A 72,089-nucleotide genomic window follows, 5' to 3' on the forward strand; every position below is an offset into this window, starting at 1 on the left:
AGAACCTGAAATAAATCAAATCCCAGTGGTGCGTGAATTTCCCGATGTGTTCCCAGATGACCTCACGGAAATGCCGCCGGAGAGGGAAGTGGAGTTTACCATCGACCTCGCACCGGGAACCGCACCAGTCTCGAAGGCGCCTTATCGAATGGCACCGAAGGAGATCGAAGAGTTGAAGGCTCAACTGGAAGAGTTGAAGGCTCAACTGGAAAAGTTATTGGAGAAGGGATTCATCAGACCAAGTGTGTCACCTTGGGGCGCACAGATACTGTTTGTAAGGAAAAAGGATGGAAGCCTAAGACTGTGCATTGACTATAGAGAGCTCAATCGAGTCACAGTGAAGAACAGATACCCATTGCCCAGGATCGACGATCTGTTTGATCAACTGAGGGGAGCGGGCGTGTTTTCAAAAATTGATTTATGGTCAGGGTATCACCAGGTGCGAGTCACGGAACAGGATATTTCCAAAACCGCATTCCGGACTAGGTATGGGCACTACGAATTCACAGTTATGCCGTTCGGAGTAACCAACGCACCAGGGACTTTCATGGACTTGATGAACAGGATTTTCCTTCCATACTTGGATAAGTTCGTTGTTGTCTTCACAGATGACATTTTGGTTTATTCTAAGACACCGGAAGAGCACGAAGAGCATCTTAGGACGGCGTTACAAATGTTGAGGGAAAAGAAACTTTTTGCAAAACTTTCGAAATGCGAATTTTGGAAAGAGGAGGTAGCATTCCTGGGTCACATAATCACCAGGGAAGGAATAGCAGTGGACCCAACTAAGATAAGAGCTGTAATGGAATGGGAACCACCCAAATCGGTTACAGAAGTCCGAAGTTTCTTGGGATTGGCAGGTTATTACAGGAGATTCGTCCAAGATTTCTCTAAGATAGCAAGACCTTTGACCAATCTGCTCAAGAAGACTACCAAGTACAGTTGGAGTGGAGAATGCGAGCATGCGTTCTAGGAACTCAAGAAGAGGTTAACAACTGCCCCAGTGTTAACCTTACCTATGGGAACGGAAGGCTATGAACTATACACAGACGCGTCCCACAAAGGACTTGGATGTGTATTGATGCAGCACGGAAGAGTACTAGCCTATGCATCTCGTCAATTAAAACCGCACGAGGCTAACTACCCAACCCACGATCTGGAACTAGTAGCTGTGGTGTTTGCCCTCAAAATCTGGCGACATTCTCTGTATGGAGTCACTTGCAAGATTTTTACGGATCATCAGAGCTTGAAGTACATCTTCACTCAAAGGGATCTTAACTTAAGGCAAAGGAGATGGTTGGAGTTAATCAAGGACTACGATCTGGAAATCCAATACCAAGAAGGTAAGGCAAACAAGGTAGCATATGCTTTGAGCCGAAAGCCAAATCATGCTCTCTGGGTACTACCTAAACAATTATGCAAGGATTTTCAGAAACTCAATCTGGAAATAACAATGTGTAGTCAGGTGGAACAAGAGACGAAGCTATATTACCTGTCGGCCACTCCAGCCTTATTTAAAGAAATCAAACAAGCCCAAGGAGAGGACGACTGGGTAAAGAATATCAAAGAGAAGATGGTGGATGGAAAACAAGGTCCATTTGAATTGCATCCGGATGGGAGCATGAGATTCCAAGGCAAATGGATTATACATGCAAGTTGTAAGGAATTAATGAACCAATTAATGAGAGAAGGTCACAACACACCTTACTCTGTTCATCCAGGAGGGGACAAACTGTACAAGGATCTGAGGAAAAATTTCTGGTGGATGGGCATGAAGAAAGATATTGCAGAATTTGTTGCTAAATGCTTGAATTGTCAAAAGGTTAAAGCAGAGCGAAGTAAGCCGAAAGGTTTGCTACAACCGTTGGAGATTCCTCAATGGAAGTGGGATTCAATCTCCATGGACTTTGTGGGAGGATTGCCAAGGACAAGAGCCGGAAACGACCAAGTATGGGTTGTTGTTGATCGGTTGACCAAGACAGCAAGATTTATTCCGATGAACAAAACCTGGTCAATGGAGAAAATGGCAAGAGCCTACATCAAATATGTGGTTAAATATCACGGGATAGCACGCGATATTATTTCGGACCGAGATTCACGATTCCTATCAAGATTTTGGGAAACATTACAGGTAGCCATGGGTACGCAACTCAAGATGAGCACAGCATTTCATCCTGCCACCGATGGTCAAACGGAGCGAACAATCCAGACCTTGGAAGATAAGCTCAGAGGTTGTGCACTCGATTTCCAGGGTTCGTGGGATGAACAGTTGGATCTAATTGAATTTTCATATAATAACAGCTATCATGCCACTATAAGAATGGCTCCTTACGAAGCATTATATGGGCAAAAGTGTCGAAGTCCACTATGTTGGAGCGACAGATGCTGTTATTCTTGGATCCCAGTACTTACAAGAAACCATTGAAGCAATCAAAGTGATTCAGGAGAGAATGAAGATCGCACAAGATCGTCAAAAATCCTATGCTGATCTAAAGCAACAATTCATAGAGTACCAGGTGGGAGAGAAAGTGTTATTGAAAGTCTCACCCACTAAGGGGGTCAAAAGATTTGGAAAGAAGGGGAAACTGAGCCCTCGATTTATAGGACCCTATGAAATTTTAGAAAGAGTGGGAACTCTGACATACCGATTGGCTCTACCCATTGAGCTGGACAAAGTACATAATGTGTTTCATGTCTCTCAATTGAAACGATATGTACCTGATGCATCTCATGTACTGGAGCCGGAGGGACTAACAATGGATGACTCATTGACGTATGAAGAAAGGCCGACTCAAATCTTGGATTCTAAAACCCGAGACACGAGGAGGAAGTCGATCAGGATGATCAAAGTTCAATGGTCAAACCATAGCCCAGAAGAAGCTACTTGGGAATTGGAAGATGTGATGATGGAACGTTATCCAGAATTGTTTAACTCAAGTAAGTAAGAGTCAATCTACTTGTTATGTACCTAAGATACCTGATGTGCAATGTTCTATGTGCTAATTGTCGTATGTGTGCATGAAAGTAGGTAGCGGTCTACTGAGAGACCTTAGAGGCGAGAAAGTAAGTTTCGGGGACGAAACTATTCTTAAGGAGGGTAAACTGTAACCCCTCACCTATTCCAGTAAGATTAAGGTTCGAAAAATATTTCTTTAGGCTATAGCATTCATGAGATGATCTCCCGATGCCTCAAAAGAATTATAATAAGTAAGGATAGTTAGTAATAAGCTGCGATCGTACGTACCGGTCACGAACCGTAAAATTTTTAAGGATGAATTTTCAGCTTGGATTTCCTAGGAAATGGATTATTAGACACCGTACTATTATTCTTGAATTTCCTATTTAATTAAATTAGCCCATAGCAGCAAAAATTTATTTTTGATCGTACATCGCGAAATTTCGCGGTGTACCGAACCTAGCTCAATTTTAAGTTTCAGTCTGGGATAAATTTTTGGTTTCGAAAATTATTTGAATTTAATTAGTTTCTACCGAGAATTCATCTGATTTAATCCCGATCAGTCTAAGCTAAGATATTTTTCAAGAGCAAACCATAAGTGAGTGATACTTGTCACAATTAATTACCACATATTATGGAGACTAGTCAACCAAGTGGGTTTAAGCTTATAAAGTCATTTTTTTTCCCCATTTTCCTTCATTTGGCTGAAAATTCAAGGAGAAGAGAGAGCGTGAGATCATCTTCATTCTCCATTAGAGCTTCACATTCCATAGCCAAACTTTCTACACAAGTCTCAAGCTTTTCGGTAAAACTTCAATTTTATTCGGTGAATAGCTTTATTTTCCCTCCTAGAACATGAATCTAAGTTAAGATTTCTTAAAATATGTGTTATGTTGTTGGTGGAATCTTAGGGTTTTAAGGTGAAATTGGGAGAAATCAACTCCAAGAATCTTCTACGAGACTAGTAACCCGGTTGAGGTAAGGAATCCCTTTAATTGGTTGAGGTTGTTTGAAACTAGATAATTGATAGCTAGGTTATGGATTGTTGTTAACTTGTGAACATGAAAATCTATGTGATGAGAAGATTATGTCTTGATGGTATAGTAATGATATGATAGGAATACACATGCTATGAGGAAGGGCAATTATGTATTCATGTGTATATATATATAAATGTGACGTGTGTGTATATGTATGTGGGTGTGGGTGTGTACGTGTATATATATATATATATATAGGCGTGTGTGTGTGTGTGCCGAATATATATATGTATATATAAATGGTATAAATGACACAATTGGAGTGTAAGCATATGGTACCTATAAACCGTAAATATATATGTTGTTAGTAAGAAGTGTAATGCTACGTAGTTAGGCACATGTGTTATGTAGGTAGTGTTACATATGTGTGAACCTATAAATATTATAAGGAGGTGGTATTATGTGCATGTAAAGAATAAATGTATTTTGTGTGTTATGCCCATGTTAAGGTTGGGAAGTGTATATGTTATATGCATTGAGATGTATGTGTCAAGTATGATACCTATGTGAAAAATGTGGTGTCGAAAGCGTATGATAGTTACACTTGAATTGCCATTGTGAAAGGTTAGTAGTGTACTATCCAAATGTTATGCAAAATAAAAGGAAATTTCTGGAGTTGGTTAAAGGGGGAATCAATTTCCGAATATTGGGATTGACCCAAGTACGTCCAAAATATTTTTGATGCAAGAAAAGGAAAAGGTAGAAAAATGTTTTTCAAACCTTAGTTCTAGTAAAAGTGGTGAAGGACCTTGTTAACCTACGGGATAAAGATGGGCTTAAAGTGCCTTTCCCGCATGATGGTTATGTGTATGATCATTCATACTGTGGGCGAAGACTATTCGCCTAGTACTATATCACCCGGAAGGAAAAGGTACTCCTACGGGGGTGTGCACACTTAAGTATAGTCACTCTATGTTCGGGTAGGTGTCGTTCTTATGAACCTAGTGAGGCTAGCTAGGAATCATTCCAACGCTCCTATAAGTCCAGGGGATCAGTATTAGACCGGGCGATGACCACTGAACCCGAGTTCAACGATCCAAGTGGTCAAAAGTGGAGAAAGAACTCCAGAGGCCTCGCACTTTCTATCTAGGACCAAGTGAAATTTTGAAATATGAATGTAATTACGCTGTAGCTATGGGAAAGAGAGATGTGACAAGTATTTAAGTACCCAAAAGTTGTGGGTGATCTCCCTCTTTGAAAAGTGAAAAGTGATGAGAATTTCGTTATGAGGGAAGGGTTTTTCAAATAAAGTGATTACGAGCAGAATTTGTGATTTATGTTTTTCCCTTACTTACTAATATGCTTAAATGTTTAACAATACGTTCTTTGGGTAAGTAAATGATTATTAAATGACCTCGTCAAGAGGGAAATGGTTCGGGATGGTATTGAATTTTGCCTATTGTGTGTGCAAGTTGCTATTTATAACTGTTGCAGGTAGAATCTCTGCCGATGAGTAAGGTATAGGGTTTCCATTTAACAATTTTACAAAACCTTTATTTACTTTTGAATAACCCATGGATATCCTTACTTAGCCGTCGCGCTAACTGCACTTCACTGTGTTCCTAACAGATGCAATCTAGTGTCAGTTCCTGTAACCCGGTGAATTCCGAAAGTTCACCGGAGTATGTTTGTGAAGGCATGGATTACGACGTGTACATACAGATGATGGAGGGTGAAGACCCATACGCACCTGGTTATGCTCCTGTAGCTCCCGTCAGCCCAGATACTCCTGAAGCTCCCGTCAACCCCGATACTCCTGTAGCTCCGTCGGCCCCTTTTGTTTCTTGCCCTGTTATGGATGAGATCCAGGCTACTTATGGCTTTTACCCCATAGAGCCTTTAGATGGTAGCGATCCCCTTGAGTTCATAGTGCACTACCCTTACCCTTGGGACCCTAGCCCTCGAGACTGTTGGGAGGAATGGTCGATGGTCATAACTACCTTTCGGTTTTTGGACCATATCACTTGGTACGAGGGGCAGTGGCACCTGGTCTTGGGAGAGTTCACCGGCCCCATGTACCGCATGATGGACTAGACGTCAAGTTCTTGGGAGTTTTTGTGTACATACTTTTTGTAGCCTTAGTGATGGCTAAGTACGACTAGTTGAGTCATAGTTGAACCTTGATTTGTGTTTTGGCCCGAGGGGAAACCTCATGTATATATATAAGTGCAAGAATGTATATTTTGCTTAATTAAGCTTTTTCAACTGATATATATATAAGTGCATAAGTATATGTTGGGTGGCTGTTGTGGTTAGAAGAGTTTCCTTTTGCCTGTGCACCTAGAGTGAGGTTTATTGCAAAATGATAGAACTCTCTCTCTAGGTGTGGCGGTAACTCCCTCGGATGTACGGGAAGGTAGGTCCGGGGTGTTACAGGGCTGCAGAGTGTTGTTTCCAGTAGCATTAAAGCAGGTGGTAATCTAGAAAATAAACAGAAGAATAGGGAGGATGGGGTGGCAAAGCAATGTTATACGCCGAGTGCTACAATAGAAGGAGTAAAGGAAAAGGGGAGTGGAAGCATGTCTCAGGCAGAAAGGATGGCAAGTGAATTGAGAGCTATGGGAATAATGGCTTATGTTTCACATGAATCAGTTAAAAGACCTGTAGGTAGTACGATAGACTTGGTGAATAAGGAGATGGAAAAGGAGGTGATTGTGAATGTCAAAGCAGCCCAGGTGAATCAAGGTCAAGTGATTGATCCAAAGTCAAAACCTAAGGGGGTGATACAAGAGAAACAAGAGAATGTTAAGGGAACTGAGCCTACTTCTTTGTTGGAATGGATTAAAGAATTGAAGGAACAAATGAAAAGAGATGAGGGACTGGCTCAATTAGTGGATGAGGCTTTGCAAGAGACATATGTATACCTGTGTACGGTTTACAACAAGGAGAAGGAATATTATGTGGTGGAGAATGATGTTATGGTGGTAGAGGCCTCCAAAATATTAATGGAAAAAGCAAAGACAAACTTGGCAGGAAAGAAATTGAGTCTCAATTCGGGGCTGGGCCGGTTATTGAAAGCAAATCAAAGCAAAATTGGTGATGAGCTTAGGAAATGGGCTGAGTAGAACTGATTGAAGGGTGGCAGTAGCTGCCATTTAATGCTACTGCTACTGGAAGTTGAATGATGCTACTGCTAGTACCAAAATGATGTTGAGATAATGCTTTTTGCTGATGTGCATGATGAAATAATTATTTGCTGCTACTTGGTTTCACTTTTGAGTCTGCTTCTGTGTTCATTAAAAAAAAAATGGTGAATGGTCTGGCTGCTGTTTGTTGAATAAAATTGAAGAGGGCTAAGTTGAGATGTGGCTACTGGAATTTAGCTGTTGTTGTGGTCTGTTTCTAAATGAGAAATAATGGGCAATTTGAGGATGAATTGATGGGGATTTAATTGAATCTTGATACTATATAATACATGAATTGCTGTTGTGTGTTCATCTGTTGAGCATTTGGAATGAGCAGTTCTTGCATGTGAATAAATATAGAGATAGTAGCTACTGGAAGTGAGAATGCTACTGGAATTTCCTTTGAGTTGGAGCTACAGGGGCAGGTGACTATTGAAAGTTTTGGCTGCTATGGCTCATACTGCTGGAAAGGGAATTTTGTAGAGCTTCTAAGGAATAAAAATGGGAGTTTTTGGCGTGAGTTTGAGAATTAATAGGATGGGAGGAATTCGAGAATGATGCTATGGTTTATGATGCATGCCAGGAATTAAAATGGAATATTGGGCTCACAATATGATGGTGATGATTTTGAGCAGGTCTGTGTAGTGTGTTTGAAGGCAAATTATGGTCCACAGTGATAATGTGTGGACCATAACAAAATGTACATTTTTAATGTACTAAGTGTACATTATTTTTGTTCTGAATGTACATTATTTTTGTACTGAGTGTACATTATACAAAATAATGTACATTCAGTATACAAATAATGTACATCCCCTGAATATAATGTACATTATTTTTATACTGAATATACATTATTTTTATATTGAATGTGCATTTTTTTATAGTATGGTCCACACAGCTGTGTGGCAATCGTTATACCCTGCACCACGGTGCACATAGCAATGTGCACCATGTACGTAAAACGACGTCGTTTCGGTGTTAGTAGACGCGGACGCGAATGACTCAGGAAATTCATTATTTATAATATACATAATCATTATCTATAATACACAGAACGTTTGCCTAGAATACACAGAATATTTGCCCAGAATACACAGAATATTGACACAAAATACACAGATGTTAGTGGACGCGAATGACTCCAAGGAATTCATTATCTATAATACACATAATCATTATATAGAATACACAGAACGTTTGCTTATAATACACAGAATGTTTGCATATAATACACAGAATATTGATGCCCATAATACACAGAACTCATCCTCCTAACATTTGAATGCACAAACACATCACAACTTGTGTTAATAACATGAATACACATAATATTTACACAAAATACACAGAACTCATCCTCCTAAACATTCGAATGCACAAACACATCACAACATGTGTTACTAACATGAATACACATAACGGTTGCCTATAATACACAGAACGGTTGCCTAGAATACACAGAATGATTGCCTGGAATACACAGAATATTAACATAAATACAGAGACTAGCCGAAACGGGAAACGTGATTTCCAAAAAAAACGGACGATTAGTTTACAATTCTCAAAACTACGTCGTTTAGGTATGTGGTGCACATTGCTATGTGCACCGTGGTGCACAGTATAATTTGCCGCTGTGTGGACCATGATTTTTGTTTGAATGATTTAATTGAGATGCAAGTTTCATTTAAAATGCATGCTGGGCTGATTTGGAGAGCAGAATGGGTATTATGGGCTAAAGGTGAATTAAGTGTGAGTGTTTGGAGTTGATTTAATTGGGAATCAAAAGGGTGAGAATTTGGAATTGTGAATTGAAATAGGGAGTACTGGGTCGTATATTGCATTAAAATGATGAATGGGATTATGGGAAGAAGCAGAATGAAGTACTGGGCCGTATAATTTTATGGAATTGGGTGAGGTTTGGAATTTATGGGCTATATGGTTGATTAAATTAAACCATATGGTCTGGAAAAGGGAATTAAAATGTGATTTTTAAGAATGGGCCTATTTTCAATTGATACATTTAGGCCGAATGGATCCAATTGGAATTTGAAGCGTATGGTGTTGAATTTTGGGCTGCTTGACCGAATTTAATTTCTGGTTGGGCCGCATGGTAGTGAATAAAGGAGGAAATAATTGATGATGGCTAAATGTTGATGAAGTGGCCGAATGGGCCTGAGGTAGATCATGGGGAATGGGCTGATAAGATAAAAGGCATTATGGTTGTTTGATGGATAAGGGCTTTGGCCCAATTGGGCCTTTTGTTTGTTAGGCTAAAGTTTAGCCCAGTTTTGTAGGTTAGGGCTTAAAAAAAAAAAAAAAAAACATCAAGATTGCAATACCCCTAATCTGACCTCACTCTTTTATTATATAGTTTATCCCTTATTTAATTTGCATTATTTTATTTCCATTCATTAATCTTAGTTTGCTTGGATTCTAGTGAATTCCAATACTTTAGTGCCTAGAATTTAATAATTCACACAATACGTGTCATAGCTCCAATCCTCAGCGGAACGACATTTTGCACTCATATCTTCACTCATGATTATACCTCATCAGATGCGCAAGTGCGTCTCATTGGCCACCCAAGTGTGCGTGTCTATTGGGCGATTGAGAGTGGCCGCCAGCTAGCGGCCACTCTCAACTGAAGCTTGTTTATATATATAGACGGCCAACTGCATTCTTCTATTTTTAAATGTTGGCCCTTGCAATGGCCAGTTTATTTTTATTTTATTTTAATTTTGTTATTAAATATTTATTTGGTAAAATCATTTTAAAAAATTGTAAATTTTTATAATTATAAATTTGTTTTAATTTTAATATTGATAGGGATAAAGTCCCGCTCTCCGCTTCCCGGTCTACTGATCTACATTCGGCTACCAGTGTTTTCTTGCCTAAGTACCTAGCCCGGGCTCCCGGTCCACGTAGGCCGGCCGAATTGACATCCCACCCTTTAATTAGCATTCCATTCGGCTAGTAGTCCCAGCTTATTGGGAACTCGCAGTTGGCTTCCGTGCGTAGGGCCGTCGTGCATGCTTGACATGCGTAACACATGCCGTGAGGCCGGGACACTTCCCAATGCCACCTATAAAAGGCGCATTTATTGCTAGAGGAAGGACTTTTGGCTGTTTTATCTTCTTAATAGTCAAAGAGACCGGAAACCTCTGACCCACTTGTCACGTAGACCGGTTTCGTATAGGGTATTCCTACTTGTACCCATTTAAGTATTAATACAGAGTATTTCTTTCATACATCTGTATATTACTTTATCAAATATGTTAATTTAAATTAATAAAAATAAAAATAAAAATTATAATTTTTATAATGATAATTAATAAAGAAATAATTAAAATAATGTTAAAATGATGGGTCTACAATTTTTTTTTTAAAAAAAAAACTTAGGAAAAAGGGTTTTTGGGATTAAGTGAGATAGTTGATGATTAGGTGAAGGCAATTTATATCGTGGACCAGGGTATTGTGCACCCGGATCCGAAAAGATGTCGTTTTAGTTCTTTTAATTAACAACTTTTCCGTTTTCCTTTTGGCCTTAATAGATAAGATGAGTTCTGTGCATTATGTTGTGACATTCTGTGTATTCTAGTCATTGATTATGTGTATTCTAGTATGTAATTCTATATATTATTGATTTCCAATACCATACCTCATGGAACATAAGAGATAATACTTAGACTTATATTTTGTGTATCATTTTCATTGATTCTGTGTATTTTGGATCTTTTAATTAACAGTTTTTCCGTTTCCCGTTCGGCCTTAACTTATAAGATGAGTTTTGTGCATTCTGTTGTGACACTCTGTGTATTATAGTCATTGATTCTGTGTATTCTAGTATGTAATTATGTACATTATTGATTTCCAATACCATACCTCATGGAACATAAGAGATAATACTTAGACTTATATTCTGTGTATTCTTTTCATTTATTCTGTGTATTTTAGTATGTAATTCTGTACATTATTGATTTCCCATACCATATCTCATGAAGCAATCTAATTTTTTATACTTAATGTTATTGCAGTATTGGAAACCAATAATGCACAGAATTATGGTTAAATTACTAATGTACAGAACTGTATAATAGAATACACATAAACACTCAATAGAAAACACATAATTACACATAAGAATAACATAATTAAACATAACGGGAAATGTACGGACGGTTCGCGCATCAACTTCCACTACTTAGCTAAACAACGTAATTTTGGATCAGGGTCTATGATATAACGATGGTTAGGTGAATGTTTGGGCCTATAAAAAACTTTAAAAAAAATCTCAATTGAGGACCGCCTTAAAAGATTGTACCGCGGAGTAAGTAGCGCTGGCTGGAGTAGAAGGTTGATGCGGCAAATTATATCGTGCACCACGGTGCACATAGCAATGTGCACCACGTACGTAAACGACATCGTTTTGAACATTGTAAACTAACTGTTCGTTTTTTGGGAAATCATGTTTCTCGTTTCGACCGATCTCTGTATTTATGTTAATATTCTGTGTATTCCAAGTAATCATTCTGTGTATTCTAGGCAACCGTTCTGTGTATTCATGTTAGTAACACATGTTGTGATGTGTTTGTGCATTCGAATGTTTAGGAGGAAGAATTCTGTGTATTTTGTGTCAATATTCTGTGTATTCATGTTATTAACACAGGTTGTTATGTGCTTGTGCATTCAAATGTTAGGAGCATGAGTTCTGTGTATTTTGTGTCAATATTCTGTGTATTCTGGGCAAACATTCTGTGTATTCTAGGCAAACGTTCTATGTATTCTAGATAATGATTATGTGTATTATAGATAATGAATTCACTGGAGTCATTCGCGTCCGCGTCCACTAACACCTGTGTATTTTGTGTCAATATTCTGTGTATTCTGGGCAAACATTCTGTGTATTATAGACAAACGTTCTGTGTATTCTAGATAATGATTATGTGTATTATAGATAATAAATTCCCTAGAGTCATTCGCGTCCGCGTCTACTAACATCGAAACGACGTCGTTTACGTACGTGGTGCAGATTGCTATGTGCACCGTGATGCAGGGTATAACGATTGGGTTGATGCGGTAAAGATAAAAAATCAGTAAATGACCTCTGTGGTTTTCGGCTTAACGGCCCAGTAAATTACTTTACTAGATACCGAATTTACACTGGTTGGGGCACGAGATTTCCCCTTCTCAACAGCACGAGTTCGATCTTATCATCAATAGTGATCACTACCAAATGGGCAGTACAGTCTGCCTCACCATTTCCAATACGTTTGCCACAAGGATAGGAATCATTCCTCGTTTTGACTCGCCAAAACTCAATTCTAGAAGCTCACTCTCGTTTCTATCGTTCTCTGCCCACAATTTCGTTTCCCTCAAGCACTCTTCGCCCATGGACACTTCTTTCCAAGTTAAAGCTTCTTCTTCCGCTACTGGTAGGTACTCTCCCTGTTCCCCTCTTGAATTTTTTTTTTTTAATTTTTTTTTTAATTTTTACGTGTGGGAACGATGTGATTTAAAAAAAAAATTCTTTTAAAAAAAAAACTTTTTTTTATGCGTTGGTCGGATATCTGTGTTTTGGATGATGAAGATGCAACGACTGAGGGGTTGGATGCTTCTTCGGGTGTGGCTATTGGGGCAAATGACTTGCTGATCGTCGGACCGGGGGTGCTCGGGCGTTTAGTCGCTGAAAAATGGCGAGAGGTATAAATTCTGCGCTTCTGATTGTGCAATGTAACTGTAAATTTGTCGGAATTTTTCTTCTAGACAATGTATATAATTCTTCTTGTTGATAGGTTTGGTGAAATGATAATGGTGGTAATATAGGGAGTTCGAGACAATGTAGATAATTCTTCTTGTTGATAGATTTAGTGATATGATGATGGTTATGAGATACAGGGAGTAATTTTGTCTATAATCACAGGAAAGTGTGGATACTGGGGATCAAAATTAACTCTCATCTCAATTGGCCAATAACCCAAGCGAATTTTATCCAGAAAGCTAAATGCCATAAATGTGTTGCATACCTTTGAACTTGTGTGCGGGTGCTTGTGTAAGATTGATATGTATGATCTGTTTATGAAGGTAGTGTAGTCTTCCCCATTTCTTGAAATGATTCATAACACTTTCTTGTTAGCTGAATGCTTCTTTGATAGGGTTGTCAAATGAGATGGAAAAGTGATAGCTATACATGTCTAATAGTTTGTAAACAATGATTTGAAAGGTATATCTAGAATTTGTTTTCCTTTTGACATGTTGCAGGAACACCCAGGTAGTCAAATTTTTGGGCAAACCATTACCACTGATCATCATGATGAACTGATCCAAATGGGAATCAAACCATCTTTGAAAGAAAACAAGCTTTCTGATAAGTTCCCTTATGTTATCTTCTGTGCTCCTCCATCACGAACTGAAGATTATCCTGCTGATGTCAAGTAGGCACCAGAGTAACACCTTTCGTACTAATCTAGTTCTTGTTTAGTGTTAGTGCAGTAAAGGGTCCATCTCTTCATATTGATCTGGAGAACAATGTTAAGATTATTAACATTTGCAGTTGTGTTCATAAAAGCTTGTGTATGTATATCAGTATATGGAATTGGTGCATAGCATGTGTGAGTATGTGAATATCAGAATATGATTTTCTTCTAGAGGGAATTGATGAGGTTGACTGTGCATCAGATAGTTATATGTAAACTTTTCCACATATTATTCAATTTATTCTAACTGATTTTGTCAAGCTAATTTTTCAATTATTTATCTGAAGTGTTGTGTGCCACTAGGAGTAAGTTCTCATTCTGTATAAAACTTACAGGGAGGCTGCATTGAAATGGAATGGCGAAGGTTCTTTTCTGTTCACCTCAAGCTCTGCACCGTATGATTGCTTTGACAATGGGCCATGCAATGAGGTTTTACATCTAACATAACACAACTGTGCTGCTAAACAGTTTGTCTTTTAACTGCTTCAGAGAGGCCTTTTCCCTGTGAATTTTAAGATACTGGCATTTTAACCATAAAGAAATACTGCATATAAACTGTGAAATTTCCAGTCTTTAACCACTATACATTTTCAGGATTCCCCAGATGTGCCAATAGGGAGAAGCCCTAGGACTGATGTTCTTCTAAAGGCAGAGAAAGCTGTGCTAGAATTTGGTGGCTCTGTTGTTAGATTGGCTGGACTTTACATATCCTTAATTGTGGATTCTCAGTGCCTTGACATCTTTACTCAGCTTACATGTTCTTCTAAGGATTTTGCTTATTTACATTTACCTTAACTGTCCGTACAAAGCCGATAGAGGCGCACATACCTTTTGGTTAAGCAAAGGAACTTCGGAGATTCGTCCAGATCACATCCTCAATCTTATACACTATGAGGTGTGTGTGAATCTTCTGAGTTTATAGCCTCATGATTCCTGCCATTTGCATGTTCCTTAAAAATATTTAAGGCTGCTATAAAAGTCATACTCCCTGTTAATTCCTAACAATACATAGTAGTGTCCTTGTATCAGTGTTGAGCATGTCATGTTTGATGTGATGCCTTCTTTTCTAACAGGATGCAGCTTCACTAGCTATTGTCATCTTGAAAAAGAAACTTCATGGTCGGATCTTTTTGGGGTGTGACAACCACCCTTTGTCCAGGTTATCCTGCTAAAATAATTGGCACTTTTTTTATATTGAAGGTAGCTCTATGCCTCTATCTTTCACAATGGAGCTGCATATGCAATTGCACTGTCATTCTTAGCATCGGTATGTTGTACTGAACTTCTAAACCTTGGTAGCTTCTGTTCAGGCAAGAATTGATGGACCTGGTCAATAAAAGTGGGAAGTATAGCCAGAAGTTTAAGGGCTTCACAGGTAAGCATTTGACAAATGTTGGTAATAAATAGCTCTTGCATACAGGGAAATCTTATTGAGCCCTTCATGTGTGTGTCTATCATTGATGCTCCAATTGATTCAGCGGGGGTTTTAAAATGATTCTCTATTGTGTCTTTCCTGCAGGAACTAGTGATCCACTAGGCAAGAAATTAAACAACTCAAATACGCGTACAGAACTAGGATGGGAGCCTAAATATCCTAGCTTTGCTCAATTCCTCGGGGTTTCAGAGTAATCTGTTACCATTACTATGGGTTTGTGATTTGTCAAGGGAGAGCAAACAGATTCCCTACATAGAGCAAATAAACTTTAGTAGTGTTTCATTTTTCACTTAGTTGCCTTTATAGTCTATACATTATTTCTACCATACATGCAAGGCTGGCTCAGACACATTCAGTTACAAAAGCGGCGCATTAATTGCTGTGTGGTGTAATTGATACGCTACAAGTTTTGCATGTTTGGTTGCAACAGCGAAACCTGATTAACTTTGCTATCGCATGTCTTGTATGTAGACGATTGATTTAACTGATAATGCTAGCTGTTCACCTCTGTGATGCGTTGATCACAGCTGACCTTGACATCATACTTGTAGTTTTTGTATATTAACTGCCAGATCATATTGTCTGTTCATCTCTGTATTGTGTTAGTGTGAATGTGTCGTATGTGTACTGTTGTTAGAGTCAACTGTTTGCCGCGTTCTTGCTCTCAAGTATGTTCAGCAGTATTGCAATTAGTCCACGGTGATATGTCACAATAATGCTCATAAACAGAAATTAATTATAATTCTGAATTCTAATTTATATAATATACTCCCTCAATCCTATTTTGCTTGTCTAATCCGGTTAACGATACTTGATTGAAGTTATTTTTATTTTAATTTTTCATAATATTAAATTTAGTATTAGTATATAAAATTTATATATTTAGAAACTATTTAAATGTATTATTAAACAAAAAAAAATCAAATTTAAAAATTACTAAAGAAAATAAGCAATGAAGAAAGAGTTGGTTTGACCAATGAATAGGAAACATTACAAACAAAATGAGACAGATGGAGTAGAATTTAGATGTGTAATGCGTACATATTGTTCGTTTAGAAGTTTTAATGCATTTAAAAAAATTATGTGAATTTTAGAGTTTTTATGTGCTAGTTTTAATTTTTATTTTTTAAATTTGTTTATAGCTAGATATTATATATTGCTGTGCACTTTCAGAAAAAAAAAATTCAATGTTAACATAAGAAAATGAAGTTTGGTTCACGAAATGTTAGATTGATTGGAATGTTAGATTTCTGTTGATATAGTAAATACCCCCAAGTATATTGCGTGTGTAGAGAGTTTATAGGAATTGTATGAAGAGTAGAGCATATGACCAAAATTAGCTAATTATAAGCCTTTTTAATCATCCTTCTAGAGAGAGTAGCGAGAAAATGAGTAAGCCTTCTAGAGAGAAGGTAGAGAAAAAGTGGAAGAAGTCTCTTGAGTGGTGTTTAGAGAGAGCTAAGAGAAGACCCCCTACAATTGTGAGTCTAATGGTCCTTATATAGGCCTAACATATTTGACTTTGACCCTACCACACGATCCTAACCCGAATCTGGACCGACCTAGGATCGTATATCGTATAGTAAACCGTATACTCGGGGTATATTCCCTATCAAGTAGCCCCCAGTCCATGCCCTGACATCGAGCTAATGAGGAAGGGTTAGGGCTGGAAAATCTGATTACACAGTCCGTGACTTACGCCGATTGCCTCATTAAAAACCTTAGACTAAGAGAATACCCAGTGGAAAAAAATCATAGCTAAGGAAAAAAGAGCACAACCTTAAGCGCCAATGAGAGAGAGTTCGGGCTAAAAAAACTGACCGTATAGTTCGTGACTTACGCCGATTGCCTCGTTAAAAACCTTAGACTAAGAAAAAAATCAATGGGAAAAAATCTTAGCTAAGAAAAAAAAAACACAACCTTAAGCACAGTCCTTTGGTCTAGAAGGGTCGTTCGAACTCTACCGATCTAGGGACAAATTTGCGATAGGATTGAGAGGTTGAATTTTACCGATCTAGTGACCGGATTATTAGTTATGACTGGGAGGTCAAATTAATCACGATTTAGAGATTCAATTTTACCAATCAAGGGATTGGACTTACCTGCGATCTAAGGTTCGAACCTTACCAATCAAGAGACTAGGTTTCACCAATGGGGAGATTGGATTTTTAATGAGTTATAGCGATCAAATATTACCAATCAAGGGTTTAGATTTATTTGCGGTCCAAGGACCTCTATTGATCTTACCGATCATAAGTGAGAATAATTCTCCCCATGCCTTTTACTCGAGCTGACCAGTCGTAGTTAGTTTTAGCCTGGTCAAACCCTGACCTCGATTACATGGTATTAAGATCGTTCTTTACCAAATCGTGTTTGGTTAGTTTTTGCTCATCCACGTTAATCATTATGATGGGTTTCGAAAATTTGAACGAGGCGGTTTTCCCTTTTTGCGCTCGGTTTACAAACCGAATGTCCCAAGTGGAGGGACGCTAGGAAACCTGAAAGTCTGATGAGACCGAGAAAGTCTAATGAGACTGGGAATGTCATTATACTCGGGGAGTATGTTATGGTGTGCTAGTCACCAAGGTCACTTTGCTCGGGAAGTGCACTACGGTCGGGAATTGCTTTAATGAGCTCCGTAGATCGAAGGAGTTGCCCTATAATCCTACCAACAGCCCCCCATTCTCTATGTTGCAAGAATCGCCAACACAAGGGAGTAGATACGATGGCCTCCCGAGTTCGTTTTAACTTTTGACGATGGATGGTCAATTTGACTAACTTGTAGGACTTTGGGAATTTATGAGGTTTAAAGTTACTGATCTAGAGATCAAACCTCTAACATGATAGAGAAATTGAATGCTATCGATCTAGCAATCAGATTTTTAACGTGACTAAGTGATCAATTTTCACCAATCAAGAGATTGGATTTACCCGAGGTGGGAAGTCCGACCAAGCAGGCTTAATTGCCTACTTTGTAGGGCTTAATGCCGAGAACTAATCCCGGGCTCATCGTGTCGATGGTGGCAATGCCGACCTAATCGAGCTTGTAGCACCAGTGGTGGCAATCGAGAAGGAGCATCGCTAATTCGGAGATTAAACATAAGGCCCATGGTCGGGCTTCCGATCCGGAGATCAAACATAAGGTCTGTAACACCCCCGTTTTTCAATTCTAAAACTTACTATTGATAGTACCTCTAAAGATAGAAACTTTCCAAAAATAGAATTACCAAAAAAAAAAGAATAACCTTTATTTAGTAACTAGTCACATTCTAAGTGTGACGCCCCGTAATAAATTATTCCGGAATTACCCCTCCATGATTATTTTCTAAAATTAAAGCCATTCTTTCTAGTGAGCCCAATTCTTGAATTAAGAATATTTCCTAAGGTAATTCCAAATCAAAAGCCCAATTCCTTATACTAGTATATATATTATTTTTAAGACATTTAATTCCTAATATTATGGGCTTTCTCCTTATTCTATGTATTCATTTATTTAAGAGATGAATCATTTGGCCCGATAATTATTCTTGTACATACAATTATTATATATAAAGATTCAAACCCATTCTTCATTAATCCTTCACCCTAATATATACATATATGTATATCTATATGGTAGTATATATATTCAAGACTTAGCCTTATCTAGAGATCACACACACACACTCTCTCTCTCTTCCCCTACTCTTATTTCACACCATTTCTTTCCAATTCTCCTTCAAAAATTGATCTTCATTCCATCTTCAAGATTCAAGCAAAGATCCTTCTTTTATTGTTCTTCAAGAAAGATCATGGTAAGATCCTACCTTTTCTTTCATTTCCTCCCCTTTGTTGCTATCTTTATGAACTCTTTCCTTCTCTTTGTGGTGGGTTTTGGGTTGATAGATGATCAAGGAGGTGGTGGCTTGCTAGGTTGAGTTCTTGGAGGTTTTGGTTGGGTAGCTAGCTTCAAGAGGTAAGACTCCATGTCTCACAAATCCTATTTTCACTCTATTATATGTGTATTTGGTGTATTTGAAATCCTTGGGTATATTTCTTGGATAATCCTTGTACTGTGCTTTGATTCTTGAGTAATCTTTGTGTATTCTTGAGCTATATTTGGTGGTTCTTAATTCTTGGTGTGTCTATTGTGTTTCTAAAGGATTTCATGTTATTCATTGGCTTCTAGAAATGTATTCTAATCAATATTCTGAGCTATCATTGAGAGACTATGATTTGAGTCTGAGATTCTGTGCGTTGTTGTTGTTCTTGCGGTGCGTCTCAACAGTATAATGTGTCCCGTTGAGGTTTGCCGTAAGTGTAGGGGCGGTATGGTTTAGCAGTGTAGTGTGGCCCGTGAGCCTGGCCCGTTCCTTCTAGGTGATGAGTGTGGCGGTGTAGGGCGTTCTGCTAGTGTGTTCCGTCAAGTGTAATTCCCTTTCTGTTCCAGTATGTATTTTGATGTCGAATAACCTGTTATTCTATCTTTGCTTCCTGAGATGTATTCTGAGAGCTATGTTGAGTTTCTTACCTTGATTGTTGAGTATTGATCCATCGTTCTTGACCATCTATATTGAGATTTGTTTAGTATCATTGGTTTGGTCTTTCTTGGTTATATTCTAGAAGTATTGGTTTCTGCTATTCATTTCCTGAGTCTATATATATATATATATATATAAGTATGGTTATTCTCCTTTGGTATTAAGTATCTTCTTGGTATATATATTATGATCTTTGGATTCTTGAGAAGTATTTCTTGGAACTCTATTTATATATGTGTGAAACCCTTGGATTGGCGGCGTTTGAGCTTCGGCTCAACTAGGATAGGCGGCATTAAGCTCCGGCTCCTAACTATATATGGTATATGGATATTAACTAACTGGATAGGCGGCACTGAGCTTCGGCTCTATTGGATAGGCGACATGAGCTTCGGCTCCTTTGGTCAGGAGGCTGTGAGCTTTGACTCCAGATGGTGTTGTGGTTGGATTGGTGTTTCGGATGGACTGGTGACACGGATGGACTGGTGTAAAGGTTGGAATTGTGTAAAGATTGGAACTAAGCCTATAGCCTTATATTATGTATGCATGTATATATGTATTTCCTTGGGTATGAGTATTGGGATATGCTTATTTGACTATTACGCTTATTCATTATATTGTTGAGGTTGTGTCCTTATTTTGAGTACTTGGCTAATGAGTTCTTGTCTTATAGTGTTTGGAGTTGTCCCTTTGATATTGAGTTCTATTGAGGAGTCTTTGGTTTATGATCCATTCAACTTATTTGTTGTTGAGTCTCCTGATATTTAAATAAAGATGGTTTCGTTGGCATATATTTTATATGCGTGAGTAAAACCTATTTACAACACTATGGTATATTATTGTACTCTTACGAGTGTGAACGGAGTATTACTTAGCATTTCTTTGCTAATGTTTTATTAAATGTTTTCCAGGTATGGAGTAGAACCGGTACGTGAGCGCGCTAGTTTATCGTTCTATTCCTCTTTTATGTTCTAACTTGGTAGTTTGATGTTTAGACATTTGGGCCTGCGTGCCTTAGAACTTGGTTGGTTGTAATAATGATTTGGATAGTTCGTTTGAGGATTGTTTGGTTGATTTTGGTTTGCCTTAGCATCTAGGTTGTGGTTGAACTTAGATGTGGCATAACACCCCGCTATAATATAGTTCGCTTTCGCATTTCAGTTCTTTAAGCGTTGAGGTATCCATAGCTTTATCTTAAGATTATTGCTTTATCTCAGCCCGTGATTTAGGGGTGTTACAGTTGGTATCAGAGCCTGTGTTGAGGTCTAAGTAGGGACCTTAGGACTTGAGATTTAGAGACTCTAAGACTTGACCAGTAGAAATTAAGGCAATTGGGAATCCTAGGATGTGAGAATGCTAGGACTCGCAGTGAGGACGCGCTTTGTTTATTTGATTGTTTTATGCTTCGTTATCTTATCGCTTTTAAATTGCGCCTGTGGCTATTGCACCCTGTTGGTGTGCATCTCTCCGGTAATTTCTTATCTGCTATAAGGAAGTTGCGTCGTTAAAGGCCTGGTTTAGACTAAGAGTAAGCAACTTGGTTGTCTATCGATGCAAAGAATTAGGGTAGTATCGCATGTGTCTGGAATATCAGAAGATTGGCGACCTACTGCAGAGGACTAATCTACTTGCGGCTCGGAATCAATAGTAGTAGTCTTCGTCCCATGGAAGTGGCGTCTTTGCATGTGTAGCATCGTTCGCAAGATCCTCGTTAACCTCAAGACCTAAAGGCCAAGTTCTATGCACCGATGTGAGACGAAGAAAGCGATTGGAGCTCGAAGATCAAGACTTGAAGACCCTTGATCGCGAGGGAACGTCAAGAGTGGATGCTGATGCGCCAAGAAAGAGTTAAGTCTCGTCGAGTAGATGCTTCTGGATCGATGGTGAAGAATCTCGCGCGAGCTAAGCTTGGAAATGATGGAGCATGAAGAACCGGAATGTGAGGTCAGGACATGCAACCGTTAAGGTATTTCTATCCACCTTTGAAGAGGCAAAGAAGAAACGAGTTAGAAGGTGCGAACGTTGAAGCGGTGAAGACCAAGATAAGTAGAGATGGAAAAGCAACTTGGACTTCTAAGATGCATGAAGACAAGAAGAAACGATGTAAGTAAATCGTCATATTCCTTCGTCACATGAGGAGCAAGGGCAAGAATCGTCAATTGATCAAGCGTGGTGATCGAATTGTTAAACCGAAGAGACCGCTTGAAGTCTAGATTCTTTATTCTTCTTGAAACTGAATTCCTCTCTTCTCTTTGAAGCATCGAATACCCCTTTTTTCATTGAGAAATCCCTTTTACCTATTCTAGACCTCATTCATATTTCCTCTTGAAACTGAATTTCTTTCCTTTCCTTGGAAAACAGAATACCCTATCGTTGAAAAATCCTTTCTGTGTTTTCAAACCTCGTTCTTAATTTCTTCTCGAAGCGATTTTGTGCAAGGTGACAACCTTATTTCCTCAGTTGTAGCCTTGATAACCTTGATTCTACTCTTAACCGACATTGTCCTTGAAATTGAAACCTTAAACCTTTCACTCTCTTTTCCATATCGGACCAAAATCTTCAAAGCTAAGCTTATATTATATAAATATTTTTTTCTATCTTATGAAGAGAAGTCGGTGAGAATTTTGGGCACCCAGGTAAGAGGAGCGCACCGGAAAGCAGTGAAGTCCTCAAAAACCACGAGGATGAAACCGCCACATCTAAACTAACTATAACTAGATGTAAGGCTAAACCAAAGTTCTCAAAATATAGGTCAGTACAATATCAAAACCAAATAAGTCTTAATTCAAGAATATCCAAAAAAAAAATACATAAGGATGGCGACTACAAAATCTACTATAAGCGCACTGTCAGCAGGCCATCTAATTAACCACCTGTGAAACCCACAAATAAAAAAAAACAATGGAATTAGCAAAACATTGCTAAGTAAGGTTTACTCCACCCGGTAAAATAGATTTAATACATCATATAATCACACTTCCAAAATAATTGGCCATAAAGCTTTATAGTACTCAACTTCAATATAAATTATTTACTTCCCATCACAATATTCATAAAGATTTTCTCAACATAAACTTAAGAAAAACACAATCCTTTTCACAAGTAATGCATTTCCAAAAGATAACATTTTTATAGAAAGTACTGAAGAAATGCATTTCCAAAAAATGTAATTGATTGTTTAAAGTTGGTTGCATATGAGATAGGGTGAGAGGAATCTTCATTGATGTTGTTCGAATATTGTGTGCCATTATGTTGAATATTGTGTGCCTCGTTGGTAAATGGTGTGTGACAACTTTAATATTTATAATTGAAAACATGCGTAGGTTTGGAGTTGTTCAATGAGACCACTAGGATAAACTTTAATAAGATATTCAACATGTTTGAATACCACATGCAATTTGTTTAATGCTTCATAAGTATGGTTTGTTAAGTGATATTTGGAATATATAATTCTAGGATGATAAGCATAGCAAAAAAAATGGAAGAGTGTATAAGGAGTAGTCCTCTAATTTGTTTATTACTGTTTAAGAGATGCAAAGCATAATAAATAACCTATAAAGTTAGGTAGTGTGTGAGTTAGGGACATGAGGAATTCTTTATGGTTTGATATTATATATTAAATGAGCCATGCATGCTACAATAGGAACAGATTGCGTGTGACCGTTGTGAGTATTTTTTACTTTGGAATGTTTTTCTGCAAGAAGCAAAATATTAAATGCAAACAATTACGGTTCTATAATTGGTGACATACTAATAAACAATGTGTGCCATATGTGGGAAAAATATGTGCCAGATGAACAGGATATCAATGTTGAAGCGTGGGAGTTTGAAGGGTGCGAGGTTGAAGAATGTGAATAAGAAGACGACGAATGTATACCGGGTTGTGAAGAAACAATAAAGCCATACATCGGGCAACTTTTTGACTCATTAGACGAGGGTGTTCGTTTTTACAAAGAATATGCCGCCATGGTAGGCGTCGATGCTGTAGGCCTAGGAGTTCATTCAGGCCAAAGATCACGTTCTGATGTGCAACTCGCCGATTGATGGCCCTACTACTGCCTTCTATGCAGGCCGCGGTAGACATGGCGGTGGCGGTCAGTTTCACGGAGGTGGCCGCAATTCAACGAACAGCAGAGGTCGCCACAATCATGGCCGAGGCAACAACGGTCGCGGAAGAGGTGGCGGACCACGGTGCCAGATATGCCGCTCTCATGGTCACTCTGTGCTAAACTGTTTCCGCAGGTATGATGATCAGCCGGCGGCTCATGCGAACGTTGCTCTCTCCGGCGAAACAGACTCCCCTGCGGCTGTTGCTGATGCATGGATTCCCGACACTGGAGCCTACGCGCACGCAACTCCAGCCGCTGACATGATGCAGCAGTCCGAAAATTATAACGGAGGCGATGTTTTGAGAGTGGGTAACGGCACAGGTTTGGAAACTTCCCGTGTTGGACATGCGACAATCCCTTCTACGTGTTCTACGTCTAAATCTTTAAAACTGTCACAAATTCTACATGTTCCAAATTTATGTTTGCCGTTATTGTCTGTTCATAAATTTACTAATGACAATAACGTCTTCTTTGAGTTTCATAAAGATATGTTTTTTTGTGAAGGATTCCAATACCCGGCAAATTCTGCTTAAAGGTTCGGTCAACGGGGGTTTGTACAAGCTCCTTATCCCGCGAGTTCATTCAGCTTTTGTCACCTCTCGGGCGTCGTCAGTTGTTTGGCACCAACGGCTAGGTCATCCTCACAGTCGTGTCCTCCAGAAAATTCTGAAAACTGTTCCGGTCACTACAAACAACACTAGTGCTGCAAAATTGTGTTCGGCGTGTCAACTCGGCAAGTCATCACGTTTCTCGTTAGATAGGGTAGATAGCACTAGTGAAAATGTTCTAGACTTAGTGTATACGGACATATGGGGTCCATCTCCTATAATTTCGCATTCTGGCTGTCGTTATTTCGTTCTGTTTGTAGACTATTTTTTGCGTTTTACTTGGTGTTATCCGCTTCGGTTAAAATCTGATATTTATAAAACGTTTGATTTATTCCGGGTGATGGTAGAACGACGTTTTTCGCGTTCTATCAAAGCCATCCAATCTGATTTAGGGGGTGAGTATCGTCGCCTGCATAAGGTTTTTGAATCTTTAGGCATCATTCACAGGCAATCATGTGCCTATACACACGAACAAAACGGTCGTGTTGAGCGCCGGAATAGGCACATTGTCGAAACCGGTTTGGCCCTATTGGCTGAAAGCTCAACACCCCAGCAATATTGGGATTATGCCTTTGAATCTGCTACTTACCTAATTAATTGTCTCCCTTCCTCTGCAATCAAGTTCGAGAGTCCATATTACCGATTACATAAAACAACACCACCATACACTTTCTTTCGAGTATTCGGGTGCAGGTGTTACCCATATCTCCGTCCTTATAATCAGCACAAAATAGAATATCGGTCTACTCCCTGTGTCTTCCTAGGTTACCCTATTTCATTTAGGCGATATCATTGCATGGACCTCACAACGGGGAAAATCTTTATCTGCCGTCACGTCCGCTTTGATGAAACTACTTTTCCCTTTGCCTCATTACAGGTTAATTCTGGACAAAGCACTCCAGCTTTACTATGGGGTGTTAGCCCCGTGCATATGGGTTCAAAGCCAGTCTCCACGGCTATTCCACTGGCTCATGAACCACCTCCGTTGTAAATAGAGGCACCACACACATCAACTGAGCATCGCACAACTACAGCACAGAACCCTCCTCGGGCTAAATCACAACAGAACTCTCATGTCATGCGGACCCGTCGTAAAACACAAGGCACTGATGAGCAATTCTATGCCCTGACAACGAGTCTTTACCCAACTTGCTACTCCCAGGCTGTGGGTCACCTGTAGTGGCGCGAGGCTATGGATCAGGAATTCAATGCATTACTCCATAATAACACATGGTTACTAGTACCGGCTACGCCCCAAATGAATATTATTGGTTTTATTGGTTGCAAGTGGGTATACCGTACCAAACGCAAAGCAGATGGTACCATTGAGTGTCACAAAGCTCGTCTGGTAGCCAAGGGATTCAATCAAGTTGCAGGTGAAGACTTCTTCGACACTTTTAGCCTAGTAGTGAAATCGGCTATAGTCCGGATTCTCTTTTCTCTAGCGGTTTCGAACAATTGAACCTTAAGACAGCTAGACGTTCACAATGCTTTTCTTAATGGACATCTGTCTGAGACCGTGTATATGAAACAACCACCAGGATATGAAGATCCAGCTCATCCCGGTCATGTCTGTCACTTACAACGCTCTCTTTATGGCCTGAAGCAGGCCCCACGTGCCTGGTTTAAACGCTTACATGATTTCTTGACTACTACAGGGTTTAAATCTTCGAAAACTGATGTGTCGTTGTTCTATTATAGTCTTGGTGACTCTAAGGTTTTCTTGCTGGTTTACGTTGATGATATCATCATGATGGGCAATGATACTACTCTGATCTCCACACTTTTACACCGACTATCAACTACTTTCAAGATTAGAGACCTGGGCACTCCGAGTTTTTTTCTCGGAATTGAGACTGTTTAGGTAGATGGTGGTTTTATGTTATCTCAGTGACGCTACATGAAGGATATCCTCATACGTGCGGGAATGGCTGATTGCAAGCCACTATCTACTCCGGCATCCATCACACAGACCGCTACGCCGTATTCTGACTTGTTTGATAATCCGACTCAGTATCGACGTATTATTGGGGCCCTTCAGTATTTAACGATCACTCGTCCTGACCTTTCATATGCAGTTAACAGACTCTGTCAGTTCATGCACTCTCCCACGGTTGATCACTAGGGTATGTTGAAACGGGTTCTTCGCTATGTTAAGGGGACTCATGATCATGCGCTGCGTATTTCTGCTTCGTCGTCTTCTGAAATATATGCTTACTCTGACTCTGATTGGGTCGGCTGTCCGGTTGATAGAAAATCCACCAGTGGCTATGCGGTGTGTTCTTTGGTGACAATCTTGTTTCCTGGCTCTCCTGGAAACAGCGTACTGTTGCACGATCTTCTATAGAGCCCGAATACAAAGGCCTAGCTGATGTCTCGGCTGAGGTCACTTGGGTTGTGTCACTACTCCGTGAGCTCGGCCTCCACTCCGGCAAACCTGCGACTTTATGGTGTGATAATCTTGGGGCGACCTATCTAGCAGTCAACCCGATGTTTCATGCGCGCACCAAACATGTTGAAATCGACTATCACTTTATCCGAGACAAAGTTGCGTCTAGGGACTTTGTTGTCAGCTTTGTGTCTACGAAGGATCAGCTTGCTGATATCTTCACCAAACCATTACCGGGTCCGAGGTTTCAGGCTTTACGAGGCAAGCTCCATGTTGCTTCTCTACCACCTAGAGCTTGAGGGGGTGTGTTAGTATTATGGTTATTATTATTATTGTTATTTATTCTATAGACTTGTATTTGTGGTTGTAACTTAGTCTACATTACTAGTCCTGTAGAATAGGAGAGGTTAGTGTCCTACTCAAATAGGACTCTCTCTTTGTGTAATCAGTTACTGAATGAATGTGATTCCTACTCTAATCGTCCGATGCAGCACAATGGGGAGGACCAGAGATAGAGACGTAGGAGTTAAGTATTTGCTTTATTCACGAGCAGGGTACATAGTGAAGAAGAACGAAGTCTCGAAAAGTACAAGTGAGGAAACCAGAGCAAATATAAAGGCACGTCGACGTGTGTCAAACAGGGTTGGATGTATCGCTCGGTGTGGCCTGAGACATCAAAAGGCCGGGTATTATGCAGTGATCGTGTTTAAAGAAATACACAACCACCGTTTATGCTCACAACAGGCAAGACCCTTCTAAATGTGGAAATTGGTCATCAAGCATTTATAATATTAAAACGAAGTTGTGTGACTAATGTGTGCAACAGAATTAGACGTTATGTGCTTACCATGAGGTTGATTGTGATCTCTGTGTGACTAGAGGTTGTGTGTCATACATATATAAATCGTGTGCCAAGTATAAGACTGTTGTGTGTACATACATCACAGATTTAGGGCTAATTTAACTAACAGTGTGATAAATAATTTCTAGTATTTTGTTTTGAAAAAATGTTAGCTTTGTGTATGTATATTTAGTTCAATAAAAAATGACTTTGTAAATGTTCTAAAATTTTAGCCAAAAAAAATAGTCATCTAGTTCGACAGTGGGTACAACGAATTTTAGTAGTTTAATTAGTGCATAAAGTAGTTTTTTGCTTCACTAGTAATTTATAATTGAGACATATATATGCTACTACTGAATTAAAAATATGGAGTCAATTGTTGACAAAAATCTTTTTGCTGGGAGAAGTATGTAAGCTACAATGTTATTTTAGCATGAGCAATGCCTTTAAATAACGTGTGCCATGTCTGTAGATTTCGTGTGCACTTTGACATTATGTCGTGTGCGCAAAAAAATAAAAGAGGAATCACACAACTTTGCACAACGACCCAAATGGACATGCATTTCCTTAATCTTCGACTCAAGAACACCACCAAACCCAAGGTCATTAATATCCTTTGTTGTGCAATAAGGTCTTCCAAAGCCTCTACCGATGGTGAAGGCGGCACCTGTAACCCCTCGTCTTTCCGATAAGTCTAAGGGTCGGAAAATATATCTTTAGGCTATGACATTCATAAGATGATCTCCCGATATGTCAAGGGAATTTTTATACGGAGGTATAGTTGTCATTAAGCTGCGATCGTTCGTGCCGGTCACGAACCGTAAAATTTTCGAGGACGAATTTTCAGCTCGGATTTCCTTAGAAATTGATGATTAGGCATGTTATGACTAAGTATGAACTTCCTGCTTAGTTAAGTTGAAATTGGATGAGCTATAAGGGTCGAAATTTATTTCTGATCGTACACCGCGAAATTTCCGCAGTGTACCGAACCTAGCCCATTTTGGAGCTTTTGACTGGAATAAATTTGTGGTTTCGGAAATTATTCTTTCTGGATTATTTTCCACCGAAACTTTATCTGTTTGGACCACAACTGATATGTTGTGGAGATATTTTATTATTTTATTATTTTTTTTCCTAAAGCTTATCCCATAAGTTGGGATTAAATATAAAAGGAATTTTTTTTCCCTTTTCTTCCCCAAATGCCAAAAAGAGAGAGAGAGAGGTGTGATCATCTTCCACCATTTTTTCTTCCAAAGTTCCATAGCCAAATCCTTCTAAACTTCCAATTTATTCGGTAAGTTTTCGATATTATTCGGTAGAAAGCTTTGTAATCCTTCCTAGGTTATGAATCTATGTTTAATTTCTTGATACATGATGTTATGGTGTTGATTTTGAATCTAGGTTTTAAGGTGAAAATTGGGGAAAGGATCCAAAATTGCTTCCTAAGGTGTTAGAAATCCTTTACAAGGTAAGGAATTCCCTTAAGTTGGAATTAGTCACTTGAATTTGGATAATTGATTTTGGTTGAAATATGGTGTTTTTGGAGCTTTGGGAATATTTTTGTATACATGTTCATAGCTTGGATATGCTTGTATATGTTGTATTTATGTTCATATGAGCTTATACTTGTGAAAATAGTGAAAGGAAATCAGGGTAGATTCTGGCAGTAACTTCCGAAATTTATTGGGAAAAATTGGTAAGGTATTTTGATCCAATTGTTTTTATACATGTAGTTCTATAAGTGTAGAACCCGCATATAAAATTTCATAATGATCGGAGTAGTGGAAGTATGGTTTTCGGAATTTTTCCCAAAACTGGTCCAGGGAGAGACAGAATTCCGGACAGCCCACTGCCAAGGGCAAAAATGAAATTTTCTGTGTTTATTCGTGGATCAAAATGACCAAAACTTTTTATGGACATTAAGTACTATAAGTTGGGATTCTACCATAAAAATTTCAAGTGAAAAAGAGTTCGGGAACTATCTTTACCGGCTCAATCTTTCGGACTGCGCCAAGCTGAATTTTCTGAATTATGCTTAGTATGATTATTGATGTGTTAATGATAATTGTGAGTGTGTGTAATATATATATGATGTGTGCGTGTGGTATATATATATTGTATATGTATGTGTGTGATATATTTATATATATGAAAATAGCATTACATATTTATATATATTGGATGTGTAGCATAACCTACGCATGTGTATATAAGTAATATATACATATTATATATGGTATGAGTATTAAGTATATATATATGTGGTATGTATATATATATATACGTGTAATGTGTGTATTATAATATATGTACATATATGAGTACGTATGTATATTTAAATGGAGTGTTGTAATATGTATATATTTGGTATGTGTACCTTAAGTGAATATGCATAAATATGTGGAAAGTGTTAGGCTTATGTGGTATGCATATATACAAATGTGTAGTGTGATGATGGAAAATGTTTTGAGAAAGATGTTTTGAGAGACGAGACTTGTGAACCAAGTTGAGAATGGTAATTGTTTTCAAAATAGGGACTTGATTTTGTGGAAAATGTCCAAAAATGATTTTGACTCAAGGAAGATGAGAAAGGAAGGAAAATGTTTTCAAAACCTTAGTTTCAGGAAGTCAAAGAGGACCTTGTCATTTATATTACCTCGGGCTATAGTACCGATGGTCTTCTTCAATATATGTACGGCAGTATACGCCAAGCCTCTACGTCACTTCGTCAGGCGTAGGGAGTTTCTGCGTCACTCAGTCAGGCGCAGGTTTTATTCATACGTAAAGCGAAGTCTATTCGCCAAGTCTCTACGTCACTTCGTCAGGCGTAGGGAGTCTCTACGTCACTTCGTCAGGCGTAGGGAGGCTCTGCGTCACTCAGTCAGGCGCAGGGGAGTTTTCTATATCACTCAGTCAGGCGTAGGCCGTGGGGGTGTGCACACTTAAGTATAGATACTCATGTCATTTTCGGGTTGGTATCAGCTTTATGGACCTAGGTGGGGCCAAACTAGGGACCATAATGATGAACCTTCGTCCAAGGGATCACGAACGAGACTTGGGGCAGGACCGTAATCCCCATGTCCAGATCTGATTTCGGTCTAGTCAAAGAAACTTGTATCCTCAATAAGGTCTCTTGCTTCTAGTCAGAAACTAAGTAACGTTTTCATAATTGAAGACAACTAGAAGTCATAATTGTGGCATTGACATATGTGATAGACAGGGATAGTTCTGAAAACCTATCCTGTATGAAAAGAAATCAAAGGCAACCTAGTTTGATGAACTAGGAAGTTTGATAAGGAAATGTGTTGTGACTTATATACTCATTATATGCTTGTGATTATATGGCATTAATTGTTGATTGCAGTAATGAAAGGCATGGACACCATATTTGGTAATGTGTATTTACCTTTATGAAATATTTGTCAAAACTTTTACCTAATGGAAGTGACAAATGGATTACCTTACTTAGCCGTCGTGCTAACTACACTTCACCGTGTACGTCATTTCAGATGTCATCCAGTGAGGGATCCTGTAGCCCGGCAAACACTCCTGATCATGTTTGCTCGGGACCTACTTTTGTTGGTCAGACTTTGCATGACACGTCGGGCAGAGACCCGTATTCTCCACCCTATTCTCAAGGCTACTCTCCAGGCTATACTCCAGCATCCCCTGACTATACTCCAGCAACCCCAGTCAGCCCAGTAAATATCTTTTGGTAACCTTAGTTTTGGCTGACTCTAGTCTGTTAGGTTGTGGAGGACCCGGAGTTTGTAATAACAGCCGTCGGGCAAATTCTTATAAATACCTTTTGATATTAATATATATGCCTAAAATATTATATTTTGATGTTTGGGGTGTTGATGTTGAGTGTGTTTCTTTTAGCCTGTGCACTTAGAGTGGAAGTTTTATCAAAGAGGTGATAGGCTTCACTCTAAGTGTGGCGGTAGCACCCAGTTTACTGCTGTAAGATGTAAGCTTCCGTAGCGTTATATTACGCATATTGTAATAGTTGTCGGAGCAGAAATTGGGGTGTTACAGCACCCTAATTCTCGCACTCGGAAACCGCAACCGCTCTTCCGCGGTTAGATTAGTATCCGGGGCATCCCATAGAGGGTTCCGCCGCAACCGATCTAGGAAAGCAGTCGGACAATGAGTGTTTGATTAACTGAATGAATAATTACACAGAGTCCTACACAGTAATATTACTATAGTAAGTCCCTAAACAATAGGCCACTAATAAGGAAGACTAAACCATAACCACATATGAGCCTAATATATCTAACACACCCCCGCAAGCTCAAGGTGGGATGGACACAACATTGAGCTTGTCACGGAGTAGACCATACCGTGATGCGGGTAGAGGCTTCGTGAAGATATCGGCTAGTTGATCCTTTGTGGATACAAAATTAACCTGAAACTCGCCCGAAGAGACCTTGTCACGAACAAAGTGAAAATCGATCTCAACATGCTTGGTCCTCGCATGAAACACCGGATTTGCACATAGGTAGGTGGCGCCAAGATTGTCACACCATAGAGTTGCAGGACGCTGAGAATGAAGCCCGAGTTCACGAAGTAGAGAGCATATCCACGTGACCTCAGCGGAGACACCTGCTAGCCCCTTATACTCAGCTTCTATGGAAGAACGGGCTACTGTTTTCTGTTTACGAGAAACCCAGGAGACCAAGTTGGTGCCAATGTACACGGCATAACCGCTCGTAGACTTCCGGTCAACCGGACAGCCTGCCCAATCATCGTCATCATTAAGCAATCGGGACGAACACCCCTCCGAAGGTGCATCGCTAGCCTTTTTTTGCTACCAACCACCAACATAAGCAATAAGAGAGTGAACAATTAATAGACTAAATAACAATCAACACATAGTTAGAACAATAATGGAACAATTTAAACACATGCACACATGATTCCGTAATCGTACACACATAGCAACCAAATTGTACACATAACATAAACACATATTTTTAGCAAACACATAATTTCAAAAATAAATATCTAAAAATATAATTTAGCAAAAATTCAAAACAACAAATTGTAGGCTTAAATATGAGTGTTTAAAAAACCTTAACATTTTTAAAGTTTTTTTTTTTAATGTCTAGTTTTGAATGAAACAGTAATTTGGAATTTAATATAATAATTAGAATAACATTTTGTAAGAACACAATGGAAAAAATTAAATTAAAACACAGGCACACATGATTCCAAACCCGTGCATACAAAGTAACCAAAAAACAACAAACAAAACAAATGAAATTATATCCAAGGCACACAATATACTGTCACCATGCACACAACAAACCCAAACTGTGCACACAACATAAACACAAATATTTTAGCAAACACCTAATTCCATGAAAAAAATATCCAACATATAATTTATCAAAATTCAAAAAATACATTATTTTGCTTAAATATGACAATCTAGACAGCCGTAGATCTATTCAAACGATTTGTTTAAACAACCTAGTTTCGAATGCAATTGTTTTAAAGGAAATGATAATACATACCCAAGCACACAACTTTCAGTCACTATGCACACAATTTACCCAAACTGTGCACATCACATAAACACATATAGTTTAACTATTGACATAATTCTAAAAATAAATATCCAAAATATAAATTAACAAAAATAACAAGCCAAAACTGTGCACAAAATATATTGTCACCTTGCACACAACAAACGGAAACTATGCACACAACATAAACACAAATATTTTAGCAAACGCAGAATTCCTGAAAATAAATACCCAACATATAATTCATCAAAAGTTCGTCTAAAGCCACTAGAGGAAGATGCTTTTAGAGGCAGTCTTGCGCAAGTTTCACAACAAGTTCAAAAACTTATGTACTTAGAAGGCATTTTAGCAAGTTTGATGCAATATATGATAGAGTACTTGTTTAAATTCAAAACAGGCAGTGCAAAATAGTAAAACGATGAGGATGAACCTTCAAGATGCCTACTCGAAAACGGGAGCGAAGCGCTGTGTGGACTGCTGCGAACGAATCGGAATTGGAAGACAAAAAGACTCCAACTACAATTATCGTGCAAATAAGATACCTAAAAAAACGCTTCATTAAATACTAACATAAATAAAATACAACAAAAAAGACTAAAATACCCCCTCCCAGTATAAAATTACACAGATGATCGAAAACATACCCAAAAAAAAAAACAATCTTAAACCATTCAATATTACAATCCAAAGTACATAAATAGTCCTCAAAATCCTCTATAATATAATAGTACTCACCTGAATATATATATATATATGGATCATGTAAAAATAGTTGTTCCTGTGAGAAATAAGAATAAATCTTGATCATCCATCTAGAAAATGAATGGAAAGAGATTTAGACTTAAAAGGGGAGGTAATATTTATGTATATTAATAAAATTTTGAATGAATAAATCATGTATATTATACTCAAACCAATATGTGTTAGACTTTCAAATTTAAAAAAAAAATCCATATATAATAACCTTCTTTAAATATCCATGTGTATTTAAATGAAAGCAATACATGTTTGGACTAAAACAATGAATGATGTAGGTTTACTCTACACTGATGCTCTTGTAAATTTTTGCAAATTTCCAAAACGATTTTGTTTTTACCCCAACACTGTGTTGTGTTGTTTTACTTCTTTTTTATTTTTTTTTTAAACATAAATGATGCAACCTTTTTTTATTTAAACTTCTAATGATTTTTCTAAAATGATATTGTTTTACTCCAAAGCAATGATTTTTTTATTAGAATTATGCTTCTTTTTTCACATAAATGATGCAACTGTTTTTTATTTAAACGACTGCACATTTTTCAAAATGGTGCGATTTTAACCCAAAGCTATTTTCACAAAAGCAATACTTTTTTTCCCTAAATGATCCCATTCAACTTTAACATATTTAAAAAAATGTCACGACATTTTTATTTAAATACAGTTGAGTTCTCATCCGTCAACTATTTTAAGATCACTACTAGAAATGTCCAATTTTTTGACAACCAAAAAGTGGTCGAAAATCAGCAATTTCCAGTCAAAAACTGCTTTTCCAGCCACATTTCCGACCACTTAGAGTGTTCGGAAAATTGCCCGTAGCTATTTCCGACGACTGAAGTGGTCAGAAATAGCGTCCACTTTACAATGTGGTCGGAAAATTTGGTCGGGAGAGAAAATTAAGGAGTCGTTTAGCAACTTGGAAAAATGGAGAATTTTCCAAAAAAAATGGAGAATTGGAGAAGTTGTTTACTAAAATCATTTCTCCAAATGTCTAACTACACTCCATTCTCCCAGTTTATTTAGAAATTTGGAGAGACAAATTTTGGACTTCTCCAAATGGAGAAATGGTAGAAAACTCGCGTGAACAGTAGCTTGTCAGTGGGTCGAATCCTGTTGTGTGCGCCTAGTGTTGTTGGCTTTTAGTAATCTCAATTCAAGTTCGAATCCTGCCGTGTGCGCCTGGCTTTTAGTAATCTCAATTCAAGTTCGAATCCTACCGTGTGCGCCTGCTTTTAATAATCTCAATTCAAGTTCGAATCCTACCGTGTGCGCCTAGTGTTGTTGGCTTTTAGTAATCTCAATTCACAATCCCCGTTTACATGAGGCGTGTCCTTCCTTCTATTATTTTCTTTAATCATTAATAATAATATTATTATTACGGATTATTATTATTATTATTATCTTTATTATTATGGAGTATTATTATTATTATTATTATTATTCTTTATTCTTTATTACTATTATTATTATTATTGTTATTATTATTATTATTATTATTATTATTATTATTAATATTGTCTTTTATTATTATCTTTATCATTAATATTATCTTTATCATTAATATTATCTTTATTATTATTATTATTATTATTATTATTATCTTTATTATTATTATTATTATTATTATCTTTATTATTATTATTATTATTATTATTATCTTTATCATTAATATTATCTTTATTATCTTTATCATTAATATTATCTTTATTATCTTTATTATCTTTATTATTATTATTATCACTATTATTATTATTATTATTACTATTCTTTATTATTATTATTATTATTACTATTCTTTATTATTATTATTATCATTATTATTATTATTATTATTACCTTTGTTGTGGAAATGTAGAATTGCTATATGAGATGATTGTATGTGTTTAATAAAATCAAAAAATTAGAGATACAAAAAACTAGAAGAATGGAGAAATGAAAAACTGGAGAAATGGAGAAGAAAAATTAGAGAAATGGAAGAATGGAAAACTGGGAATGGAAAACAGAGAAATGAAGTAAATGACCCCTTAATTTCTGACCAATTGGTGGTCGGAAATGGCCACTAATAAAAATAACAGTGGTGGGATTTTCAGACAACAAAAATGGTGGTCGGAAATGTACCCACTTTATAAGAAAAAAAATAATAAAAAAGATCATTTCACTATAGAGGGGGCCCTCTGTAGTGAAATGAAGAAAAAAAAGGTTGAAATCACTGAAAAGTGAAGCTGGAATATACACATTTCATATGTAAATACTACCACGTAAATAATAAAAATGTTATTATTTAGAGTCTAATGTCCAATGGCTCAAAAAAAAAAAAAGCATCTAAAGTCCAAACTTCAAATATAAGATGCACAAAAACACACTACAAAATTGAGAACATAACCTACTAAATTGAGAAGAATATTGGGGACCGGAATACAAATGGATCTGTAGTGAGTAGTGACCAAAGATACATTTTCAAGAAAGACCTTATGTGCTTCATGGTTCTCATTACATAGACACAAGCATTTTCCTGTCAATGAAGATTGGAAGTATATATGTCAAGCAACAGTTCTAAACAGAAGCAAGAACTCGATTACCCATGAATTTTGCTCTTAAAACTCCCAGCCGGTGCCTTTTCAAAATTACTCCACTGATTGCTCATCTGAAACAACATACAAGAGAATCCAAGAAACACACCTATGATTGCACCGTAATGCGTGTTGTCATAAGGCTCCTCTCCAGTGAGAACCTCCCATAAGACAATACCAAATTAAAGGAGAACACATCAACCTGTTGAAAAGTTATCCAAAATCAGTGTAAGAAGATAACTTGATATTCTTGAAAGGTAGACTACAGACAGAAAATAAGAATTCATCCAACCATCAATACACCATATACTCAGTAACAGTAGATCACCAATTCGAATAGAAGGATCTACTCTGCTAATCTTACATATCTAAGCATTTAAGTACACAATCAAAAAAGACTTCACAAATCTTGGCTACCACTTGCACCATTTTATGACCACTATCCCTTGTGAAGGTTAATATTTTACATCAAACTTAATGTAAAAATCAAAAGAGACAATTAAGAACATATAATTGAGAATTATTTATTTTTTGACAAGTATACAAAGTTCTTATATTTCTCCATTAATATCTTTCTTTTATATCGTGTAGAATTTGAAAGAAGAATACAATGAAGATGAAGATGCTGAGATAGTAAGGAGATACCTGATTACCTGGATAGATGCAATCCTTCCTTCAAACCACCTCTTCCCTTCATGTCATGAACACCATATATATATATATATATATATATATATATATATATATATATATATAATGTATGCATATATAATAAAAGAGCAAACTGAAACATTGCATTCTATCAAAGATCCACCTATCATCATTTTTGCAAGCTAGAATGTAATCCCACTAAATCAAATGAAGAAGCATAATTGTCATATTTTATTTTTCCAGGAAGGAAGGAATATAATATAATAGAATTTTTTTTTTTCCGCAAAATTTTGTCTAAAATGATATGGTCATCATATTATGTATGTGCAACCTAACCAGTCGCAAATTTTATGCAGAATATGTGTAACAAGTAGCATTTTTCATTAATATGCAACAGACAATAGATTCAGGCCAATTATGATCATAATCAGAACCACAGCTTAATAATGAGAATAAACCTGCAAGGCATACAAGAGAAAATTACACAAACGAGAAGATGTGTATCGCTTCTGCTTCATTGCGTGCATGGTGCATATATTGATATATTAATCAATCTATCTTCTTTTTTTTCAAATACAGATCCATCCCTCAATGCCCTGCTCAACCACAAGGGCGATGAAAACCAGAACCACCCAAATAGTACTTTTGTTAATTAAACTTCCTGAGCAATAAAGATTGTTCCTTCACTAGCCTTACGATAATTTATCAGAGTTTTCTACTTTACACATTTTGACTGGATCATTCATTTAATTTTTTACCAATATGATTTCGAATTGAAGCGACAACATACTCTCATTATAGAAACAAACAACTAATTAGGATAGAGATTGAATTTTTACCATAAATTTATGGCGAATTGTACCAAAAATAAATTACTCACCAGGCAGGTCCCACGGCTCGAGTTTACAAATGTCAATTTTGGGAATCACACCGACTTCAGCCTTCGAGCCGTTGATTTTCAGCTTCAGATAGTGATTGATGAGGTCCTCGTCCGTCGGGTGGAACCTGTACCCCACCGGCAGCGAGCTCAATGGCGGCAACACCGTCGTCGTCGATCTTTCTAACGGAAGTACGGCCAGAGACGGGGTTGAATGTCTGATTGTTACATTTCATGGCCAGTGCCGGGGTTGAATGTCTGATTGTTACATTTCAGAGAAGGTCACCTCTCGAAGGCAGATTTAGGGTTTCCTATGTACATAGCTAGAGAGGTTAAAGAATGAGCGGTTGAACTTTAGACTATAAGTATGAGTAGATGATGTTAGAGAGACTTACCGGAGAGGCGGAGAGGCGGAGAGGCGGAGAGGCAGAGAGGCAGAGACCCTATGGTTGTCACCTGTCTTGAGGAGAGTTTGAGGTGAGGAGTGGGAGAGGCAGCCAGGCAGGCAAGGGGCTCAAATGAGTGTTGAAATCTGAAATCCTCACATAAAGCCTTAATATAAATATAAATATAAATATAAATAAATAAATAAATAAATAAATAAATAAATATATATATATATATATATATATATATATATATATATATATATATATATATTATATATAGGGTATGGTTCCAGTGAGACTACTTGCTTAGGTAAGATCGTGAGATCAAATCTTGTGCATCCGTTGTTCATTATTTGATGGTCATGATTGATTACTAAATGTTGGATAAAATGTATTTAAATAAAGAGAAAGGGTAAATTAGTAATGCAGTCAATAATAAATGATATTCGATGCACGTTAAAAGATATGTAATTGTATAGTAACTGATATTATGCCCATATATAAATGAGATACACACGTTAAAAGAAAGAGAATATATGTTATAAATCAGTCTCTTTATAGTAACATGGAGGCCAGGGAAATAATGGAGTCACCGTTTACAATGGAGAACACAGGTATAATTGCACAAGGGTTTTTATTTTTTATGAGTTTATTTTCTGTTATATATATGTTTTTAAGGTTTTGTTTTGCTTGCTGGATTGAGTGAATGATTGATGGCGGTGAGTGCATTTGAGTGACTAGTAATTGCAAACGAATAGTAGTAAATGTTTAAGAAGCATACACTGACGTTGGATTTATGGTGTTGAGAAATGCTTGTGTGAGCTGTGTGCAAACAGATGAAAGAAAACAAATGGGGTTAAAAAATTGTGAACGTGTGCAAACAAGGGACTAAATTCATGGGGGAAAAGTTAAGGGTAAAATGGAAGTTAGTGTTGCAAAAGTGGGCCGATGTTATGGTGTAGGTGCAATAAAGAATTAGGTCTGTGCAAGAAAGAGTTAGGTGGATGTGTGCAAACTGGGATATTGCATAGGAGTGTAATAAATTTGAGAATGTTGTTGGATGTGTGCATATGTGTAGGGAAGGGTGTGCAAACTGATGATCGGATAAAAAGGTGGGAATTGGTTTAATCAAAGCGAGCGATTATCTAGTAGGAGGGCCTTTTGCAGTAAGATGAAACGTTGTGTGCATTTGATTATGTTTTCGCATTGGACGCACCTAATTGTATAAATGTCATTTGTGTAGCGTATTATATTCTCCATGTTGAGAGGATTGAGCAATTTTAGATGGGATGCAGTATGTATTTGTTGCTAGTAGGTGGAAATTGCTAGTAGTATTCTAATTTTTGGTTGGATGTTAAATATTTCACTATCTGTTTGAATGGGGGTTTCGGGTGGGGGATTGTGTGCATTCATGGGTTATTGTGTGCATCCGTGAAAGGAAGTGTGCAACAAAATAGCGTATGTGGGAATATGTGTGTTTGACATTACACATTTACACCCTCTTCAATGATGTGTGCATTTCTTAAAATATAAAGAGATTTTATATCCGTTTTGTGTTATGTTGTAGGTGTTACGAAATGTAACAATGGGCACGAAACATGTGACATGGATGTCTCCCCTGGAAATACAAAATACTGGATTACAGAATGTGATGAAAAATTGAAACCAGTAGTGGGACAACACTTCCAAACTCTTGAAGAGGGCATAGAATTTTACAAAAATTATGCAACTGTTGCTGGATTCGATATGCGTCGTAGCACTGAAAGAAAGAACAAATACGGCAAAGTGTTAAAAAAATATTTGGTATGCTCACGTGAAGGATTTAAACACGTTGCTAACGAGGTCCAGGTGGGAAATGAAACGGAGCAAAAACAAAAAAGGTGGCGCCCTTCTAATAGAGTTAGTTGTGGCGCACAAATCATTTTAAAACCAAATGGGGAAAACGGATACATAGTAGCCACATTTGAGGAGAGACACAACCATTGTTTGTGCGAGGAAGAAGCCAAACCTTTCATGAAAGTGAATCGCAAACTAGACATGGGCACAAAGAATTTATCACACAATGCGCAAAGGCTAACATTGTAACAAATAAAAGTTTTAACCTATGCAGAAATGGTGGGTGGAGTTCAACATGTTGGTGCAACTGCTGTGGATTTCAAAAATCACAAGAGAGAAATATTGGCATACATAAAAGGTCGAGATGCCCAATTGCTCATTGCGAAATGCCTCAACAGGAAGGAGATTTCGCCACAATTTTACTTTGAGTATGCAGTAGACGAGAAGGAGCGGTTGAGCTGTGTATTCTGGGCCGACGAATATGGGCGCAAAAGCTATGAACTCTTTGGAGATGCAATGGCATTTGATGCAAAATACAAAACAAATATGTACGGTAACTTTAAAGTGTGCATATCAAACATTGAGTTATGAAGGAGTAGCGTGTGCAACCGATAATTATGGTACGCAATTGATAGTTATTGATTTGTGATCTAATTTAGTTACAATTTGAACAGGTACAACCTCGTATTTGTGCCATTCACCGGCGTAGACAATGACAAGAAGTCGACTACATTTGTTGCGGGCCTAATTGCAAACGAAGATATTGAGTCATACACATGGCTACTAGCAAATTTGAAGCTTGCTATGGGTCGAGAACCAATATGTACCACTACAGACCAAGACGCATCCATGAAAGTTGCAGTTGCACGTGTGTTCCCCACAACACGTCATCGTTACTGCATGTGGTATATCATGACTAAGGTGAGCGATAAAGCGGGAAGTGTGTTGGCAAAAAAGGACGGATTCAGAAGACGTTTAAATGGAATTGTGTGGAACGAAAATGCATCTATAGAGGAATTTGAGACTGATTGGCGTGCATTTACACAATAGCACGGACTTGATGAGCACAGATGGTTCAGTTTGTTGTTCGAACAACGCGCATTTTGAATACCTGCATACTTCCGAGATGTTTATATGGGAGGCTTACTACGAACCACTTCTCGAGCAGAGTCTCAAAACCATGTGTTTCGAAGTTGCACTAGCAAACATTCTAGCCTCATGGAATTCTTCGTAAAATTGAAGGTGCAATAGGTAAACAAAGACATAAACAAACAGAGTTAAATGCTGCATGTGCCGGATATGCACCTACCTTAAAAAACCATTAAAGTTGGAAAGACAAGCAGCAGAAGCTTACACAATAAATATATTCTACGAGGTGCAAAGAGAAATATGTGGGAGTTGTTTTGCGTGTAAAGTTGTTGAATGCACAGACATGGGAGGACATGTGCAATATATGGTGGAAGATGGTAGTGACAGGATACAAATGGTGGAGTTGGACATCAACCAAGCCACAATGGAGTGCACATGCCGAATGTATACACGAATCGGCTTGCTTTGTAGGCATATGTATGCGGCTTTAAAACATGCAGGAATTGACCAAGTCCCCACCGAATACATTAAGACGCGTTGGACCCGTAATGCACGCATAAAAATTGAGGAAATTGTGGAAAATGCAAGAGATGAGCAAAGTGCACATGAGGAATCTGAAGTTAGAAAAACATTCTTGAGTTGTATCGGCTTGGCAAAGGGAAGGACGGATATACTACAACAACTTGCACACATCCTAAAGGAGAAGGAAAAATGTTTCATCCATGAGGACACGGTGCAAAAGGCTTCGGTTGATCAAAGCAACCCCCCTCAAGAGTTCTACGATCGCGGGGGACCTTCCACGACAACAATACGCTGTCCAAAAGTGGCCAAGAATAAGGGTTCAGGTAAGCGGCTGAAATCAGCTAAAGAGATTGCGGTAGAGAAGAAAGCAAACGAAGAGCGCACGTGCGCCACATGTGGCAAAAGTGATGGGCACGATAGCCGTAACTATGTTTTGAGAAAAGAAATGGATAAAGCGGATGATTAATAGACTACAATTACATCGTGGAATTTTATTTTATTATAGACTACAATAAATTTGATGGACCATATATGATTTTTTTTATTAAGAGAATATAAGGAGTATTACAATAATGTGTTAGAGTTTGTAGTGTATGTGCGTTGCTGTCACATATGTTTAGCTGAAATATAATGTTTGAGTGGCAAAAATGTTTTCGAATTTAGCAGCAGCATAATAATGCAATGGTGTGTGCAAATATGGGTCTAAATTGCAATATTGTGTGTGCGAACGGGATCGAAGCGTGTGCAAAGAGAACTTTGCAATGAAATTGGGAATGTGTGCAAACATAGAATTAGAAATATTGTTATAATTTAGATTGGGAAATATTGTTACCAAAAATCCAACCGCGAAATAATAGTAGTATGACAAAAAAATTAAACAAAACCCAAAAAACAAAAAAAATGGAACGCATAATGAAATTAAGCAACAGTGGAAGCATATTGGGTGAAAGCATTGTAATTCTTCTTGCGATGCACATTAATATGTGACGGTGATAAGCCTCCGAGATACCCTTAAATCAAGCACATATTATGGTGTTTTATCACGTTTATAGCATCCTTACATGGTGAATTATATTCATAAATTCTTGAAAATCACTAATCGACACACAGAAGCTACTCTTAGCCTAAAGAAGGTAAAACAGGAGTCTCGGGAGCAAATAGGAGCAAAAGTTGAGCTCAAAGAACGAACCAGGCAAGAACGGAGCCCCGAAGGACCAATCTGGATGGCCACACGCGCATGAGCGTGCGTGGAAATAATCCAGTAAGCTCCCACGCGACTCACACGCGTGTGGATGGCGTGGAGACGGTGATGCGCGAATTTTCGTCTAGGGTTGCTTTTCGGAGACTATTTCCCTTTCTTAGTTTTTCTTAGTTTTTGGATTGAAGATATTCTTCTCTCTAGGTGATTTCTAATTCATTTCTATAATTTTAGTTATCTTGTTCTTAGATTAAATTGGCTTTTGTGTTGAATTCCATATCATGAGTGGCTAGTTTAATCTTGGGATTTGGATTGTGTGATTGAATGTTGCTAGTGTGATGATCTTATCTCTATATCTTGGATCTATGTGTTTGTGTTGATGGATTATCTATTCTTGTCTATTGATTGTTGTGTTGATGAGATCTTGTTTGGATCTGGCCAATCTAGATGAGAGATTGAGCTCTTGATGTAACCCCTCACCTATTCCAGTAAGATTAAGGTTCGAAAAATATTTCTTTAGGCTATAACATTCATGAGATGATCTCCCGATGCTTCAAAAGAATTATTATAAGTAAGGACAGTTAGTAATAAGCTGCGATCGTACGTCCCGGTCACGAACCGTAAAAATTTTAAGAGATAGTATTCGGACCCATTTGTCCTAGGAAATGGATTTTTAGACACCATACTATTATTCTGGAATTTCCTATTTAATTAGATTAGCCCATAGCAGCAAAAATTTATTTGTGATCGTACATCGCGAAATTTCGCGGTGTACCGAACCTAGCCCAATTTTGAGTTTTAGACTGGAATAAATTTTTGGTTTCGAAAATTATTGGAATTAAATTAGTTTCTACTGAGAATTCATCCGATTTAATCCCGATCAGTCTAAGCTAAGATATTTTCCAAGACCAAACCATAGGGAGGTGACACTTGTCACAATTTTATACCACATATTAGGGTGGACTAGTCAACCAAGTGGACCAAGATCACAAAGCCAATTTTTTTTCCCATTTTTCTTCATGTTGGCCGAAATATTCAAGGAGAGGAGAGAGAGTGAGATTTTCATCTTCTTCTTCAAGCTTCAACACTCCATAGCCAAGATTTCTACACAAGTCTCCAAAATATTCGGTAAAACTCCAATTTTATTCGGTAGATAGCTTTATTTTTCATCCTAGAACATGAATCTAAGTTAAGATTTCTTAAAATCATGTGTTATGTGGTTGATGGAATTTTAGGGTTTTAAGGAGAAATTGGGGAAAATCAACTACAAGGATCTTCTACAAAATTAGAAACCCGGTTGAGGTAAGGAATCCCTATAATTGGTTGAGGTTGTTTGAAACTAGATAATTGATAGCTTGGTTGAAATATGATGAGTTATAGGTAGAATTTTTGTGTACATGATGAATGTATATAATGTATTGTGTACATATTTGTGTGTATGTACGTGTAGTGTAATATATATATATATTAATATGTATTGTGTACATACTTGTGTATATGTACGTGTGGTGTAATATAGTATATATATATATATATATATATATATATATATATATATATATATATATATATATATATATATATATATATATATATATATATATATATATATATATATATATATATATATATATATATATATATATATATATATATATATATATATATATATATATATATATATATATATATATATATATATATATATATATATATATATATATATATATATATATATATATATATATATATATATATATATATATATATATATATATATATATATATATATATATATATATATATATATATATATATATATATATATATATATATATATATATATTATATATATATATATGAAAACCGTATATATATATATGTACATATATGGGTATGTATGTATTAATAAAATGTCACATTTTGTGTATAGTATATGGTATGTATAAACCATAATTATATATGTTGTTAGTAAGAAGAGTAATACTATGTAGTTAGGCATATGTGCTATGTAGGTTGTGTTACATATGGGTGAACTTATAAATAGTATAAGGAAGTGGTATTATGTGCTTGTAAAGAATAAATATATGTTATGTGTTATGCCTATGTTGAAGTTGGGAAATGTATATGTTATATGCATTGAGATGTATGTGTCAAATATGAGAGTTATGTGAAAAGTGTGGGGTTGAAAGTGTAGAATTGTTACACTTGAATTACCATTGTGAAAGTTGTTAGTGGATTATCCAAATGTTTTGCAAAAGAAAAGGAGAATTTTTGAGTTGGGTTAAAAGGAGAATTAATTCCGAGTATTGGAATTGACCCAAGTAGGTCCAAATTATTTTCAATGCAAGAAAAAGGAAAAGAGTAGAAAAATGTTTTCAAACCTTAGTTCTAGTAAAAGTGGTGAAGGATCTTGTTAACCACGGAATAAATATGAGCTTAAAGTGCCTATTCCGCATGGTAATTATGTGTATGATCAATCATACTGTGGGCGAAGTCTATTCGCCGAGTACTATATCACCCGGAAGGAAAAGGTACTCCTACGGGGGTGTGCACACTTAAGTATAGTCACTCTATGTTCGGGTAGGTGTCGTTCTTATGAACCTAGTGAGGCTAGCTAGGAATCATTCCAACGCTCCTATAAGTCCAGGGGATCAGTATTAGACCGGGCAATGACCACTGAACCCGAGTTCAACGATCCAAGTGGTCAAAAGTGGAGAAAGGACTCCAAAGGCCTCACACTTTCTATCTAGGACTAAGTGGAATTTCGAAATATGAATGTAGTTACGCCGTAGCTACGGGAAAAAGAGATGTAACAAGTTTTTAAGTACCCAAAGGTTGTGGGTGATCTCTCTCTTAAAAAGTGAAAGGTGATGAGAATCTCATTATGAGGGAAATGTTTTTCTACCAAGGTGATTACAAGCAAGATGTGTGATTTATGTTTTCTACTACTTACTAGTATGCTTAATTGTTTAACAATATATTATTGGGTATGTAAATGATTACCAAATGACCTTGTCAAGAGGGAAAATGATATGAGACGTTATTGAATTTTGCTCATAATGTATGCAAGTTGCTATTTATAACTATTGCAGGTAGAATCTTTGCCGATGAGTAAGGTATAGGGTTTTCTATGTAACAATTTTTACAAAAACCTTTATTTAGTTTTGAATGACCCATGGATATCCTTACTCAGCCGTCGTGCTAACTACACTTCACTGTGTTCCTAACAGATGCAGTCTAGCGTCAGTTCCTGTAGCCCGGTGAACTCCGGAAGTTCACCGGAGTATGTTTGTCAAGGCATGGATTATGACGAGTACATACAGATGATGGAGGGAGAAGACCCATACGCACTTGGTTATGCTCCCGAGGCTCCCACCAACCCAGATACTCCTATGGCTCCGTCGGCCCCTTTTGTCTCTTGCCCTGTTATGGACGAGGTCCAGGCTGCTTATGGCTTTTACCCCATAGAGCCGTTAGATGGTAGCGATCCCCTGGAGTTCATTGTGCACTACCCCTACCCTTGGGACCCTAGTCCTCGGGATGTTTGGGAGGAGTGGTTGATGGTCATAACCACATCTCGGTTTTTGGACCACATTACCTGGTACGAGGGGGAGTGGCACCTGGTCTGGGGAGAGTTCACCGGCCCCGTGTACCGCATGATTGACTAGACGTCGGATCCTTGGGAGTCTTTGGGAAATTTTTTGGTGTACATATATTTTTTGTAGCCTTAGTGATGGCTAGGCATGACCAGTTGCGTCTAGGTTGAACCTTGTTTGTATTTTGGCCCGAGGGGCAATCTTATGTATGTATCGTTGCAAGAATATATATTTTGCTTAATGAAGCTTTCCAGTTGATATGTATAAAAGTGCTTAAGTATCTGTTGGGTGATGGTTGTGGTTAGAAGAGTTCCCTTTAGCCTGTGCACCTAGAGTGAGGTTTATCGCAGAATGATAGAACTCTCTCTCTAGGTGTGGCGGTAATGCCTCGGATGTACGGGAAGGTAGGTCCGGGGTGTTACACTTGACTCTTTCATGTCTTTGATTAGAGTTAGGATTTAACGCTTGACACAATCATAGTTCCTATGGAATTCTCAAAGATAGTAGGATAGTGTGTAGCTTATGTGTTTGATAAAATTCCTCTTAGAGCTTTGGATGCTTGTAGGCACTCCTTAGTCAAGAAACCTTAGTACACAAGGGTGGAAAAGGACTAAGACAACACACTCTTGAATAGACAATATCCTAGCAACCCCTGATCCATTACCTTAGTCACACTACGATGCATCATTCATGAACACTATCCAATCCCTACCCCTTTTTACATATTTACAAATCTTTTTACTTTACTACTCTCTTGCACTCAAACCAACCAAATGAACTACCCTCACTTACAATCCACCCTTCACCACACTCGAATCCTATGCATAATCCAATCAAGTAAACTTCCAAACACTTGACACACCTCCACGTCCCTCCATCGAGACCAACACTCGGGGAGTCACAGACTTTCCGTTTTAACACAAATATCTTTTGACGAATCAACCCCTACATAGTACTGCTTCTTCAGACAGCAGGATCTCCTTCATGAAATACATCCTAAAGGACTGCAAAGACTCCACATTCCCTTTCTTAAACCCACATTGCCAGCGCGAGACCGGTTGACCAACATACGTCTCCATGTGCCGCATCACAAAGACCCCACCATTGTAAAGAAGCGATAAGTTTAATATCGCTAGCTCGACTCAACCTCTCACATACTAGCCATCAAGGGGTTGGAGGAAGAAAAATCTCTATCTTTCCATCAATTTTCTCTTCCAAGTATGCCTTCAAGTGATGCCCATTTATAAACTCTCTCAAGCTAAAACCCTTCATATCATCATGTAGAGCACCACATTCTCCCAAATCAAGCATAATGTCTTCATTCTCTTTAACAAACAAAGCCAAAAGAACCTCTTTGCCAATCATACGATCTAGAGGGTATACTTGATTTTTCTCTCTTCCTCCTTTTTCAACACTCTCTTGCTCAACTAGTAGTGAGAGTCTAGGGTCATCCTCATGAACCTACAAAAATTGAGAATCATTGGATATAAAAATTGGCAAATGAGTGTCAACACTCTCAACAATATCAATACCTCTCGGCTCACAAATTGTTCTAAAATTTTCATCCAAGAGAGTGTCATCCAATGAAGAGCATTCCTTGTTTGTGCCACAAATTTCTTCAATTTCACCTTTCTTGAGTGCTTCTTCAATTGGACTATCAATTGCATTTTCCTTCATAACTTCCTCTTTTAATGGACAACTTTCAACGTGCTCCTTGCCACCATTTCCTTAGAACTCTACTCCTTTTTCTCCACTCAATGTCTCCATCTCAATGCATTCATCAAATATTTCTTCATCCTCATCCTCAAGGTCCTCACACCCCTATTGATGGTTATCAACCTCATGACCTTCATTTCGCAAGGACAACTCTTCTAAAACATCTCCATTGGAAAATGAATCTTGAAATGGTTCTTGAATTGTCAAATCTTTCCATCTAGCAATATTTTGATCCACTTGAGCTTGTATCTTACTTAGTTGAGACATCATGTGCATAAGTTTGTTACTTTTCGTGGATTCCACCTCAAATGTTGGGTCAAATGGTTGGCATTCTTGTTGAAACTCTTGATATGGAAGCACTTGAGATCGCCCACCATATTGATAATTAGGATCAAATGTGAAGCAATTTTCCGCCTCATGAGATACTCCACAATACGCACACCACAAGAGTTGTGAACTTCGTGGTGTGTCTCCTTGATAAGTGGCTTGACTCATGTTGGCACAAAATCCTTGAGTAGGTTGTTGAGGAGCATGATTGGTGGGGTTGAGTATATAGCAATTCTCCACAAAGTGATTCCCACCACAAAACGAGCACCATTTAGGTTGTGAGATGAATGCTTGAGAAGAGCCTTCATAAATATAATCTAGACTTGAGTTGGCAAAATTTGAGAAATGCACTTGTTGTTGCATTCCTCCATAGCCTTGGTTCATATTCCAACTCATCTCATAATCCTGGGAATAAGAGTAAAATGGTGGCATAGCTCCTTGATAATCATATTCATCCATAAAAAAAAATTGTTAACGAAGATAAAAACAAATAAATAAATAAAAAATGATGGAATAGACTCCTAGAATAAAACTTTCACTAATGTCAATACTTAAACGCCGCTTCCCCGGCAACATCGCCAATTTGATTGTAGCATATTTTCATAACAATTCAAATACCCGGAGTATTCCGGGGTATCGATCCACAGGGAAGCGGGGCGTACCGAACACTAGTTACTAATATATTATTATGAAGCTAATCCTAACGAAAATGGTGTTTGAACGATTTCGAATATCATAATAAACGAGAATAAAGAAAGCTAGTTGATGAGAACAATATAGAGAGAGTGGGATTTCCGGGTTTAAGTGTTTAATCGCCTAGTGCCAAACTAAGGTGAGATAAGTAATTTGGGTTCTAACAAATGTGGAAAATTGCATTCACGAAAGGGGAAGGAATTACTCGCATAATTCAAACCCACAATAAAGAACTAATCAAGAACAAGCAATCTAAATGAAATCCCTTAACAAATATGCCCTCTCCCAAGGTGCAAATGTCATGTGCAAATGTGAGTGCTCTAGTCTATGCCCTAACTCCCATCAAGACACAACTATAGCAAGATACAAGTAATTTAGGCCTTTAGTCACAAGCATCACAATAGAAATCACAATTGCATCATAAGTATAAAACCCAAATATAAAACATAACGTTAAAAATTAAGAACAAGGCACAATAGGTTCATAAACAACTATCACCCAAAAATCCCAAAATTACTTTAGCCAATCATTGCTAGGATAGAATTTAAAGCACAAATGTCAAAAGAATTTACAAAAACTAAGAAAGTAAAGGAAAGGGGAAGAAATTCTCCCGAATGTAGTCTTCCTAGCCTTTGCTTCTCCCTCCAAAGCTCTTGTAGCTCCTTGATGGTGAGTATCTTCTCCAAAGGTGGTGGATCCCTCCTTGCCTCCTTGAAGAGAAAAATCCCCTTTACTCTCACTCTTTTTGTCTCCAAAAACACAGCTTAGGTCTAGGGTTTTGGGAAAATGAGCTTTATATAGTGGGAGCGAAAATAGGGGCAAAATAGGCAATTCCGCGTAGCAGATTCTGGACTGTCATAGGATTCTCGACGCGTCGCGAGCCTCGGATTATTTTTTCGGAAATTCTTACGGCAAGGACTCGATGCGTCGAGCCTGTGTTAGCTCAAATCCTCACGCATTGAAGTGTTTCGTCGCGACGGGCGGGATTCCGGACACGTCAACTCTAAAATCAGCCTTCTTCACTTGTTTTGACTCCAATCATGCCTTCAATCGTCCCTTTGCTTTGCGTTTGATCTAAAATGGCTTCAAAATATTAACAAACGCCTTAAAAGCACCAAAATCAAGAATAAACCGTGTCTACACTAGAAAGCAAAGAAACATGAATTGGAGATAGCAATATACTACGTTTAAGCTCAAAAGTTGATCTAAAATACTTAGAGAAATAAGCACAAATGAGATCATAAGCACACTTGAGTCTTTGTTTGTCCTCAAGCAAACAAATGGGTAAATTTCAAGTCAAGCACACAAGTCGCGCATACCTCTCTTGCAACAACCAAACATCCACAAACCAACTTGTCACACGACAACATGCTTCAAGAATCATCTCAACTTAACACACAAGATCCATTTGCAAGCCAATATGCAAGCACAAAATTATTTATAGTGAGAAATCTAGCGTGCACACATACTCAGTTAGGTTTATGCAAAACTTGGCATTAGAAATAGATCCCAGGCTTGCCTTTTGTACTCCTCCTAGTATAGATCTAAAGTTGCATGCAAAGATCAAATAGGTCTTTTATTAGCTTGTAACGGGGCTAAGGGTTAAGGCTAACAAAGAAGGGGTATGGAAAAATTAAGAAAGGAGAGAGAATGTCACAAATATCTAACTTATAAAATCCTAGAAGAGATGAGAAAGATATGACCAAAGGAGCGCAGCGAAATGTAACTTTAAGAACTAGGCAACATTCTAATGAAGTGGGGGTTGAATACAAATTTTCCAAAGCTATTTACAACCTTCAAAATATTCAAAGTTTTATTCTTCAATACTTTTCTTTTTGATTTTTCTCAAGAATAAGCAACAACTTTTCAAAGTATCAACTTTGGGATTTTGATTTTCGATTTTTTTGATTTTTTTTTATATAGAAGCAAACTTTATTCAAATGCTAGCAAACTACCCAAGTAGTAAACGACTATACACAAAAGATCTAGACCCCACACTTAGACATTTCAAAGTACATGTTGCTTGATAAGTGCATATTTGATCATATTTAATCTCCATATTTAACCTTATTTGTCCACTAGAATGTATAAATTGTGTTCAATATAACCTTAATTTTCTTTACTTTGATTAATGTTTGCAACAATCACCTTATTTGGAATAAAGTAAAGAAAATTAGGTCATATTGCATTTAATTGGATGATTTAGAGAAAACCTAAGTTTAATTTGTAATATTCATCTTTAATGAGTCATCCTAATGTTTTTAATTGCTTGTGGAAATATCAGGAAAATCATGAAGATGTAAAGAATCATGAAGGGACAAGAAGAAAAGTGAGAAGATGGATGATGATGAATTAAAGTGGAAGACAAAAGCAAAGAAGATTAGGTCCATTTTCATCATGAAGATCAGCCAATAATGGAGTCAAAAGAATGGTATTTTTAATGGTCTTGATCACAAGGACAAATCAAGGCAAAAGTGGAGCAAAATAATAATGAGCTGAAATTTACGCATAATTTGCCCACTGTTCGGTAATTCAACAATATCTCAGTCTAGGAATGTCCAAATTAAGTGATTCTTGAACCATTAGAAAGAAGACTTCAAGGGCTACAACTTTTCCAGAGATACGAAATTTGTAATTCTGACCGAAAAATGGTCAAAAGCAGCCTTGAAGTCGAAGTTCTATAGGAATATCCAAATGGGATGATTCAAACGGCATTGGAAAGAAGATTTAAATATCTACAGCTATGATTAGGGCCATAAACTCCAAATCTGGTAGAACATGGAATCCATGTGCCTTCACAACTCATATGCATTATACACCGTGCTGTGGGCACCTCACTTTTGCAATTTGCCAACCAATACTCATCATACTTTGCCTCCTCATGAACAAGTATAAATAGAGCTCTTCCTTGCAGGAGAAAGAACACCATCACACACCATTCCATACCAAGCTTCCTACAATGTAGAACCAAGTAGTAGAGTAGTGTAGAATTTATTTCTTTCATCTTTGTAGTGTAGTTTTATTTACCTTATGCAAGTTTATTTTCTTTATGCTTTATGTTATTTACATTTCTTCTTCTTTTAATCTATTATGCTTATTTAGTTTAATTTGGGTTTAAGGTAGGAATTTATTATTTGTCTTGATGTTACCTTGCTTTTAATTTCATAAGGGGTAGAATTTCTTGATGTTACCTTGCTTTTAATTTCATAAGGGGTAGAATTATAATTATGGATCATAAGCTTGTTCAAGAGGCTTTGTTAATTATAATTATGGATCATAAGCTTGTTCAAGAGGCTTTGTTTATTATAATTATGGATCATAAGCTTGTTCAAGAGGCTTTGTTTGTAACTTGTTAGTAATTACTAGCTATCTTTATTGGCAAGTAATTGGAGAGTATTTTCTACAACGAAAATTGTGTAAAAACTCTAGCCACCTCTTGTACAACCCAAATATCTCGCTACGAGAGTAGGGGACGAATTGGGGGGCTTAATATATTTTGTGTACTTCAAGAGCTTGAGGTTGATACGTCACAAAAGTGGGGCAACCCTTGCTCTAATTCAAGATACGGTAGGATCTTGAATTCTTAAGTGTATGCCCTCTTGATCCATGATTATTGTTCTCCCTAATCATAAGATACTAAAGCATCTTGATAGTAATGATTCCTAGCTTTAATCTTATATTTTCTTATTGTATTTATTTCCTATTTTTAGTTTGTTAATTCATCAATTTATGTTTATGATTGTGCTTGGATTCTCGTTAGTGGGTTAATAAGCTCTAAAGTAAATAATTGCACAACTACGTGCCATAAATGCCAATCCTCAGCGGAACGACAAATCTAAACCCGTATACTTTATTTTTGACAGCGATCATGTCTCGTCCACGCGTGTGGGCGTGCGTGGCAGCATTCCAGTACGCAACCACGCGTGCCACCACGCGTGTGGGCAATGTGGACCTGAAATTTGCTTCTGTTGTCTATTTCTAAGTTGTAGCTCTCGACGATACGGTTCCATAGCAACTTGCTTCGCCTCATTCGGACATTCCTAGCTCCGGTTATGCCTGTTTTACTGAGGTGTCGCCGGAATGCCCTACGAAATTTACGATTTGTGCAAATTATATAGAAACACATGCAATTAGTCCCTAGATCTATATGCAATGAAATTGTCATAATCTAACAAGTTTTTAGGCCTAATGGACATCTAATACAGCATATTTCACACCTTAATTACCCTTCAAACACGACTACTTTTGGCACTTATCATGTTGCAATCGAGAGATGTTCAGCACCTTTGAGACCGTTGAGGGTGAGAAGGTCTGGATGGGTAACTCTGCTCAGTCTGCTGTGGAAGGCGTGGGCAAGGTGGTTCTGAAGATGATTTCCGGGAAGGAACTGACGTTGAAGAACGTGCTATATGTTCCAGAGTTGACGAAGAATCTGGTATCTGGCTCGTTGTTGAATAAGCATGGCTTTAAGATGGTGTTCGAGTCAGATAAAGTAGTTTTGTCTAAACTAAGAATGTTTGTTGGTAAAGGTTATGTAACTGATGGGCTGTTTAAGCTCAATGTAATGCCTGTTATCATCAATAAAAGCAAAATCAATTCTGTTTATTTGCTTGAGTCTTCCAATTTGTGGCATGGTAGACTAGGTCATGTTAATTTTAATTCTATGCGTAGATTAATTAGCATGAACCATATTCCTACATTTCAAATAAACACAAATAATAAGTGTGAAATTTGTGTTGAAGCAAAACTAACTAAAGCACCTTTCAAATCGGTTGAAAGGGAAACTGAACCACTTGAATTAATCCATAGTGATTTGTGCGATTTTAGATCGATTCAAACGAGAAGTGGTAATAAATATTTTATCACATTTATCGATGATAGCACACACTATTGCTATGTGTATAGTAAAGACGAAGCCTTAAAAATATTCATTCTTTATAAGAATGAAGTTGAAAACCAANAAGGGGTAGAATTATAATTATGGATCATAAGCTTGTTCAAGAGGCTTTGTTTGTAACTTGTTAGTAATTACTAGCTATCTTTATTGGCAAGTAATTGGAGAGTATTTTCTACAACGAAAATTGTGTAAAAACTCTAGCCACCTCTTGTACAACCCAAATATCTCGCTACGAGAGTAGGGGACGAATTGGGGGGCTTAATATATTTTGTGTACTTCAAGAGCTTGAGGTTGATACGTCACAAAAGTGGGGCAACCCTTGCTCTAATTCAAGATACGGTAGGATCTTGAATTCTTAAGTGTATGCCCTCTTGATCCATGATTATTGTTCTCCCTAATCATAAGATACTAAAGCATCTTGATAGTAATGATTCCTAGCTTTAATCTTATATTTTCTTATTGTATTTATTTCCTATTTTTAGTTTGTTAATTCATCAATTTATGTTTATGATTGTGCTTGGATTCTCGTTAGTGGGTTAATAAGCTCTAAAGTAAATAATTGCACAACTACGTGCCATAAATGCCAATCCTCAGCGGAACGACAAATCTAAACCCGTATACTTTATTTTTGACAGCGATCATGTCTCGTCCACGCGTGTGGGCGTGCGTGGCAGCATTCCAGTACGCAACCACGCGTGCCACCACGCGTGTGGGCAATGTGGACCTGAAATTTGCTTCTGTTGTCTATTTCTAAGTTGTAGCTCTCGACGATACGGTTCCATAGCAACTTGCTTCGCCTCATTCGGACATTCCTAGCTCCGGTTATGCCTGTTTTACTGAGGTGTCGCCGGAATGCCCTACGAAATTTACGATTTGTGCAAATTATATAGAAACACATGCAATTAGTCCCTAGATCTATATGCAATGAAATTGTCATAATCTAACAAGTTTTTAGGCCTAATGGACATCTAATACAGCATATTTCACACCTTAATTACCCTTCAAACACGACTACTTTTGGCACTTATCATGTTGCAATCGAGAGATGTTCAGCACCTTTGAGACCGTTGAGGGTGAGAAGGTCTGGATGGGTAACTCTGCTCAGTCTGCTGTGGAAGGCGTGGGCAAGGTGGTTCTGAAGATGATTTCCGGGAAGGAACTGACGTTGAAGAACGTGCTATATGTTCCAGAGTTGACGAAGAATCTGGTATCTGGCTCGTTGTTGAATAAGCATGGCTTTAAGATGGTGTTCGAGTCAGATAAAGTAGTTTTGTCTAAACTAAGAATGTTTGTTGGTAAAGGTTATGTAACTGATGGGCTGTTTAAGCTCAATGTAATGCCTGTTATCATCAATAAAAGCAAAATCAATTCTGTTTATTTGCTTGAGTCTTCCAATTTGTGGCATGGTAGACTAGGTCATGTTAATTTTAATTCTATGCGTAGATTAATTAGCATGAACCATATTCCTACATTTCAAATAAACACAAATAATAAGTGTGAAATTTGTGTTGAAGCAAAACTAACTAAAGCACCTTTCAAATCGGTTGAAAGGGAAACTGAACCACTTGAATTAATCCATAGTGATTTGTGCGATTTTAGATCGATTCAAACGAGAAGTGGTAATAAATATTTTATCACATTTATCGATGATAGCACACACTATTGCTATGTGTATAGTAAAGACGAAGCCTTAAAAATATTCATTCTTTATAAGAATGAAGTTGAAAACCAACTTAATCGGAAAATTAAGAAGGTTAGAAGCGATCGAGGTGGTGAGTATGAAGCACCTATTGGTGACTTCTGTGCAAGTGTAGGAATCATACACGAGCGTACGTCACCTTACTCACCTCAATCGAACGGTGTTGCTAAATGAAAGAATCATACATTGAAAGACATGATGAATGCGATGCTTATAAGTTCGGGCCTACCTCAAAACATGTGGGGTGAGACGATTTTGACCAGTAATTACCTTTTAAATAAGGTACCCCGCAAGAAGCTCGATAAGACTCCTTATGAGCTGTGGAAAGGTAGGAAGCCTTCCTACCAATACCTCAAAGTGTGGGGGTGTCTTGCCAAGGTTTTGGTACCAACACCTAAGAAAATAAAGATAGGTCCAAAGACCGTGGATTGTATCTTTATCGGCTATGCACATAACCGCAGTGCTTATCGGTTCTTAGTACACGAGTCCCATAATCCGGACGTATATACAAACACGATAATAGAATCAAGGAATGCATCTTTCTTTGAGAATGTATTTCCTTGTAGGTCTAGTGAGGGATCGAGTACGTCAAAATGAACGTTTGACGAAGCTATGGATAATGATTGTGGGGAATCTGAGAAAGAACCCGAGTTCGAGCCTAGACGCAGTAAGCGGGCAAGAGTTGAAAAGTCATTTGGTCCAAATTTTCTAACTTACTTGTTAGAGTATGATTCGGATACTCTAACCTATTTATTAGAAAATGAACCGGATTTTCTATCTTGTTTGATAGAAAATGAGCCTCGAACGTACGTGGAAGCTGTGACTTCTACAGTAGGACCAATGTGGAAAGAGGCTATTAAAAGTGAAGTTGATTCTATTCTACAGAATCACACTTGGGAACTTGTTGATCTTCCTCCGGGTAGTAAACACTTACGGTCCAAGTGGGTCTTTAAAAGGAAGATGAAACCGGACGGTTCCATAGAGAAGTATAAGGCTAGGCTTGTAATCAAGGGTTACAGGCAACGCGAGGGCCTTGATTACTTCGACACGTATTCTCCCGTAATGAGAATAAACTCCATTCGGTTGATACTTGCCATAGCCGCGTTGCGAAATTTGGAAGTTCATCAAATGGACGTGAAAACAACTTTCTTAAATGGCGAGTTAGATGAAGAAATCTATATGGAACAACCCGAAGGGTTCGTTGTTCCGGGCCAAGAAAAGAAAGTATATAAGTTGGTTAAATCGTTATATGGGTTAAAACAAGCGCCTGAGCAATGGCACGAGAAGTTTGACCATGCGATGTTAACCATGGTTTTAAAATAAACGAAAGTGACAAGTGTGTCTACGTTAAAGAAACGGTAGACGGGTATGTCATTCTTTGTTTATATGTAGATGATATACTCATCGTCGGTAGTAATGATCGGATGATCAAATCTACCAAAAACATGTTAAATGCGAGATTTGACATGAAAGATATGGGTTTGGCTGATTTAATCTCGGGATTAAAATCATTAGAAGACCTTACGGTCTTGTGTTGAGTCAATCTCATTATATTGACAAAATCCTTGAAAAATTCAACAAGGATGATGATCAATTGGCTAGAACACCGTTTGATACAAACGTCCATCTAACCAAGAACCATGAAGAGGGTATTTCTCAAGTAGAATATGCTCGGGTTATTGGTAGTTTGATGTATCTTATGAGCTGTACTAGACCGGATATTGCCTTTGCGGTTAGTAAACTTAGTAGATATACGAGTAACCCTGGTGATATGCACTGGAAGGCAATAGTAAAGGTTATGAGATACCTCAAGTATACTCGTGACATTGGACTACACTATACCAGATATCCTGCTGTACTCGAAGGGTATAGTGACGCTAACTGGATATCGGATATTAAGGACTCTAAGTCCACGAGTGGCTATGTGTTTACATTAGCCGGTGCATCCGTTGCATGGAAATCTTCTAAACAGACCGTGATAGCTAGATCCACGATGGAATTTGAGCTGATAGCCTTGGACAAATGTTGTGAAGAGGCTGAATGGTTACGCCATTTTCTAGAAGATATCCCTAATTGGGAAAGACCTGTACCTCCAATTTGTGTGCACTGTGATAGTCAGGCCACACTTGGACGAGTACGCAGTCATATGTATAATGGTAAGTCTAGACATATACGTTGTAGACATAATACCATTAGACAACTTCTCACAACAGTTGTTGTCTCGATTGACTACGTGAAGTCAAAAGACAATATACCGGATCCGCTAACCAAAGGGTTGAGCAAAGAAGTTGTGGAGAAGCTTACACGAGGATTGGGTCTAAAGCCCTTGGTATAAAAAGTCCTATAGTGGATACCCAACCTAGTTGGCACCTAGGTTCAATGTGATAACTAAATTATAGAACGGAGCGTGTCACTGTGGGGGTCTCGGACTTCCTACTATTCCTCGTTAAAAATAGTGGCTCCCGCACGAGGTTAGCATGTTGATGCTTTAATGATTCGACTGTCATCTGGCATATGCTGTGTATGCAATGTCGATGGACATATGTTGAGTTGCGGGAAACTCGAGAAAGAATCACCTATGTGAGAGAGAAGTGAGGGTCGCTTCAAAGGAGAATTGAATAGGGCTCAATTTGTAACACTCCACTCGTTCCAATAAGCCTAGAGTTCGAAAAAAAAATTTATTTTATTCTAAGGCATTGACATACATGAGTTATGATCTATAGATATTTCAAAATGATTTTTACTAGTTAGAATAGTCGTTAATAAGCTGCGAACATGCGTGCCGGTCACGAACCGTAAAATTTTTAGGAACATGCGTTCAGTTTAGATTGCCCTAGGAAGTGGACTGTATGCACTATACCATTAACCATGAACTTCCTACTCAGTTAAGTTGAAATTAGATTAACCGATGAGAGTGAAAATTTATTTCGACCTTAGCATCGCCGTATTTCGCGATGTACCGAACATTGTCCGATTTTAGAATTTAAGGTTAGGATCGAGCTCGGAATAATTTTGGTTTCAAAATCATTCCTAACAAAAATATTTTCTACTGTAATTATATCTGTTTTAACCCATAACTGGCAAGCCAAAGATATTTTCCAAGATTCACCACAAGAATGTGACAAGTGTCACTTTAACTCACCACAAACCATTATTAAATTAATTAAAGAGTAGAATTTAGTGGATTGATCTCCCATTTACCCCCCCCCCCTTAGCTGAAATAAACAAGAGAGAAGAGAGAGAGTATTAGTCTTCATCTTCTTCCTTGAAGCTCAAGAATCCATAGCCAAATTCTCTTCGCAAGTTCTTCAATACTCGGTAAAACTTTAATTTTATTCGGTTAAAGGCTCTATTTTCATCCCTAGATCCTAATTCTAGGTAGAAATCTCTTAAATATGTTGTTATGGTGTTGAATTTTCCTAGGGTTTCTAGGTGAACATTTGGGGAAAATAATTCAAGAACGTTTCTAAGGAGATATAAATCGCTTTTGAGGTAAGGGATTCCTTAAGTTGGATAAGGTTACTTGAAATTAAATAATTGATAGTTGAAATTAGGAATTCTATGTTGAAATTTAATTGTGTGCATGTTACTAGGAGATATAAACATATATGCTATGTGAAGATCATATTTTGTAAACAAGTACATATAATCGTGACATGAGTATACCGGGTATAATATACATATATATATATATTTTTTTCGAAAATATATATTTTATATATATATAGTGATGCCGTGTGTGTGTGTTGTGTGTTGTGTGTACTGCATATATGTTAAATATATATCTAGCATGAATATACATATATAGTATGTGTGTGATTGTGCATAGATATAAACATATGTATGATTTATATATCATATATAGTACATGTACCGTATGTATATATGTATAAGTAATATGAGAGGTTATATCACTACAAAAAAATGCCAGAATACCAACGGACAAAATCCGTCGCTAAATGAGGAAATTCCGTCGCTAAAGCGTTTAGCGACGGATTTTGTCCGTCACAAAAACCCTCCTCGCTAGAATTTTGCGACACAAATTTTTTCCGTCGCTAAGATTTGCGAGAGATATTTCCCTCGCTAAACAAAAAGATTCCATCGCTAAATTTCGTCCAGCGACGAATTCGTCGATCACATTTGTGAGGGACTAGTGACGGTAATTTCCGTCGCTAAATCTAGCTACGGAATTCCGTTGCTATGTTAACAATTTTTCCGTCGCTAATTTCTTTCTACGATGATTTTTGGACAAAATTTGCAAGGGATTAACGACGGATACTTCCGTCGCTATTATTAGTGTCAGAATATTCCGTCGCTAATTTTCGTCGTTATATGTAGCGACGAATATTATGGTCGCTAATTTATTTGAATTGAAGTTCATTTAGCTTGAACTTAGTGATGGAATTATCCGTCGCTAAAATTTTAAAAAAATTTAAAAAAAAAATTTTCCCACAATTAATATGTAACACCCCAATTCTCACATCTTGGATTTATTACAAAATCCCTAATAATACATTGCGGAAGCATCTAACCAGCAGAAAACTGGGTGTTACCGCCACGCTTAGGTATCTTTCCTATACCTAAACGCACAGGCTAAACTTACAACATCGACATCCACTTCCATCCTGTCCAGAGCTCATCGGGCTACTGGAGCCCACACTAGATGACATCTGTTAATAAAACACATTGAAGTGCAGTTAGCGCGACGGCTAAGTAAGGATATCCGCGGGTTATTCAAAACTAAATAAAGGTTTTGTAAAAATGGTTACATGGGACCCTATACCTTACTCATCAGCAGAGGTTCTACCTGCAACAGTTATAAATGGCAACTTGCACACACGATGGCAAAATCCAATATCATTTCGAATCATTTCCCATCTAGACGAGGTCATTTAATAATTATTTACTTACCCAAAGAATGTATTGCTAAACATTTAAGCATGCAAGTAAGTAATGGGAAAAAAACACAAATCCCACATTTTTACTCTCAATCACTTTATTTGTAAAACCTTTCCCTCATAAGGTAATTCTCATCACTTTTCACATTTCAAAGAGAGATCACCCACAACCTTTGGGTATTTAAATACTTGTCACATNCTAGGTAGAAATCTCTTAAATATGTTGTTATGGTGTTGAATTTTCCTAGGGTTTCTAGGTGAACATTTGGGGAAAATAATTCAAGAACGTTTCTAAGGAGATATAAATCGCTTTTGAGGTAAGGGATTCCTTAAGTTGGATAAGGTTACTTGAAATTAAATAATTGATAGTTGAAATTAGGAATTCTATGTTGAAATTTAATTGTGTGCATGTTACTAGGAGATATAAACATATATGCTATGTGAAGATCATATTTTGTAAACAAGTACATATAATCGTGACATGAGTATACCGGGTATAATATACATATATATATATATTTTTTTCGAAAATATATATTTTATATATATATAGTGATGCCGTGTGTGTGTGTTGTGTGTTGTGTGTACTGCATATATGTTAAATATATATCTAGCATGAATATACATATATAGTATGTGTGTGATTGTGCATAGATATAAACATATGTATGATTTATATATCATATATAGTACATGTACCGTATGTATATATGTATAAGTAATATGAGAGGTTATATCACTACAAAAAAATGCCAGAATACCAACGGACAAAATCCGTCGCTAAATGAGGAAATTCCGTCGCTAAAGCGTTTAGCGACGGATTTTGTCCGTCACAAAAACCCTCCTCGCTAGAATTTTGCGACACAAATTTTTTCCGTCGCTAAGATTTGCGAGAGATATTTCCCTCGCTAAACAAAAAGATTCCATCGCTAAATTTCGTCCAGCGACGAATTCGTCGATCACATTTGTGAGGGACTAGTGACGGTAATTTCCGTCGCTAAATCTAGCTACGGAATTCCGTTGCTATGTTAACAATTTTTCCGTCGCTAATTTCTTTCTACGATGATTTTTGGACAAAATTTGCAAGGGATTAACGACGGATACTTCCGTCGCTATTATTAGTGTCAGAATATTCCGTCGCTAATTTTCGTCGTTATATGTAGCGACGAATATTATGGTCGCTAATTTATTTGAATTGAAGTTCATTTAGCTTGAACTTAGTGATGGAATTATCCGTCGCTAAAATTTTAAAAAAATTTAAAAAAAAAATTTTCCCACAATTAATATGTAACACCCCAATTCTCACATCTTGGATTTATTACAAAATCCCTAATAATACATTGCGGAAGCATCTAACCAGCAGAAAACTGGGTGTTACCGCCACGCTTAGGTATCTTTCCTATACCTAAACGCACAGGCTAAACTTACAACATCGACATCCACTTCCATCCTGTCCAGAGCTCATCGGGCTACTGGAGCCCACACTAGATGACATCTGTTAATAAAACACATTGAAGTGCAGTTAGCGCGACGGCTAAGTAAGGATATCCGCGGGTTATTCAAAACTAAATAAAGGTTTTGTAAAAATGGTTACATGGGACCCTATACCTTACTCATCAGCAGAGGTTCTACCTGCAACAGTTATAAATGGCAACTTGCACACACGATGGCAAAATCCAATATCATTTCGAATCATTTCCCATCTAGACGAGGTCATTTAATAATTATTTACTTACCCAAAGAATGTATTGCTAAACATTTAAGCATGCAAGTAAGTAATGGGAAAAAAACACAAATCCCACATTTTTACTCTCAATCACTTTATTTGTAAAACCTTTCCCTCATAAGGTAATTCTCATCACTTTTCACATTTCAAAGAGAGATCACCCACAACCTTTGGGTATTTAAATACTTTCAAAGAGAGATCACCCACAACCTTTGGGTATTTAAATACTTGTCACATGAGATCACCCACAACCTTTGGGTATTTAAATACTTGTCACATAAGATCACCCACAACCTTTGGGTATTTAAATACTTGTCACATATCTCTTTCCCGTAGCTACAGCGTAACTACATTCATATTTCAAAATCCACTTGGTTTTAGATAGAAAGTGTGAGGCCTTTGGAGTCCTTTCTCCACTTTTGACCACTTGGATCGTTGAACTCGGGTTCAGTGGTCATCGCCCAGTCTAATACTGATCCCCTGGACTTATAGGAGCGTTGGAATGATTCCTAGCTAGCCTCACTAGGTTCTTAAGAACGACACCTACCCGAACATAGAGTGACTATACTTAAGTGTGCACACCCCCGTAGGAGTACCTTTTTCTTCCGGGTGATATAGTACTCGGCGAATAGACTTCGCCCACCGTATGATTGATCATACACATAACTACCGTGCGAGATAGGCACTTTAAGCTCATCTTTATCCCGTAGGTTAACAAGGTCCTTCACTACTTTTACTAGAACTAAGGTTTGAAAACATTTTTCTACTCCTTTCCCTTTCTTGCTTTGAAAATCTTTTGGACATACTTGGGTCAATTCCAATACTCGGAAATTAATTCTCCCTTTAACCCAATTCAAAAATTCTCCTTTTCTTTTGCAAAACATTTGGATAATCCACTAACAACCTTTCACAATCTGCCAGTTCCGGGCAGTACAAACAGCGCAGTCCGAAAGATTGAGCCGGTAAAAATAATTCCCGAACTCTTTTTCACTTGAAATTTTTATGGTAGAACCCCAATTTATAGTAATTGATGTCCATAAAAAGTTTTGGTCATTTTAGTTCGCGAATAAACACAGAAAATTCCATTTTTGCCCTTGGCAGTGTGCTGTCCAGAATTTTTTTCTCTCTGGACCAGTTTTGGAAAAAAAATTCGAAAACCATACTTATACTACTCCGATCATTATAAAATTTTATATTCAGGTTCTACACTTATTGAACTACATATCTGAAGAAAATAGAATCAAAATACCTTACCAAAGTTTCCCAATAAATCTCGGAAGTTACTGCCAGAAATCTATCTTGATTTTTCAATATTTCCACAAGTATAAGCCTATATGGACATAAATATAATATGTACATGCATATACAAGCTATGAACATGTATACAAACATATTCATAAAACTCCTAACCTCATCATATTTCAACCAAGCTATCAATTATCTAGTTTCAAACAACCTCAACCAATTAAAGGGATTCCTTACCTCAACCGGGTTTCTAATTTCGTAGAAGATCCTTGGAGTTGATTTTCCCCAATTTCACCTTAAAACCCTAAAATTTCATCAACAACATAGCACATAATTTTAAGAAATCTTAACTTAGATTCATGTTCTAGGATGAAAAATAAAGCTATTTACCGAATAAAATTGAAGTTTTACCGAATAGTTTGAGAGATCCATGAAGAACTTGGCTATGGAAGCTAGCTTTAATGGAGGAAAAATGGTGAAGATCACTCTCTCTCTCTATCTCTCTCTCTTTCTCACGAAATTGATGGACGAAGAAATGAAATGGAAGAAATGAAACTTCTTGCTTCCTAACATATATATATATACACGTAATATTATATATAATAATAATAATAATAATAATAATAATAAAATATGTGGAATGCTTATCCATTCATATATATATAATAATAAAATATGGATGAAGAAATGTGATAGAGAAAGTGACACTTGTCAAAATCTTGTGGTTCCAAAAATAAAAATCTTCCAACTTATCAGTTGTGGTCCAAACAGATAAAGTTTCGGTGGAAAATAATTTAAACAGGAATAATTTTGAAACCAAAAAATTTATCACAGACTAAACCTCAAAATTGGGCTAGGTTCGATACAACGCGAAATTTCGCGATGTACGATCAAAAATAAATTTTTGCTGCTATGGGCTAATTTAATTAAATAGGAAATTCCAGAATACTAGTATGGTGTCTAAAAATCCATTTCCTAGGACAAACGGGTCCGAATACTAGTTCCTAAAATTTTTACGGTTCGTGACCGGTACGTAGATCGCAGCTTAATAACAACTATACCCACTTATAAAAATTCTTTTGAAATATCTGAAGATCATAACTTATGAATGTCAACGCCTTAGGATAAAATAATAATGTTAGGACAATACGGGGTATTACATAATATCACGTACCTACATTAAATCTATTATATTAAAAAAAACATAATCTGAGCTTGGCAAATATATTAAGCAAACATAATATTAATAAAGTTCCAAAAACAACATCAACATCAAAAAACATAATCTGAACTTGCCAAAATAATAAGAAACAATGTCAAACACCATCAACAACATCCAAAAACATAATTGAGCTTGGCAAATATATTAAGAAAACATAATCTAATCATCTCCCAAGTCTTCGTCATTTGAATTAACAGAATCAGTAGTTGGAGGTTGTGGCGTAGAAGTGGTGGGTATGATGCCGTTGCGACGCAACTCATCCATCAAACTTGCAATCTGAGCTTGCATTTGAGTCTGCATTTGAGTTCTTTCAGCTTGTAATTTAGCCTCCATCTGAGCCTCCATCTCAACTCGCATGGTATCTAACATCTCCTTCATTGTATCTTGATGAAATTGTGAAGTAGCAGATGAACTACAACTATTGTCCTTGATAAATGAGGATGCCTTGGTTCCTAAGCCATAAATACACTGCTTTTTTACCCCACCAACAACATCCACATACAGTTGTGACATGTTTATAACTGGTGGCTCAGTTGACCCTTCCACGTCTTGCGTTGCAGCATCATGTCGTGCTTGTATTTCTTCCTACAATTACAAATTTATACAAAATAAAAGAAGTATTCAAAGACATAATAATTTGATCTATTTTACATTATACTTACAACAATTTTCTTTGACCTTTCATCAACAAATGCACCATTCTTCTTTTTGTGCATATGCTCAAAGCACTCAAACAAATTAGGCTCCTTTTGAAGTTGATTTCGCTATTAAACAAACAAAAAAAATTAAATGATGCTTAAACGTCAGGCCTATCTCAATATATATAAAATAAATTTTTAAGTTAAGTGTATTACCAATTTGTGATAGTGCTCAATAGCATATCTAGATCCTCCGGTATGTCGGGAACATCCAGTACCGGGTCCTGCCACCTCACTCATCCTATTCTTCCGCTGTTGCTCAGATTTAGCTTTAACATCATGCCTATCCCAATATGCCTCCCAAATGCGCCATGTATCTTCATTTATACAAGCTGGCTTCCTAGTTGAAGTTCGATTTGACTTAAATTTTGAGACCATATCTGTATACCGTATGCCTGCTTGCGCTAAAAAAGCTTTACGAACATGTCAATCAATAGACGCATCCCACTTGTAAAATTTCTGTAACATTACAAATTCATTAAATATAAGATTACAGAATAAGAAGTGATATAATGACTACATGTCATATTGTATTAAAGAATAATCAGTCATATTTAACAAATAAGAACCCACAAGTAAGAATTCACATGGGAAAGATTTACAAATATTATTAATAGTTTTTGAAAATCTGAACAAAGGACTACAAACTAAAACAAAAATTAGTGAGGCCAACTAGAGTAAGATAAGTAATATAAACAGCAGAAAGAACCACAGCAGAAATTTTCCCTTAACTCCATTCCTCTTTCAAGTGTAACACATGCAAGCAGTGAAAGAAATGCAAAGGTCAAACAAAGATTCACCTCAAACAAAGAAATGCAAAGGCAAAGTTATTGACAGAAATTTAATAACAGTCTAACTTCAAGAATTAACCACAATTTTCAAAATCATATCGTGAATTTATCTTAAATTCCTCAAAGTATGATTCCTTGTACTCATTAAGTATATTCTTATAAGTATACCCTTCAGGATAGATCCTTTGCATGAATATTGTTTTCATTGTAGTTGAACATTTATGAGATGGTATCAACCTGTACATATATAAGAAATGAATAAAAATAAAATAATATACACATAAATGTAAACATAATAAAACATTTCTACATTTTTACCTCCCATCCTCTACATGAACAATAGGCAAATCAGGACCAATAGATGATCCTTCAACTGATGAGGATGTGGGTGGAACAGTAGAGTCTGATGGAGATGAAATCGGCAAGCCAGTTGGTGAACCAGTAGAAACAGGTGCTACAATAGGTGGAGACACCACAGTAGGAGGAGGTGCCACAGGAGAAGGTAATGCAGATGAGGATGGGCTAGAACTCAAAGATGTAACCGATATACCTTGTCCACCTCCTCTTATGCGTCCGGTTCTACTACCACCTCGTGTCATCTAAAATAAAATATAATAAAGTTAAATAACATATAAATATAACATACTATTTACTATTTAAATGTGATGGGCTAACTAACAGTACCATTATCACTATCTCCTATTACTGAACCTCTACTTGAGTCATCTGTTTCTTCCTCTAACTCAAGGTCATCTTCATTGTCACCATGTTTGCCATCAAGTTCAATCACCCCACCATTTGGGTCATTTAAATGTGATGGGTCTTCATCTATTTGCATGAGATCATGATTGTCGGTAATTTCCTCTTGAAATGGTGCAGGTATTAGTGATTCTTCAGAAGATATAGATGATTCAGGAACTTCTACTTCAGATCTCGCTTTAATTTTGCACACAACCCATCAGTCAAGCTTGTCGCGACGCAAACTTGGGTATGTACAATAACAGTCAAGCTTGTCGCGACGCAAACTTGGGTATGTACAATAATAAACCTGAGCTGCTTGCATTGCTAGAACGAATGTACAATAATAAACCTGAGCTGCTTGCATTGCTAGAACGAATGGTTCATAGCGATTGAATCTACGCTTATGATTAACTTCAACAAGTTTATACTGGAATGAACCTTCATGCCCACAGTTGTCGGGTAAAACCACTCACACTTGAATAATATTGTCCTCTTGACTGGTAAGCTAGGATACTCAACTTGTACAACTTCTACCAATCGGCCATAGTAATCACTTTCATCTATACTATAATTTATACCTTTTATGCAAACTCCACTATTCATTGTTTCTTTAGTTCCACCATAACCAATGGTGTGGAATTTAAATCCATTCACATAATACCCTGAATAGGTATTAACACCTCTTAGTGGCCCTTTTGCAAGATCCTTTATAAATTTATTTGAAATATTGTTTGAAGGATCATGTGCTTGTACGTATAATACACACATAATCTAAGTGTTAAAGTTTATTAAACAATTTCAAGCTCAATATAAATAATATACAATTCTTACATAGTCATTGAACCAATTTGCAAATTCATTTTCCAATTTACCATCGATGGTAGTACTGGAAATGTTTGGTTGACTCCTCTTTAACTCCTCAATATAAACCCTTTAAAAAAAATTAATGGGTTAACATTTATAACACATTACATAAGAAAAATTGAACAGAAGTGAATTCTTACTCAATAAATGGCTCCACTTCTGAACAATTTAACATCACATAGGTTTGAGCAGCTTTAAACTCTTCATCTGTCATATATCTCGCTTTTGATTTTCCAAATGCTCGACCCGGATACTTAAATATAGAAAGAGTTTCTTTATGTTCATCAACTACATATTCACTACTATTCGCATTTCGAGGGACATTTCTGTGTTTCATGCTAACATGGTCCTCAAAATAGTATGAACAGAACGATGATGCTTCTTCCACCAAATATGCATTAGATATAGAGCCCTCGACCTTCGCTTTATTTTTGACATTATTTTTCAATTTTCGAAGGTATTTAAACAAAATTCACATATATTAGTAACAATTTTATTATATGTTTGGAAACATATAAAATAACTAATAAAAATCGTACCTCTCAAATGGATACATCCACCTATATTGAACTGGACCAGCAATCCTTGCTTCATAAGCTAAGTGGATTGGTAGATGTTCCATGGAGTCGAAGAAACTAGGAGGAAATATATGTTCAAGTTTATAAAGAATGAGAGGTATATCATTCTCGAGTTTCATCATTTCCTCAACTCTAATTGTAGTGGAAGTAAGGTTCTTAAAGAATAAACTCAACTCTGTAAGAACTTTCCAAACATTTAGCGGTAGCAACTCATGAAATGCAATTGGTATTAACCTCTGCATAAACACATGACAGTCGTGACTTTTCATACCAAACAACTTCAACTTCTTCATATCTACACATCGACTCATATTAGATGCATAGCCATCAGGAAATTTGAGATTCCTAACCCATTCACACAATGCTTCCCTTGCCGGTTTGTCAAGTGTGTAACAAGCTTTTGGAAACTTTCCAGTCACAAGGTTTCGCTTCAGCTCAGGCCGCCGACAATAATCATTCAGCTCTTCTCTAGATTTATATGTGTCTTTTATTTTTCCAGTAACATCCATAACTGTGTTGAACACATTATCAAACACATTTTTTTCTATATGCATGACATCCAAATTATGTCGTACCAAGTGTGAACTCCAATACGGCAAATCCCAAAAGATACTTCGTTTCTTCCAACCGCAAGTTTTGGAAATTAATCCATTAACTTCAGCAACATCCAATTCAGTGACCTTCTTAAGGCCTAAAGTCTCAANCTTGGGTATGTACAATAATAAACCTGAGCTGCTTGCATTGCTAGAACGAATGGTTCATAGCGATTGAATCTACGCTTATGATTAACTTCAACAAGTTTATACTGGAATGAACCTTCATGCCCACAGTTGTCGGGTAAAACCACTCACACTTGAATAATATTGTCCTCTTGACTGGTAAGCTAGGATACTCAACTTGTACAACTTCTACCAATCGGCCATAGTAATCACTTTCATCTATACTATAATTTATACCTTTTATGCAAACTCCACTATTCATTGTTTCTTTAGTTCCACCATAACCAATGGTGTGGAATTTAAATCCATTCACATAATACCCTGAATAGGTATTAACACCTCTTAGTGGCCCTTTTGCAAGATCCTTTATAAATTTATTTGAAATATTGTTTGAAGGATCATGTGCTTGTACGTATAATACACACATAATCTAAGTGTTAAAGTTTATTAAACAATTTCAAGCTCAATATAAATAATATACAATTCTTACATAGTCATTGAACCAATTTGCAAATTCATTTTCCAATTTACCATCGATGGTAGTACTGGAAATGTTTGGTTGACTCCTCTTTAACTCCTCAATATAAACCCTTTAAAAAAAATTAATGGGTTAACATTTATAACACATTACATAAGAAAAATTGAACAGAAGTGAATTCTTACTCAATAAATGGCTCCACTTCTGAACAATTTAACATCACATAGGTTTGAGCAGCTTTAAACTCTTCATCTGTCATATATCTCGCTTTTGATTTTCCAAATGCTCGACCCGGATACTTAAATATAGAAAGAGTTTCTTTATGTTCATCAACTACATATTCACTACTATTCGCATTTCGAGGGACATTTCTGTGTTTCATGCTAACATGGTCCTCAAAATAGTATGAACAGAACGATGATGCTTCTTCCACCAAATATGCATTAGATATAGAGCCCTCGACCTTCGCTTTATTTTTGACATTATTTTTCAATTTTCGAAGGTATTTAAACAAAATTCACATATATTAGTAACAATTTTATTATATGTTTGGAAACATATAAAATAACTAATAAAAATCGTACCTCTCAAATGGATACATCCACCTATATTGAACTGGACCAGCAATCCTTGCTTCATAAGCTAAGTGGATTGGTAGATGTTCCATGGAGTCGAAGAAACTAGGAGGAAATATATGTTCAAGTTTATAAAGAATGAGAGGTATATCATTCTCGAGTTTCATCATTTCCTCAACTCTAATTGTAGTGGAAGTAAGGTTCTTAAAGAATAAACTCAACTCTGTAAGAACTTTCCAAACATTTAGCGGTAGCAACTCATGAAATGCAATTGGTATTAACCTCTGCATAAACACATGACAGTCGTGACTTTTCATACCAAACAACTTCAACTTCTTCATATCTACACATCGACTCATATTAGATGCATAGCCATCAGGAAATTTGAGATTCCTAACCCATTCACACAATGCTTCCCTTGCCGGTTTGTCAAGTGTGTAACAAGCTTTTGGAAACTTTCCAGTCACAAGGTTTCGCTTCAGCTCAGGCCGCCGACAATAATCATTCAGCTCTTCTCTAGATTTATATGTGTCTTTTATTTTTCCAGTAACATCCATAACTGTGTTGAACACATTATCAAACACATTTTTTTCTATATGCATGACATCCAAATTATGTCGTACCAAGTGTGAACTCCAATACGGCAAATCCCAAAAGATACTTCGTTTCTTCCAACCGCAAGTTTTGGAAATTAATCCATTAACTTCAGCAACATCCAATTCAGTGACCTTCTTAAGGCCTAAAGTCTCAATCTCTACAAGGATATCATATCCTGACCGAACAAGCGGTGCCTCAGTTGTAACCGCTTTATTCTTGAAAAACGCTGTCTTATTCTTGCGAAATGGATGATTCACTAGCAAAAACTTTCGATGATTGTCAAACCACGATTGCTTACCACTATGTTTTAGGGTGAAGGCATCTGATTTGTCCATGCAATACGGACAAGCTAACCTCCCAGCAGTGCTCCACCCGGATAGCATCGAATATGCAGGAAAATCACTAACTGTCCACAAAAGGGCAGCTCGCATCTGAAAATTCTGCTTCTTAGAAATATCATATGTTTGCACACCTACTTCCCATAATTGGTTTAACTCTGCAATAAGCGGTTGGAGAAAAACATCTATCTTCTCTTTTGGATTTTTTGGACCTGGAACCAATACGGTCAAGAACATATAATCCGCCTTCATACACATCCAAGGAGGCAAGTTGTATATTGTTAGTATCACAGGCTATGAGGAGTATTGCTGCCCTGATTGTCCAAATGGTTGAAAACCATCCGTGCACAGACCTAACCTGACATTTCGAATTTCAGATGCAAAGTCAGGATAAATGCGGTTAAAATGCTTCCAAGCAAGCGAGTCTGAGGGATGACGCATGATTCCATCTTCAACTGAATTTGCATGCCACTTCATATCATTTGCTGTAGCATTAGATGCATACAACCTCTGCAATCGAGGAACTAGAGGGAAGTAATACATTTTTTTGTATGCTACATTAGTTTTTTGTCTTTTTCTAGCACCACGAGAAGTTTGTTTAAATCGAGGATGGGCACAAAACATACATGTTTTCATATCAATATCTGACTCCCAATATATCATGCAGTTGTTCTTGCAACAATCAATCTTCTGAACTGGCAACCCCATACCCCGTAATAGCTTCTTGGTTTCGTAGAAGTTTTCAGGGACTAGATTATCTTCTGGAGCAA

The 72,089-nt window shown here is 37.2% G+C and overlaps 2 protein-coding genes and 1 long non-coding RNA gene across 6 annotated transcripts; 2 read left to right on the forward strand and 1 right to left on the reverse strand.

The window, feature by feature from the left end:
* The first annotated feature begins 12,296 nt into the window (after positions 1-12,296).
* LOC116014800 lies at positions 12,297-15,621 on the forward strand. 3 transcript variants are annotated; one of them, XR_004097494.1, is made up of 9 exons: positions 12,297-12,556; positions 12,712-12,824; positions 13,383-13,555; positions 13,933-14,026; positions 14,192-14,302; positions 14,403-14,492; positions 14,671-14,797; positions 14,897-14,972; positions 15,117-15,142. XR_004097494.1 is itself a non-coding variant. In XM_031254749.1 (9 exons), the coding sequence occupies exons 1-9, from the start codon at positions 12,358-12,360 to the stop codon at positions 15,224-15,226; spliced, it is 1,041 nt and encodes a 346-aa protein (XP_031110609.1). In that variant the 5' UTR covers positions 12,298-12,357; the 3' UTR covers positions 15,227-15,621. The 3 variants fall into 3 exon arrangements, 1 of the variants encoding a protein (XP_031110609.1); XR_004097493.1 differs by having other exon boundaries at positions 14,908-14,972; XM_031254749.1 differs by having other exon boundaries at positions 12,298-12,556; positions 14,671-14,756; positions 14,908-14,972; positions 15,117-15,621.
* Positions 15,622-36,103: 20,482 nt separating this feature from the next.
* On the reverse strand, positions 36,104-38,407 carry LOC116014781. 2 transcript variants are annotated; one of them, XR_004097484.1, is made up of 4 exons: positions 38,280-38,407; positions 37,888-38,195; positions 36,466-36,558; positions 36,104-36,298 (listed from the first exon to the last, which is right to left on the reverse strand). It is a non-coding gene; the product is annotated as an uncharacterized LOC116014781 (long non-coding RNA). The 2 variants fall into 2 exon arrangements; XR_004097483.1 differs by having other exon boundaries at positions 36,108-36,558.
* A 3,134-nt stretch (positions 38,408-41,541) lies between these two features.
* LOC116015962 lies at positions 41,542-42,186 on the forward strand. The gene has a single exon (XM_031256128.1). The coding sequence runs from the start codon at positions 41,542-41,544 to the stop codon at positions 42,184-42,186; it is 645 nt and encodes a 214-aa protein (XP_031111988.1).
* Positions 42,187-72,089: the final 29,903 nt, after the last annotated feature.

This window comes from Ipomoea triloba, chromosome 4 (genome assembly GCF_003576645.1).
Source record: "Ipomoea triloba cultivar NCNSP0323 chromosome 4, ASM357664v1".
In the NCBI taxonomy this organism is placed as follows: Eukaryota; Viridiplantae; Streptophyta; class Magnoliopsida; order Solanales; family Convolvulaceae; genus Ipomoea; species Ipomoea triloba.

Excerpts from the sequence above, each read along its gene's own strand:
- LOC116014800 (XM_031254749.1), top strand. The coding sequence starts at position 12,358 with ATGGGCAGTACAGTCTGCCTCACCATTTCCAATACGTTTGCCACAAGG. Across the intron at positions 12,557-12,711 it reads AGCTTCTTCTTCCGCTACTG|ATGCAACGACTGAGGGGTTG; the intron begins GTAGGTACTCTC and ends TGGATGATGAAG. Across the intron at positions 13,556-13,932 it reads GATTATCCTGCTGATGTCAA|GGAGGCTGCATTGAAATGGA; the intron begins GTAGGCACCAGA and ends TAAAACTTACAG.
- LOC116015962 (XM_031256128.1), top strand. The coding sequence starts at position 41,542 with ATGGGAGGACATGTGCAATATATGGTGGAAGATGGTAGTGACAGGATA.